Below are 72,089 nucleotides of genomic sequence, written 5' to 3'. Positions count from 1 at the left end.
AGTGTGGTTCATCATCAGGACCAGGTGAAGAGGCAGATCATGTCCAAGGCTTAAATAAAGAGCAATATATAGACCCTAATATCATGTAACGACTATATTAAATGGCTAGTTAATGAAAAATAATATTTAATCTATGTTACTAATTTAATAAAATCAAATGTTATTAAATAAATTATATTAATAGGTAATAATTTTTTTTTTTTTTTTTTTTTTTTTTTTTTTTTTTTTCAAAAGGTGGAAAAACCTATCAAACTCAGTTTGTCAAAACCAACAGTGAGGACAGCCATCTCTGGCTGCTATCCGCAAATGTCAATTGACACATCATTGTTATCAAGGAAAACCACGCCACCTGAAATAACCCGCTGGTGGTCCGTAAGGGAGCAGACTTTCACTCCTGCCAGATGCCTCTGGGTCTTGGGCCGTTAACCTGTTTCCTTACGTCCGAGGAAGACGAGCTCTTAGCCAAGCAGAAGCAGTTTTAGGGCATACTCCAGGCCCAAATAAAAATTATTATTACCTATTAATATAATTTATTTAATAATATTTGATTTTAATAAATTAATTACATATATTAAATATTATTTTTCAATAATTAGCCGTTTAATATATTCGTTACATGATATTAGGGTCTCTACATTGCTCTCTATTTAAGACTTGGCCATGATCCGCCTCTTCACCTGGCCTTGATGATGAACCACACTGGTTGGTTCGAAACATGTCGACAAATAATTCTACTATGTGATTTTTATCGAAATACTTTTCTCAATTCATTATGGATCACAGAGGCCTGAATTCATAAATGATTAATTTAATTTAATTTAGATATCAATTTTTGCTAAGGCTAAAGTAAGCCCATGGGACAATGAAGACTAAAATATGTGAAAATGACAAGGGGAAGGTGAACACATGAAAGAGAGAAAAATAACCAAAATAAGGAAATAAAAAATAACTTAAAAGCACTGATCCAATGAGATGGGGATTAATGAAGACGTTTAAGAAAAAGAAGGTTTGTTGGCTAAGACCTGTTTCTATTGGTCATAAAGAAATTCTTGATGGACATGAGACCATAGGAATCATTGGTTTTACAACACCTTGTTGGATTGGACATTGGCCATGGGCCCTCTTCTAGCCACTAGTTTTAGAGGGTTAGAAGTAAGATGTAATAAACTTTGTGCATGTAGGTCTAGGGAACTAATATATGATGAGCCATCAATGAAGGTTGAACATCTCTTGGAGGAAGATGCCTATGCATCTCTAGTCATCGTTAGTCACAAGTGCATGAAAAGGACTAAGTGAATTTTTGAAAAAAGCAAAAGAATAGTATGTCCTCTGGTCTCATATTAGGGAGAGCATTTGAATGCAAAATGGTCTAAAGTCTAGGACTCTAAAAAGATGATATGATAGATATGGTGCCCTTGGCCACAATGGTGATATATCTCAATGTGAAATTAGAGGGATCAAACTTTGACTTGGATGATAGGGATTGTCATGTTGCAAGGAAACTAGAATATTAATGTACCTTGGGAATAGAGAAATACATCACTACAAATGAGATAGAAGTTTAACTGGCATTGAAGTTTGGAAGATAGAATCTTCATATATTTAAATCATGTGGACTAGAGGTAGGCTTTATAATTCTAAATATGAATACCCTTTTTATCTCACTCTTGGAAAGATTGGGAGCATCCATTGAGAAGTTATGTAAGGGGGTTTTATCAATATTGAGGTTAATCCAGTGAAGTAATGAAGAGGTTCCCACATACCATCATGGATTGATCCCATGTTTTTCCTCCTCCATGGAGGAGTTGAGACAAATATATTGGTGTATAAGGATACAATTCTATGAGTTACCCATCCCCTTGAACTTTTGTATCATCCATACCACATGAAATATTATTGAAGCAATGAGTGGGGCTATGCTAAATTTTACAAGAATGGTAGTGTGAAGCATTGATATATTGGCATGAAGATGTTTGGATAACGTCATAACATCTTCTTAGTTTATCCCATTATATTTTACTCGTTGAATGTAAGGTCCTCAAACTTCACATCCATACACAATAATAGGTGTAACTAATGAGTGAAAGAGTTAGATATTTGATGATATGTCTTGAAAACATTACTTTTCAAGAGTGGTAATAACCACCTATCCCTTGCTTGATATTGCTTCTACCCTTGAAGTTAAGAAAAAATGGTATAGAGAAGAGGACCCCTAAATATACGTATGAAGATTCTAACTTTACCTCCCACCTCTATAAGTAAGAATCGCATTGCTTGCCTCCCTTTTAGGAATGTCAATGGCCATGAGTTTTGTATTTACCGAATTAGCATGACGCTGACGAGTGTCACATAAGGAAGTTAAGATGTCAAGTTTTCTTTGAAGGCCATTTAGTGTGTGGGACATGAGGATAATATCATCTACAAATAGGAAAATATCAATTTAGAGTTTGAAGAGTAAGTAACTATTCATGACATCTAGTGAATTTAATAAAATGTCCTTTATCTCATGAATGTAGAGTTCATAATGTGAAGGAGAGTGTGGGTAACCTTGTTTAACACCTATAGTACAATGAACCTCCTTAATCTCATTAGACCTTATTCGTACGTTGCCAACGATGGTCTCACAAAGTGTCATCACAAGCAAGACTACCAAGGGAGGAAGATCCAAAGCCTTAAGCCCATTAGCTTATAGGTGTGGAGGATTTGTTCAAATGCATTTCCAATATCCACAAAGAAACAATATACTTTACGCTTGTTATACTTAACATACATGATGATGAAGGCAAGACTAAAGACAAGATCACATGTATAATGGTTCCTCCTGAATTATGCTCGTTCTTTAGCCCCATACCTATTTTTCACTAGCCATCTAGAAATGTGAATACCCAAGGTTATGGGAAAGAACTTAATCAAGAGTCAAGACACGGGAAACCATAATAATACAATGGTTATTGGGATCATTATTATCTTCACTTTTGTTGATGGGGTCAATGATATGGGAGGTCCAAGAAAGTGGAAAGCCATTGGTCACCATGTAGTTAAACAAATTAGTGATATGAATTGCCAAGACTTTTTTTTTCCTAGTGTGGTTCACGATCACTAAGTGGCTGCTACGTCCACGAGTAATAATCTAGGCAGATCCACCCAAAGAGATCTACCCATCGGCTTATTTGATCGGGCCTAACCCCAAGGGCGTCGAGGAGATTTGACCCTGTGACCTCCCAATTGGCAAGCTACTTAGCAACGAGAACTTGACCAATTGATCTATCCCTTGGGGCTATGAATTTCCAAGACTTATGATCCATGTTCATAAAATTACGTCAAGGTTCTCCACATCCAAGGCTTTGTTGAACTGAAGCTTTAGAATGACATGTGTAATTAAGCAATTATAAATAAATAAAATAAATAATAATGAACATGTTTTAGGTTTACCTGAATGCTTAATTTGACAAAATTATTAAATATCTTATAATAAAAACAAATAATTAACACTACATTACCTACCTACAACAAAGATAAATATGTTGGAGGTGTTTATTTAATTATGTTGCATTTCTACAAACTACTGTCACTGAACCTTGTCATCTAAAAGCCCTTGTTTAAAAAAAAATTGCCACCTAATTTCCCTCCTCTACATTGTATATTAATCACACATCTCAAAGACAACATAGGTGATGGAATGAAATTCTACCATGTTATCCAACACCTCCTCATCCAACCCCTATTTGACATAGCTCTTTATGTCACATTTCATAGGGAACATGAGATGTATCTCACCTCGATTCAAAGTGAAGGTTGGATGGTGTTACACTTGATATTTGAGATTGTGAAAACTATAACCTGACTCCTCATTAGAAGATGGATGATGGAGAGCAAGGGATTGTGATACTCATATACTGAAGTTTTGTTGGATATCTTAGACATGTAATGAAACATATGAAACTCATATGGGCCTTTGTAGATTGATGAGAGAAAGATTCACACAACATGACCCCTCCTCCTTCATTTGGTTTAGGTGGAAGGAAGATAATGAGATACAACCTATGAAATTCTTTTCTGCGGAATTTGGAGGATTGTAATTCCCTGGTCAATCCATGTTAGAATGAAAGGAAGATGAATTTGCAATCCAGACAAGGGTGAGCACCGCGTTGTCTCAAAAGCGATTGATTATCCCTTGAAAGGCTTCCACCATTGGCAACCACTCCAATTCCCCAATCTTATTCGCCACCACCACAAATACAATCATCATCACTTCTTGATATTTTGTTATTTTGCCTCTTTCACTTGGCAACCAAAATTGTAAATATAATGCAAACTACTTGGGTCACTAGAGAGTTGTACTCCTTATATATATATACATATATATAAATCAAATCAAAACTCTAGCTTGAAGGAGAAGTCTCTAGTTCTACTTGCCCTTCTATCCAATAGATAGACACCAAACATTATGAGCATTGATGTGGTGATGAACAAGGATATTTAATTGATAGAATGGTAAAATGTTATGTGTTGTTATGAGAAAAATATGAACACATAATTACGATGTTATTCATATCATAAAATATATGTTTTATCATTGTTCATGACATAGTTGGATACCCTTATTGTTTGATTATTAGTTAACCACTAAGTAGACCTTACAAATATCACTATCCATCCTTGTCTTCACTCCAATGATGCTCATCTTCACCATAGATTTTGTGAATGCCATGACAAATCTCATGCTTCTTGTGTAGTTTTAAATGAAAGATTTGACAAAATGGTTTCCCCAAATCCTTTGATCCATGAGGGTGGCATTTCCATCCATCACATTGGAAAAGTAAGTCAAGAAGGAAGAAATGCTCAAACAATTAGGTTGCTCAAACATAACTAATCACACATTATTTTCACTTGAACATTTGGAAAAATACTCCACTACTAGCAATTATTACTAGGCATGGCAACATTTGTTTTGGTAAAGATGTCGTGAAACTAACAACAATTAACAATGTTAAACATTAAAGGGAAAGACAAATTCATTTTTTCGTGCTAAAAGTAGAATTTTACAAGAGCATCCCCTTCACAATATGCAGGATATATAAAGGAGTTTCAATTGGGAGAGGTGACACATGAGATGTCTTGTCAATTCTAGCCAACAAGATCTTGCCAGGTATGCATGATTACATCAACAAATCATGACTAATCAATGCATGTGTAGGGCTATGTGAGTGACAAATAACACATGTACCCTTGATACTTACACACTTTCCTTTTAAAGACCAACTAAAGACTCTAAGAATGATGTTTACATGACACCATTACCATGGGTGCTTGAATTCTTCCTTTTTAAATCCAACAAATTACTATGCTCCAAACTCAAAAAATTATGTTAAAGTATGCTTTATAAGATTTCGAGTCTATAAACCCAATTAAATCTTTCATTCTTTTAAATTATAAAAAATTCAGAATTATAAAAAAAAAACTCTCGTAATTAATAGTATTTTATATTTTATAACAAAAACATATATCTTATGAATTCTTTCATCACATCCTCCCACCAAATATCCACTCACAATTAACTTATTAAAAACTCTTTAAACTATATACATGACTACCATCCTTAAATAACAAAGATATTAAACCTACCAAACAAATTCTTCATCAAGTTTTCACCAACTATTTAAAAAAAAAAAAAACCAACAAATCCTAGGATTTATCTTCGTACACCTTGACTACCATGTACACCTTGACTCCCTCGACATTTTCCTTACGTGGACTCTCTTGCACACTTCTCTTACTATCTTCCCAAAATGGTCCACCTATTTAACAAATCCTCCATTAATTATTCACATTCTATAAAGAAAAACCCATCTCTTCATCCAATGTATGTACCTTGATTCACTTAGTCCTTCAGGTTCCTCTTCCAGATTTGTTTTAATTTTATATTCTTCCATTGCTTCTCTCATTAACACTAACATTTTAACCAAAGCCTTGTCAGGAAATCCATGTGCCCACATTATCATTCCTCGAACGGGAATATAGTGATTACGAATGCATAGTTAAGAGAATGGCTCTTTTAATAATGCATTATTATAAAGCGATCAGACAAAGTCCACACTTAAACTCAAAATATGAAATATAAAGTCAAATAATACAATTGTTTCGAGAGGTGTTCCGGATGTTGTAATTTCTAGTAAATATTTTGATTACTTCACATTAAAATAAATTAAAATAAAAAATAAAAAACTTTACGCTATATTTAAAAATAATTTTAATTAATTTTTTTTTTAATAATTAAGATAAATTTGAATTAATAAGTTATAAGTGGTTTTTCAGCTCCAAGTTTATGAGAACCCATGACACTGACTTATGGTATTCACGTGGAATATGGTTTATTTAAACGGAGAAATTAAAACAATTTAAATCCATTTTAATTCTGGATCTACCAAGTGTCGAGAAAGATCAAATCTTGAGATGCAAACCTCTCTTTTAGAATGAACATGGATTCAATCCTTCTTGGTGCTTGGTAGATTTAGAGTTAAAATAGATTTAAATTGGTTTATGTTAATATGAAGTAAAATTTAAAATTAGTTAAATAAATATATAAGTGAACTTGATGTAGTTTTGAAATTTTTCCTATTATATAAATTTATTTTTTTAATGTAATTATTAATTAAATAATATATTTATTTTTTAAATAATTAGAAAATTATATATAAAATTTAAATTGGAAAAATTTATTAAATAGATGTTAATTTAATATTTTTATAGGTGCTTAATTTAATTTAATATTAATATTTAAATTAATAAAATGTTTAAAAATAAGTATTTAAAATAATTTAAAAATAAAAATAAGTTAAAAATTTGATTCAATGTTGAGAGAAAGATAATGATATAAGAGATATGAAAATTTAAGATTGAATTGAATAAAATGTTGATGAGAACATGTTTCTTCATATTTGAGGTTAAGAAGTGCATAACATGTTACCATAGTTGTGTGTTGAATAGAGTTTATTTTTTATGATCCAAGATGTTTGTGTGTTTTTTTTAAATAAAATTGGGTAGTGAGATAAGAGGCCGCTAAAAATGGGTTTTTAGAGAAGGCTAGCATTAGGAAGCATGATAAGTAAGATCCAAAACTTAAGATTTATAATGGAATGGTGAATTTAGGTTACATTTTTAGTTTTTATGATAAATTTAGTATCTTAAAGTGTGCGGATATTAAGTTCCGTAATAAAATAGATTTTTAATTTTATTATAAATTGAAAATGAGAAAATGAAATAATCTTTCTATTGTTATTATAGATTTATATAAAATGAGAAAATGGAGGATTCATTCCATTGATTTGTTACTCTAGAATTTATATACACTTTTACTAAATAATCTTTCTATTGTTATTATAGATTTATATAAAATGAGAAAATGGAGGATTCATTCCATTGATTTGTTACTCTAGAATTTATATACACTTTTACTTTTCATACAAAGGGTGTAGGATGTATAATTAATGTTAATTTTAAATTATTAAAATAAATTTTAACTTATTTTTAGATGTTAGTAAAAGTTAAAATATACTTATTTTTTAATTAATTCAAAGAGTTTTGTCTAAATATATTATGTTTTAGATTTTTCTAGATAAAATTTTAACTAACTTTTATTTTTTGTTATTTAAAATTGGCTTTTAACATATATGGATTTAATCATGGAGAGTTTTCAATTCAAACTTGTGATTCCAATAATTTTTTATTAGATTTTGTGCGAATTAGACCGGAAAATATACCGAAAAGCTTTCCAAAACCTATCACAGATAGACTACAACAATTCAAAGTAAGTTAAAGTTTTTTCATAATATAAACATTATACTTTATATTGGAGTAGTCTTTAGGTGCAACTTTTTGGAGTTTCTGGGGTATTTTTGGCCAGAATCCCACAAAAAAATTGTGCTCAAATCTTGATTTGTGTTGTTTAAACTGGTTTTTTCTACTACATATATGGATTCAACACCCTAAAAAATATAGTTTCAACACCCTCAAAAACCCCTGGGGCACTTCAATTGTGAAGAGTTCACCTGTCAAACTTGTGATTTCAATGAATCCCTCCCGGATTCTAAACAAATTAGATCCGAAAATAAACCATAAAACTTTCCAAAAAATCACACTTAAAAACTACTCACTTTATATTTTCATTAAACTTTGTTTTAATGAAGAAACAAAAACAAAATATACTTTATAAACTTAAAAAGTGTTTTATAAATATTTTAAAATTAATTTAAATATAAATAATACCAAAATATTAATGTTTATATTGAAAAAAAACCATATATATTAAGGTTTTAATTTTTTTTGTCAAAACTAATATTAAAAATGAATCTTAAATTTTTTAAAATATAAGTTTAGTTAATAACAAAGTTTGAAATCATTATAACAATATACTAGTTTGAATTTAACATAATATTTTTATTGAAATTAAATTTTGATGGAGAAAATAACAATTATTTTTCTCAACTACCCAAAATAAATCTAAGTTACAACTATCTTCATTACAAATATTATAATAATACAAATACTTAAAAACTATATTTAATATAACAATCATCTTTATTATAAATATTATAATAATACAAATACTTAAAAATATATATTTACTATATAAAAAAGTCAAAATGATTATTTAATATTCATAACTTACCTAATCCAATTCAATTTCCACTCAAACCATTAACAACAAAAGTCAAAAAGATTCCATTATTCTTCAAACCAAAACATTACACAATCATACCCAAAGTCACTCACCTAATGAGACCTCAAACATTCACATCATGCTAGGGGTCATTTTCAATTTAAACATACATGATTGCTATAGACTGATTTTTTATAAGACAATATATATTTATGAAAAACATTTTATAAGATGAAAAGTATTTTTCTTTTAAAAATATATAAAATAAAGTTTCATATAATATTTCTTAAAAGAAATATGGTTTTATATTTTTATATAGATGTGAAATATAAATTGAAGTATATTTTAGATAAAATTAAGGTAAATTAATATAAAAATATATTATGATTTTACGAATAATAGTAAAAAAATATTAATTTTGTTTTACAAGAATATTATTTATAGAAGAATATTATTTTAATATAGTTAGAAATATTAATAAAATTAAAATATTAATAATAATTAGTAATAATTAATTATTATTATTTTTTTTGTTGGTCAAAACATTTTTATTAAATTTTTAAAAGATACATTGTACAATTTATATGTTTTTTTTCTTTTACTTTCATTTTAATTGGATTTGTTAGCCATGAGAGCATTGCAAAAACAAAGAAGATAATACCAAAGGCTTAACTAGATAGCCCAAAACATTAGCAAAACCAAAAAGCAACCGACAAATGACATATCAAGGGAGATGAATTGGTGCATGACCACTATCGGGAGCCCCTAGGGGGTTGTGGCCTTCATGAACGTGGAAGTCAATGTGAGCAAGTCTTGCTTCAATCTCATCCAACTGCTCACTAGTGCGACATTGACTTCGGCGCATAGAGATAAGCCTATCCACAATATCCCCCTAACTAATTGGATATCCTTGATGTACGTTATGGTCTCATTTATGTCATCGTATCTCTGTGATAGATGACCTCTAGGTTATCAAGGATGTCGCGAAGTTGCTTTGCAATGGAAGCCAGCGACAACAACCGCTCCACCTGACCTAGAGACTAGGCACAAACATGTGCCACTTCACCCTCCATGCTCGTGACTCCCTCCACATCATCACCCATTTCCTCCTCGCGGACAAGCCGCTCCCTCGGTTGGCCCCTGGGCCTAGCTCCATGCATAACATGCCCTTGTTGGCGAAATATACCCTTCCAACTTAAAAAGCACCAGTTCTTCATAATGGAGGAAGCGCCTGAACCACACCCCCACTTTCAGTTATTCCGACCTGCCTGAGAGAGTGCACTCACCCTGTGCCCACAACAACCACAAGCACCATCAACACACCAACTATGACACAAATTGCTACCAACCCTTGAAAAAGAGTCCTTGATAGTGCCTCCTATGAAAAAGGGCCACACAATTCCACCTCTCCAAACCCCCAAAACAAGATTTTGGCTCAGAACGACACCCTCCAAGAAAATAAACATGACCGAGACCACTAGACATTGACTAGAAGCATACGACAATTGGTAATTAAGACCGAAGGAGGAACCTCCATTTACCAAGATTCCAACAATGGCTCAAGGATTACGGCTAGGGCTGAGCAATGTTGTTGGAGTTAGCATTGTGAATGTTGTGTTATGTGTTGCAGGCCTACTCTGTGAGTAGGGCCCAACTCCTTTCTCCTAGATTCCACACTGTCCTAAAAGTCACCCAAACAATGCACACACTATCCACATAGCTTTCGCAACCAAACCAATTCGTATTCAAGCCACCCAAACCAACGGGCATGAACAGGTAACAAGCATGTGCACACTCAAACAAGCTAAAACCACTCACGCTCCTTCCCATACCAAGAAACCAAATAATGCTTAGTACGTTGGCCAGCTTGAATATATAAGTAAGAAACCAATGCCTTCTAGATGTTTTTAGCCGACCTCTACCACTTGGCTCGGTTGCCACATATCTAAGAACATGCGTCATTCTCAATTATTTTTCCTTCTAAGAGCCAGATTTTGTATCACCTGCTCACCACCCCCACTGGAATGAACAACTATTAAATTAAAATTAATTTAAAAACAAAATGAAAATATTCTTAAAATGCAAAACGATTTAAATTGTAAAATATAAAACAGTGAAGGGTTTAATAAAAAAAGACCTTTAAATAAAAACATTTATTTATTTATTTAACATAAGACATGAAAATACTTAAATATTTGAATTTGGAAAAAAAAAAAAAAAACACAACTAAAAATCTAAAAATTAATTCATATAAATAATAAAAATGGAAAAAATCTAAAAAGTTGTAAAATAAAGTATCATACTAAGTAAATGTGGACATAAAAATTAAACCATAGGTACTTAGAAATATGTACATAAAAATTAAACAATAATTACCTTACATTATAGTACTGGTATATAAAAAAGAAGAAATTAAATTTACAAATAAAAATTGCAAATCAATTTTTAAAAAAATTAAATAAAATATATAAAAAATAAAACAAATCTATATATATTTTAATATTATTTATAAAATAATAATAAATTTAATATCAATGAGATATATATATAATTTATAAAATAATAATAAATTTAATATCAATAATGAATAATAGAGTAAACTTAAAAAATAAATAAATTAAAATTCAATTAAATAAATTAAACATTTAATTTGTTAGTATTACTAAATTTAATTGGAGTTGTCTTTATTGTGATTTTTTCGATTTTTTGGTGTCCAATGTGTTTTGTTGCTCTCTCGCACTTTTCAAAATCTGTATATCTGTAGCTTTCTTCCCATGTTTTTGTCTCTGATTTGAGGAATCACAGGATACTGCTATATGTACCTTATCAGTGTTTTTCTTATATTGCCTTAATATAATTTATATCGCTTTTTCTTCTGAAAAAAAAAGAATGTGGTAGAAAAATTTGAAGTGAAATTTTGATTTGTGTTATTTAAATTGGGTTTTTGATTCAGCACCATGAAAAGCCCTTATAACACTTTGATTCTACAGAAAGTTACCCATCAAGCTTTAAAGAAATTAGACCAGAAAACCTAAAAAAATCTTCAAAAAAATCACACTAAAAACAATTCAAATTTAATTATGATATTATATATATATATATTTATAAAATCATTTAAATTTTTATAATTTTTTATTACAAAACTTTAATAACTTTAATTATCATATTTTTTATTTTTTATTTTTTTTATAAAATGATTGAAACTCTTATAACTTTTTATTATATAACTTTACTTCATATACAAGGGAAAAATACCATAATTCTCTTTCCTTCTATTAATAACAACTCACGTAGGCAGGCCTTTTCTTTATGACACATCAAATCAAAATCTAAAGAAAAGTCCAATATTCTTTAAATATTATATGTAGTTTTAACTATAAATGTTTTCTAGAAATATTATATATATAGTTTTAATTTTAAATGTTTTATGGGCCCGGGTATGACTTAAAAACATTTGACTTTAACTTTATTCGGCAATTTAATACACCCCACACTCCTAGATCTTCGAGATTTATATCTTAGATTAGTACGCGCTTTCCCAAACAGAAACGCAATAATAATATTTGTTTCCCAAACAGAAACGCAATAATAATATTTGTTTTTAATGTTAAAACCATTTAATCGCTAAATTTATGTATTTTTATGAATAAATTGCAATAAATGTAAACGGGCATTTAATCATTAAAGATTTTACCGCGTAAGCATGACTTGATAATAATACCCACTTATAACAATATTTTGAAGATATTTAAAGGTTACATTTTCGATAAGCATAATTAATGGGTTATTTTAGGGTTTTATATAAATATAATTGATTGATTATTTTAGGTTTTGATGTATTTTTAAATTTGTTTGTTTGTTTGTTTGTTTTTTTTTTTTTTCTTTCTTTCTTTCTTTCTGGTTAAGAGTTTATTTTTTATTTATTTAAATAGATTAAACTGTTAAAGGAATATAGTTATTTGGCAAGAGCTAACGCCAAATTTTATATGGACCACCAATAATTACATATGACATGGTTTCCGTTGAATAATAACGATTATTTGGCCAGAGTTAAAGGCAACTCTCATATGGACCACCAACTCGTAATTAGATATGACATGATTTTCGTTGAATAATAACGATGAATTAATCTGCGTTTGCAAAGAGGCATGATGCTTGTCCCCACTATTAGTTTTACAACTCAATTATGATAGATTTTCTCACTATTTTAAGAAAAAATAATTGGTTATAAATCCAAAATTTGATATGAAATTCAAAAGAAAATTAAAAATTAAAAGTGTTGCGAATTATGTCATTGTTTGTGACAGGTACAACTATTGAGTGGTCCCAATTTTGACATGGTTTTGGTGGTAAATTGAAGTGAACCAAATAATTTCAATTAGAAAAAGAGTTACAAATATCTATAGTTTATATCAAAATAAAAGAGCTCATTGAAATAGTTATCATTAATTATTGATTAAAATTATTTTATTTGTATTTTTGTGATATAAGTTTATTCTTTTTTATCAATTTATAATTATATTATATAATGTGGAAGAAAGTGTTATTTAGAGTTTACCTCCTTATTATATTACATAAATTTTTTCCTTGTGATCTCCAGTGTTGATTTCATAGATTTCTTCACATTTCAATATATGTTAATTAGTCTTTAATTATTGTTTTTGATGCTTCATTTAAATTTTAAACAATTATATTTTTAACTTTTTAATGTTAAAATTGTTTTCTTACACACTTTAATTACCTCTTTTCTCTTCTTCTTTTTTTGTTTTTTTTTTCATTTTCTATCTCATCTTTCAACATATTTAATTTTCTAATCCTATTTTTCATGTTTTTTACATTGTCTTTCTTCCAATAAATTTTTGAATTGTTTCTATTTATAGTAAGCATCTCAATTTGTATGAATTAAGTTTTTAATGTTCTTTCTTTCTATAAAATTTTGAACTGTTTCCATTTATAGTTGGCATCTCAATATATAAGAATTAAGTTTTTAATGATGATTCATGTAAATTTCAAGTGGTTTTGTACTTTGACTTTCTTTGTGTTGAATTTTCTATTTAATATTATCGTTTTCTCCAATTAATTTAGTTGAAAATACCTTATACTTTACTTTTTAACACTATCTTATTCTTTAGTCACTTTTTGGTTATATATTTCATTTTTATTTTTCCATATAAATTTTCAATATATTTAATTTTTTATTGAAATTTCTTTTCATATATTTTATATTTTTTCCCATTTTCTCTATTTTATTATTTTTTCTATTTTTCTGTGTTTTATATATCTTAATGTTTCTTCTTTTTATATTCCTTTATATTTATATGTAATTTTCTGTTTATATATAAAAATATTTTGTAACATTTTCTATTTATACATCATTTTTTAAATATTTTATAGCATTTTATTATTTTTATTTGTGTCTATTATATTTTCCAAATTATTTCTCATTTAAATATTTTATAGCATTTTATTTTTTATTTTTATTTTTGTCATTTATATTTTCCAAATTATTTCTTATTTTATAGCATTTTATTTTTTATTTTTATTTTTGTCATTTATATTTTCCAAATTATTTCTCATTTAAATATTTTATAGCATTTTATTATTTATATTTTTGTCATTTATATTGTCCAAATTATTTTTCATACTTTTAACTTTTGTGTTAATCTTTAACATATTAAATTATTATTATTATTATTTATTGTTTTAAATAAATATAATTATATTTATATAGCATTTTATTTTTTATTTTTATTTTTGTCATTTATATTTTCCAAATTATTTCTCATTTAAATATTTTATAGCATTTTATTATTTATATTTTTGTCATTTATATTGTCCAAATTATTTTTCATACTTTTAACTTTTGTGTTAATCTTTAACATATTAAATTATTATTATTATTATTATTTATTGTTTTAAATAAATATAATTATATTTATAGTTTTAGTTTTTCCAAATATAATTCTTGCCTTTTTCTTATTTTATTTTTCTTTGTTTTTCATGTGTTTCTGTAATCAAAATTTAAACTATTTGATTTATTTTTAATCATTTTTATTTTTATATAAATCAATGTTTTAGGAACGAATTCTTTTGAACATGGTTTTATATTAGTTGAAATTATTTTACTATTATGGTTATATAAAGTCAATGTTCTGGATACTTTTAAAAATTTTGGTATAATTTTATTTTAAATAATATAAAAAATATTACTTATTTATTTTGAATATAACTTTGTTCTTACTAAATTTTATTTTGAATATAGTTTTGTTTTTAACAAATTTTCTTTTTAAAATTTTTAAATATGTATTATTTCATCATATGAAATATTTCATTTTTATAAAAAAATAAAATGGTTTATCTTCTAAAAATGTCTACATTGAAAAATTCTCATATAATTTTTATATTAAAATTTTTAATATTTACATTTTATCTTATAGATAAAATCTATTATAATTATTTAGATTTTGTATTTTATAAAAAATATACTTATTTAGATTTTCTATTTTATAGAAAAATTATAAATATTTGACAAAAAAAAATTTATATTTTATAATTATCTGAAGGAAGCTAAACCATTGGTATATTTTACAGCATGAGGAATCCTTTCTGTCCTCTTTGCTACCAAGCTGTGGAATTGGGAAACATTCACAATAAAATCCAAGTTTTGAAAATATTTTAGATTTATTATTAAAAAAAACAGAAAATGAGTTTTGGTCAGAAAATAGATTTTGTGCATATACTGATAAATGGATTCGATGAAGGGTAACCCCAGTTGCCGTGAGGAGTGCTATTCACGTTAGATGACGCCGTCTCTTGTGCGTCAAGTCACGGTGTCTTTTTGTACACGGAGTACAAGTGTGGTAGGTGGAAAGAGGTTTACAGCTTTGGCTGAAATGAAACCAAATTACCGGAGGAGGCGCGGTAAATTTGCGGAGGCTGTAGAACAAGAAGCGGACTGGTACAAGCTTCGAGCGGGGGCTGACTCATATGCAAATCGAGGGAGTATGGTAAGGTTGCTTCAAGTGTACGGCCACGCTTAGGTTGGGCCTCTGGAGGTGAAGCAACACATACATATTTATACATACATATATATACTCCTTGAAAAATACTAACAAAAAATGAAAATCCGAGATTTCGCGGTGCTTTGCTAGGGTTTGAAGTTCTGCCATAAAGCCAGCAGTCAATGGCCAAGTGAGAAAATCAAGGAAGCAAACGAAGCACAGGGTTTTCATTGCCTTGCTAGGATTTTTCGAAATTTTCATCATCAAGCGATACAGAGGAGTTTCATGGCGTGGCAGGGTTTGAAGACTCCGCGAAGCATAGACCTCTAATGAAATGACAGACGGGAAAGGTCAGCCAAGTCATGCCGCGTTAGGGTTTTGAAGCCGCGGCGTTCTGGCGGAAAATAAATGGGGAACTGCTGCGGATCTGGCGGAGGATCCAAGACTGTACGAAAGGAACGCAGGCCGAATCCGTTCTCGCAGGACTTTAACCCTGCCGGAGCACCCCGGGTTTCGGTTTTGAAAGGAGCGGCCGTTGGACGCAACATACATGATAAGTATGTGCTGGGAAGAGAGCTCGGCAGGGGTGAGTTCGGCATTACTTACCTTTGTACTGACAAGGAGACTGAAGAAATGCTTGCCTGCAAGTCTATTTCCAAGCGGAAGCTCAGAACTGCGATAGATATCGAGGATGTGAGGCGAGAAGTAGCTATAATGAACAATTTGCCTCAGCATCCGAACATTGTTACCTTGAAAGCCACGTACGAAGACGACCACGCTGTGCATCTCGTCATGGAGCTCTGCGAGGGTGGAGAGCTATTTGACAGGATCGTTGCTAGAGGGCATTACAGCGAGCGTGCCGCGGCTGCTGTTACACGTACTATTGTTGAAGTTGTTCAGGTGTGTAGCCATTGCATCAGGTTCTTTAACAGAAGCCTTGCAAATGTCAGTCTCATGGCTTACAGAACCTTGTTGTAAGAAGCTGTTAGGTCATAGACGTTTGCAACATCTGTGTCTAATAATTTTTATGGAACCGCTTTCAATTTTGACGTAAAACAAACTTTGCAAAAGAACGACTTACGAACAAATTTCTGTGGTGCTTTAACATTTTTGTTAATTTTCATGCAGATGTGTCACAAAAACGGGGTGATGCATCGGGACCTCAAACCTGAGAATTTTCTGTTTGCGAATAAAAAAGAGAATTCAGCTTTGAAGGCTATTGATTTCGGTCTTTCTGTGTTCTTTAAGCCAGGTAGGTGCATGGCATCATTTTTTCTTTTGCTGTGCCTTTTAATCTTTAATTAAAATATTTAGGGAAAGGTTTTTAAGAATTTTACCATATCTAATTTAAGCAGAGTAAACGTAATGTGACACAACTACAAGTCTCATTTTTTTTGAATTGCGCTTGAAACAGCAACACAAGTTTTTGTAGATTATGCGATCTGTTCAATGTTAGCTTGTCTTGTGAAAAGTTTATAAGCACAAGTGTACGAATTCACTGGAAAAGCCGGTAACGCCTTGAAGGTCCTTGCTGATGTATAAGATCCATCATATGTTGTGGCTATATTTTGCCCTTTGTTTCTCTTGTTAATAGTGCTTGCAAGTGCCCTTATCTGATGTAGCATACCGAGAACATTACTTCATATTGTGAGTTAGGAGATAGACTGATAGTTAAAAGCACTTTGGCTTGGTGACTTATGGTTTTATATGACAAAATCAATAAGGACATAATGTAAAAGCTAAATGGCATCGGATTTGAATACTTCTCGTCCCATTTTGACATCAGATATACCTCTGGTGTAAATTACCCTTTTCAAGTGAATAACCAAGGATCTAAATGTCATTTAGTGGCTGAGTGATAGGTAAACCACATATCCAGTCACAAATTTTGAGGAGTATCATGTATGGAAAATGTCAATAATATGTTAATTAATAAAAGAAATTGTCAATTGAATTTAGCTCGGGTGGTTCAGAAGGACAAGTGGTATCCTCCTCACCCAGGATCAATTCCTGCAGTGACATGTTGAGTTTTTAGCAAGTAAATTGTTGTGTTAGCCTTGAGATTTGAATAATCCAGTTTACCCTGGGTACAATCCTTGGAATGAGGGCAAGTGCTTGGTGGGTTTCCTCTCGACATGTATTTCAGAGAGATGAAAATAATGGAATTTAAAAACATTCAGGACAAGAAAATACGGCAACGAAAGTCCAGATTCAAGTTGTTGTGCTATTCATGAAACATGCAAAAACAAGTCAACAAATGCAACATAAAAAGCAGAAGGATTGTATTTAATTTTCCAGATTAATAGAGACCAGAGCAATTTCATGTGTGTAATAAGGAAAAATAAGGATCAATTCCTGCAGTGACATGTTGAGTTTTTAGCAAATTGTTGTGTTAGCCTTGAGCTTTGAATAGTCCAGTTTACCCTGGGTACAAGCCTTGGAATGAGGGCAAGTGCTTGGTGGGTTTCCTCTGGACATGTATTTCAGAGAGATGAAAATAACGAAATTTAAAAACATTCAGGACAAGAAAATACGGAAACGAAAGTCCAGATTCAAGTTGTTGTGCTGTTCATGAAACATGCAAAAACAAGTCAACAAATGCAATATAAAAAGCAGAAGTATTGCATTTAATTTTCCAGATTAATAGAGACCGGAGCAATTTCGGGTGTGTAATAAGGAAAAATATGCTTTTGTGAACTAAAATCATTTCTTGTTTCATGAATATTAAATTTGTGGTGGTGACAGAAACTACCAGATTGCCTGGTAAAAATGTAACCTCGAACTGAAGTGGGAACTGGGAAGTGAAAAAAGAACATGTGGCAGCAGCTATCCCATTTCACAGTCAATTGTTATTGACCAGTCAACATTTTTATATGGTATTTGATGTATCACCATTCCTAAATAAGTGCATGACATTTTTCTATAGATACAAACATATATATCATGATGTTACTGTGATTCTATTTGCTCACCTGATAATATAAACTAGGACTGTTTCAGAGTTGGTTTGATTGTATGTGTAGACAGGGATGAGGATGACATTTTTTGAAAAAGGGGGATGCGGGGGTAGTATTCTGGTAGTGCAAATCTGAAATTTAAGTTTTTTTTGTGCACTCTATCCACCTTGGACTCCTTTGTTCTCAGAATGAACGTATATCGACAAGGGTGTGAGAGCACTCCTTGAAGATATGGTGTGGGAAATTTTCAAATTTAGTGAAGAAGTTATCTGAAAGCAACACAGAAAATATGAAATATGAAACTCAGAAAACAAACTTTGATAAACAACATCAAGAAAGCCACAAATCTGAACATGAAGACTGACATCTAAGTGGAAGATTTGTGACTTTGTCCTCTTCAATAGCTAATGCTGGTCAGCACTTCCGTGCAAAAATATCAGCACATAAAACCTTATATTGTTTTGTCCTGTCTGTGCTGGTCACAAGAGGCAAATGAGTTTAAAATTCGAAAGTGAGAGAATGAGAAGTGTGTACGGTTTCTTGGCAAATATAATGGTCCCAGCAGCGACACCCTAGGGTTTACTGATGTCTCCAGTTTTGGGAGACATTTCTCAATTTTGTGAAAAAATTGCTGCAGATGTTTCTGCCACCTTCCCTGGGGTGCATCCACTAGGACGATAACTTTGGCAACATTTTACTTTAGAAGTAAGGCTTTAATTATGTATTTCCTACTTTTGTTTCGTATATCTTTTGTTCTGGCTGCTTGACATCATTGCATGCCATATCGAGGCAAATTGCAATATTTAGTTTAATACAAGCATCTAATACAACAGTATTCATAGTTTGCAGTGATACAAATTAGGACTTTACTGAATGGGTTTCAACATCATAAGTGTCTTATAGAATTGTTATGTTCACTTGTTTTACTTCCATTGGTGGATTTTTTATGCTTATTAAAAAATAAAGTGCATTTTGATTGTAAGGATAGGCTCATTGTTTGTTTTTTGTCACTCTTACAGGCGAGCGATTTTCTGAAATAGTGGGTAGTCCATATTACATGGCACCAGAAGTCCTGAAGCGGAACTATGGACCAGAGGTTGATGTGTGGAGTGCAGGGGTCATTCTGTACATTTTATTGTGTGGAGTGCCACCATTCTGGGCTGGTATGCAAAACATGCAACAAAATGGTTTCCAGGCTCTTCAATATGACAGCCTCTGCATAAAATTGAATTTTAATAGTAGTGTATTCCATTGATATACTTCCTGTTTGTTCCGAGGGTCGCATGTTAATGTTAGTAGAAATATTTTGTGACCAATTTATGTCTCTTTCTTGAATGATAAAATCTTAGAGTGTAGGGAATTTGTATTGAGTATTCTGTGCAAATTGTATACAGAAACGGAGCAGGGGGTTGCTCAAGCCATTCTTCGGGGTCAGATAGATTTCAAAAGAGATCCATGGCCAAAAGTTTCTGAGCATGCCAAGGGTCTTGTCCGGCAGATGCTTGAGCCTGATCCTAAGATTCGGTTAACTGCTCAACAAGTGCTTGGTATGTTGCTTTTTGTCATAACTAAATTCTAGCTTGAGGCCTACAGGTTGCAAATTTAATATGCAGGATTGAGTTCAGTTTATATAAGTAATTAAACGGGAGAGAAAATTTCAAAATATTTATATCATATTTTAATTAAATTTAACTGCCACATTTAAAGATCCCCAGCAGAAAATAAGCATACATAATAATAGAAGAAAAGCATGAAACTATATTCTGCTGGTTATAAAGGAGTCTAATTCACTTTGTAAAGTTACATTTAATGGTGAAGTGGGCCCTTCATCACCAGTACAGGTGAATGAAGATTCCTGTTTTTCCTTACATTTTGTGAAGGGAACTTTTGGTCTGCAGTGTTTAAGGAAGTATGATTTTGTTAGAGCTTGTAATGTTGCACGGTTACAAAGTATTTTAACATATCTATTTGAAAGCTTATAACCAGTGCCATCTTCCATGCTCGTTGAATCTTTTGCCCTTTCTGCAATCCACAGAAATAGGAGCACAGCGGGTAAGTCTGATTACCCAATTTTTGTTTTCAATATAGTAGTAGCTACAAGGACAAGACTGCAGTAAAGTTTTTATATTTTTCTGTTTAGAATAAATTCTATATAATATTTAATCTGTTGGCAAATGATACAGTGAGTGTGTCTTTAGAACTGTTACTTGCATGAGCTAAAATTGAAGGAATTTAGGCTTGTATTTAAAACAAATTTGGTTTCCAAATTTGATTATTGTATCTTCTGAAGATGTGTAACGAAAACTACCACGTTAAAGAGAAACTGGGTGGAAGACTGGATAGCTGCAAGAGAAGATAATCAAGTGAATTAATCTCTTTGCCCACAACAGACAACTTTTTCTAGTCCCTTTGTTTGTGTCAGTTTCTTATCATTTCTTGATTAGGGCAAGGTTGTCCATCACTTCTTTAACATTAAAACATTTGTCCTGAGATATTTTCAGGATTGAAATGAACCACCCAAATTTATTTTTGGGTTGTGTGTGTGTCACCTTGCCCGTCTCCGTTTATTTATTGCTTAATCACTCCAGTCAAATCTGTTTGTGAAAACCCACGTTTTTTTAGATTTGCAATTGTATGCCAGCTGTTAAAATGGGCTTGCGAGATATACGTTGCACTGTCACTAAGTTCTTACAAGGTCTACTGAATGTTAATAACATTGAAGTTTGTAATGTATATCACAGATGGTTTTTCAATATGCAATATTGACAGAAAGGATGTTTCTTGCCTAAGTTCATTTGATTTATTTGTCTCTTTTATTCCACAGTTGAGCTGCATTTTCCCATTGAAGGTCAAGTTGGTATTTATTGGTTGATGTGAAATCATGACATTGACAGATATAGAAGTAGTTACACTATACAATATATTTGTGGACTTGCTGGCTGACTAGTTCCTCTCTAGTCATTATTATTTTTTCAAGCAATATTAAACAAATTATAGAATAAGTGGCAATGCAAAATTTAACCATTGTAAGAAATTATATGAAAGCCTTTGATGAGGTCTTTTGAATTTGTTACAATGAAAGTATTTCTTTAGTTACCATGAACCTTGAATTCATTATTTTCCCATTGACTAGGCTATTCCTCATTTGCATTGCATTTGCCATTGAAGGTCAAATTGGTATTTATTGGTTGATGTTTTACCATGAAATCGACATATACAAAGGCAAGCACTATATGATTATTTTAGGGATATTGGTTGACTAGTTCGTATAGTGGCATTGGAAACCTTATCCATTGGAAGAAATTATAGAAAACCTTTTAGAAGGGCTTCTTGACGTGTTACAATGAAGTTTTCACAAATCTTAAATTCATCCTTTTCCTATTGACTAGGCTAAGGTTCCATTTTTTTGTGCTTGATTGGTAGTTTGCATATTTACGCTCCAACAAAAGCCAACTTTAAGAAATGAAAATTTTGAAAAAGTTATAAAATGCTTTTCCTTTCTTTTAAATTGAAAATAAAATAGTCAACAAGTAAGATTAGTGTCGCAAATATTGTGATATATCGTGAGTTTTCCAAGTTGATGATGCTATCACCTAAAAATAACATAATATTTATGAACTTACAAGAATTTCATGATTTTTTAAAACACTGCAAGTTGAAGGAGTATATCATTGGGTTTGTGTCAATAACTTTTTAAGATTTGAGTTTTAGTTCTTTTTTTTACCTCATTTTGAAAAACAAAGGTTGAAGAGTTTATCACTTCTTTCATTGATGTAAAGAAATGGAATCAAGTGTTTCAATTACCATTAATGGGGTTATTATGGACTGAGGATTAATTTTGATCTACACTTCCCATTTTCTCAGATATTTATAAAAAAATATGCATGCATTTTCTGTATGTTTTTGAGATTAGTAATAAGGTTTGGAATGTCCATTAGATTTTTCTCGTTTGACCAATTTTCAGTTAGAGATTCAATGCTTTTCTAGGCCTTATTTTCTATTTGCAGCATTATTTTGTGTTGATGTCTATTTTTTTTTGTGCCCTAGGTCTAATCAGTTCCATACAAAAATGTTGAAGGCATTGGACCTATTACAAGAATTTGGTGAGTTGCTTGACGATCATAACCAATGAAAGTTGAGTTGCAAGTTGTGTCAGAAGGAAACGGATGGTAGAATCTATCAATTAAAATAACATTTTCCCAAATTGCCAAGGCATGAAGTGGGAATTTGCCTTGTGTCTTCCTTGGAAGTAATCCATATTGCCATTGTTAGATTGGTGAGTGGCTTGGCCTCATAATCAATAGAAGTTGAGTTGCAAGTTGTGTGGGAAGGAAATGGATAACAAAATTTGTTGCTCAAATTACCACATTATTGCTAGTACGTGAAGGCATGAAGTGGGCTTGAAATTTTCATTGGAAGTCATCCATATTGCCACTATGGGAACATGGTGAGCTGCTGGACCCTCATAATTGATATAAATTGAGTTGCAAGTTTTGTGGGAAGGAAATGGGCGACAAAATTTGTTGCTTAAAATATGGCCTTGCTAAATTTTGAGGCATTAAGTGGATGTTTTCCTCGCATCTTCCTTGGAAGTCATATATGTTGCTACCCAATCTATTCTTGATATCGGCAAGAAGAAAAATGAGGAGGAATCATTGAGGCTTGAAATTTAGTTGGAGATGTTAGATCGTGAGTCCTTAAACAATTACAAAGTTTGAGATTACCAGTTTATGAGTTGTCATCCTAGTCTATTGATAAGTTGTTAAGTTTGTGAAGTGATTACATCGCAGTGCATTGATATCATTGGATGAAAAGGACATGGTAGACCCATGGTCTTCAGTAGAGGTGTGACCTATGGTAAAGAGATTTTGATGGCATGAAATTGCTCCATGGTAGTGATCCATGGAAGGAAGGACACATTGCCCATTCGAGAAAAGTTATGTTGCCTACACCAACAAAATGCAGATCTACAACTACTTGGATTCACAATGATAAAGACGAGGTCACTATTCTTGGATTTTTTATTTCATTAATTGCAACCATTGCATTATATATTTTGAAGAATATTTCTTGCATCTTGAATGTGGGATATAGCAAGAGGGAAAACATAATATTTTGTTTATGCATTAGTTCTTGCATCTTGTGCTTAAAAGTAAATGATAAACACAATGAAGTTTGATTGCAATAACCTCTTACTGGTGTCCAAAATCCCCCACTCTCTAAAAATATGCAAAACTTGCTTTACGGTGTCTTTGTCCATCAAAAGACTAGCTTGTGTAAAATTCTCATGTAAATTTTTGAAGGGAGCCTCCATTTTCTCTTCAAATTCTCATGTAAGTTTTTGAAGGGAGCCTCCATTTTCTCTTCAAATTCTTAATGGTGTTACCTTTTTTGGGTTCACATTTCATATCAAACTAGATGCATCAAAATTTAAGATGCTTGTTGGATTGGAAGGTCAAAATTGGAATTTAAAGCACGCCTTGAAAGATGTAGATGGTCCTTGAAAGTTTGATGGTAATATCATTTGATCAAGAACATTAAGCTTTCATTCATGTGAAACAATAGGTGGAAAGAGTTAAATCAATTTGAACTAGTGGAATGCAAATATGAGCTTATAACAATACATGCTTGTTGAGCTAATGTGGCTTTAAGATAGAAACAACTTCATCTGTCACAAATGGATAGAGAAATGAATGAATGATTGTATAGTCAAAGGAAGATTGTGGCGTATCAAATGTAGCAAATAGGTTTTGTAGTGTAGTGATTAGATTTCCATAATGACCAAATTGCTCGCTGGTGAAATTATTGTTTTGGAGAAGCAAGGGTTTGAATCTTGATGGGTGCTTGAAATATCAATGAATTTGATAATATGACTGTATAACACTGAGAGATTATCTAGGGAGGTCAAATTGGTTCATTTATCTGGTTTGAGTGGCCAAGCTAGTAGTACATCAAGGCATGGGGTGATTTCAAGTGGTAGACAAATTTTTTTATTTGATGGAATTTCATCATTGTGTATGTTTTCTATAGTTGGAAAGAGATAACATGATTATTGACATTGGAAGGTTCTTAATCCTACATGGGAAAAGTAATAAAAGTAATTGTTAAAATTGGCAACTAGGGCCAAACTCCTTCTTATTAATGGCAACTGATATTTTTCTCGGATCCCTTTCATCGAGAGGTGTAGGATTGATCTAAAGATCATCTGATTTGATAAGTATTCATGGAGATATGAATTTATTTGTGTTATGGGACAATTCGTCAAGGTTGGCCAACAACCAAGTAAACCCCACATGTGCTCAAAGTTTTAGTATAAATAGAGGTGCCTTGAAAGTCATTTGGACACAGTCACTTGGGATCTCTTCCTCTCTACTTGTCTTTGGGTTTTAGTAGGAGGAGAGATCCTAAGAGATAATGCTGCCCTAATGGAGAAAGGTTCTACTCTATCTAGAGGGAGTGCCCTAGGAACTACGCTGCCCTAATGAAAAAGCCCTAATCAGCCTTAACGCAGTCATGGAGGAGACTACTATAACGCAACAAGGAGAAGTTTAAACTGCCCTCAACGCTGCTCTAGAAGAGACCTAAGCTGTTGTCCTAAAGAAGAGACCTAGGCATAGTCGCAGATCTAAATGGAGCCACAACCAAGCCCTAGCTATAGTCATGATAAAAGCCTTAGCTGTAGGTGGAAAGGAGACTCAGCCGCGGATGGAGGAGAGCTCTAGCAATAGTTAAGGTAGAGGTTTGGTTGCAGTTAAAGAAGGCCTAAATCCGCAGTTAGAGGAGGCCTAAATTCGCAGTTAGAGGAGGCCTAAGTCCGCAGTAAAGAGAGGCCAGATTCATAGCAATTGAGGAGACGTATACATGACCCTATATGTGCTGTAGGTGACAGCATGGAAATCTATGTGTGTTGTAGGTGTTTGGGACAACAATATAGTTGTACATGATGCAATACATGGACAACAAGTACATGAAACAATACATCGAGCAACAAGGTACAACCAATGTTGCAGTAATCGTTATCGGGATATTATCGACGAGGGGAAAAAATAGGAAAAAATCAGGAAAAAACTGTAAAAATCGTAAAATACAAAAATATTCATTTTTTTTAATATATCTAAATCATCTACAACATAAAATAATTACATTGACACATAATATAATAAAAGAACTAATATATAAGATGTGTAATACCATTTCTAGTGCTACATCACACATAACAGTGAATCATGTCCTCAATAGTAAGTCCTGACTCCTGAGTCTCAACTTAGCCTCAAAATATCAACAAAAAATATAATAATGTATCTCATATCATGAGTCATAATGTCATATACAATGAAATGAACCAAATAACTGAAGTCTAATACCACTGATTTCCTCTGCCCCTCTAGATGTAGACGCTGGTGGAGTTGGCAATGGACTCTGTTGTGCTCTAGAAGCTGAAGAACTAGGAGCTACAGGAGGTAGACCATGTCCTCTACTGGTGACTGGGGTAGCTTGGGTAGGTTGTGTCAACTCTTCCTCCTGTTGCTCCTCCTCATCAAAAAATCGAAGATTTTTTTTGGTTCCCCAATATTTTTTCCCAAAAAATTGCCCAAAAAATCACGATTTTGTTTGTTTTTTGTTTTGTTTTGTTCTTCTATTTGTGAAAAAAAATTAGCGTAAAAATCGGGCGATAATATCGCCAAACTCAAAAATTGTGATTTTCTGATTTTTATCGCGATAATATTGCGATTTTCGCAACACTGGGTACAACATGTCTAGATGGGACAGCTAGTGCATGGAGTAACAAGGTACATGTCTAGATGGGATAGCTAGTACATAGAGCAACAAGGTACATCATGTCTAGATGGGACAACTAGTACATGGAGCAGCAAGGTACATGTCTAGATGGGACAACGAGTACATGGAGTAGTAAGGTACAACATGTCTAGATGGGATAGCTAGTACATGGAACAACAAGGTACAACATGTCAAAATGGGACAATAGTACATGGTGCAACAATGGTACTTTGGACAACAATGAAGCTTGATGGAGCAAGCAAATGGTGCAACAATGTGATGATGTGTACAACATGGTCATGAGGTCCAACAATGTGATGATGGGTGCAGCATGGTGAGGTGCATCATGATGACGAGATGCAGCGCAATGATAGGTGATGGAGTCACCTTGGAGAATCAGTTGAAGCAACATGTCTTCAACTGATCTCATGTAGAGATGATCTATTCTCTAGAAGTGTTGACTTCTGTTGTAAATGTACTATCTCTCTCTCTCTCTCTCTCTCTGCTGAACTAATGAAGAACATATAAGAAGAATTGATCAAGGGTTTCCTCACATTTGGGTTTGTCCCTGGCTAGCGCCACATCTTGTGTCTTCTTGTCTTGGCTTGTCTTATGTTATTTATGTTTATGTTCTATTTGTAGTTTACTTTAATGCTGATGTGATTGCTAATCTAGAAAAGATATTGAGCTAACTGTGAAAATTGAAATAAATTGCTCTAAGCTTAGAACATACCTAAAATTAACATGGTATCAGAGATGAGGTGAAGACAAAGCCCAAGCAAGAGTGAAAGAGCAATCACTGAAGACAGTTGGGAAAGGACAAAAGGCTCAATAGACTCCTCATCCCTCTTCAAATTCACCAAGGGTGAAGTCGAAGAAGAGAATATTATCAGAATGGCGCAACAGAAGTTTCTGATGGCCTACAGAGCACTTCAATGGGAAGTTCGGATTTAAGGGTAGAAGGAAAGGTAGATGCCTTGCTTGTAATAAGTTCGACCATTATGCAATGGAGTGTTCGAATGGAAGGGACATCTTCAATGATCAAGGGAATGACAGGTATTGTAGGTCATCAACGAAACGATCGACTCTTCAAGAAAGCAAGGAACCCCAGGTATGAAGAATCAAATGTTGTTTCTAATAAGATAAAGAAGCGTTATCTTGTATGGGCCATCTCCTTCAAATTTTTTGGGAGTTTGGCTTATTGATTCTAGTTCTTCAAGGCACTTCATCGGATAGGAGGGTGCTCTCTCTAATTTAGTAGAGATGGAAACAATCGTGGGATTATACTTGGAGTCGATGCCACCTATTCGGGAAAGGGTGTAGGGAATGTTACCCCTCAATTGAATGAGGGTAACTCGATTCATTTACAAGAATCTCTTTTGTATCCCTGATCGCAAGAAGAACCTGCTGACCATTTTGGAAATGGAAGTCAAAGGTTTCAAAGTGGCATTCGTTGATGGAAAGGTACGTATTTGAAAATGAAATTTTTGAGTTCAGGGTTGTATCAAGTTGCAGGAGGCCCATTGGGGATCATGTCAGTTGTCACATCTCATCTATAACATCGAAGGTCTACTTATCATGGGACGCTACCCGATGTGAGTTAGGTGATGACAGGAATGCCTGAATTCAAAAGAGCATGAACGTACACATGTTTGAGATGTATCGAAGGAAAATTTTACAAGGGGACCATCCCCTCATGTAGAAGGTCCACAGGTTTGGAACAACTCGAGGGGTTTGAGATTCATGATCGGGAATCTCATGTATGCATATGGAAGAAAGCTCTCTTATGGCTTGAAGCGAAACAGCTCGGGCGTAGTATGAGAGGATTGATAGCTGTTTGATGAAGCTGAGCTTCACTAGGAGTGAAGCCGATCCAAACCATTGTTCAAAGTTTGTGGATGATAGACCTCTCATACCAGCACCTTCTAAGGATGACCTATTTCTGACAGGTGTTGACCCCTTCTCATTTGCAGAAATAAGAGGGAGTTGGATTTCGAATGTGGAATGGTACACTGCAAGCTCGTGACTACCTCGAGTATCTTAACTTTCAGAAGTTATATGGTAGTGATGCCGGACCAGATTTGGGAAATGCCTCTGAGTTTCATAAACTCATTTGCGTTGATGTTCTTGGTGAACTTCTGTCCGATCATATGATTTGTAGTTAGCACGATGAGCTCATATATGGTTGAGCCTCACTGGATTGTTGCCAAGAATCTTCTGAGATATCTTTGGGGTACAATCTCTCATGGATTGAGATATACTGCCGGAAATATGAAGCTGCATGATTATTTGAATGCTGACTATGCAAGCAGTGTGGAGGATCTCAAGAGCACTTCTGAGTGCTGATTCTCTTTGGGTTTTGCTCGATATCCTAGATGAGCAGGAAGCAAAAGACGATTGCTTTGAGCATTGCTGACACTGAGTACATAGCTACGAGTATGACCTTGTGTGAAGCTGCCTGGTTGCAGGAGCTCTTCAGTGCGCTGTTTGTACACATGATGGATACCATCGTGATCCTCTATGTCAACCATGGGGGGATTCTATTGTTGAGGAATCTCGTATTCTATGATTGCTCCAGCAGATAGACATTAGATATTACCCTATCAGGGATATGGTATGTCGATGAGCGGGGAGGCTCCATCGCATTGAGATTGATGTACGGGTCGTAGACATTTTGTCAAAGACTTTCTCGAACAACTTGGAGTCGTTGAGAGACCCTCTTATGAAGGTTCTGCATGTTGCATGGATTGAGCTCTGGGAGCTCTGGGGGGCTTGGGGTACTTACTGGAGCAACACGCGACCATAGGGCGACTCACCCTCCCCTAATGGTGCGTTGTTTACAGGGTGGATGGCTCAGCCTTCCCCCGTGATAGCCCGAGGCGACTTAGGGACAGGATGATTAGTTCTCCTGTCGAGGCATCCTACCCATGCAGTCTGGGATTCATGGGAAGTACTTATCATCTGATCAATGAGTAGGGAAATGGGGTTAGGGACCATAGTAGTACTATCGATGGACACATCGTTATATCTACCATACTCCCTATGGTAGGATGAACTCCATTGATCTGGGATTAGTATGAGTGGCTTGAGACACTCTCTTGTGGTATTCGTCTGGGATCAATAACACTGACTTCGGGTCAGTAGAGAATGGTATGAGACATTCTCGATCAATTCTTCTTCTTCATGGTTCAGCAGAGTAGAGCTCAGCAAAATAGAGCGGTGCAGGGCACTGATGGCAGAGACAGTACAGTCGACATATGGATCAGTGGATGGAGTTCTCCCTAGTTGAGTGGGAGTGTTAAAATTGGCAACTAGGGCCAAACTCCATGTGGGCCGTCTTATTAATGGCAACTGCTATTTTTCTTGGATCCCTCTCATTGAGAGGTGTAGGATTGATCTAAAGATCATCCGATTATGATATGTATTCATGGAGATATGAATTTATTTGTGTTATGGGACAATTCATCAAGGTTGGCTAGCAACCAAATAAACCCCTCATGTGCTCAACATTTTAGTGTAAATAGAGGTGCCTTGAAAGTCATTTGGACACACTTATGTGGGATCTCTTCCTCTCTACTTGTCTTTGGGTTTTAGTAGGAGGAGATCCTAAGGGATAATGTTGCCCTAATGGTGAAAGGTTCTACGTTATCTAGAGGGAGTGCCCTAGGCTCTACGCTGCCCTAATGAAGAAGCCCTAATCAGCCTTAACGCAATCATGGAGGAGACTACTATAACGCAGCATGGAGAAGTTCTAAACTGCCCTCAACGCTGGTCTAGAAGAGACCTAAGCTGTTGTCCTAAAGAAGAGACCTAGCCCTAGCTGCAGATCTAAATGGAGCCATAAACAAGCGCTAGCCACAGTCATGATAAAATCCCTAGTTGTAGGTGGAAAGGAGACTCAGCTGTAGATGGAGGAGAGCTCTAGCAGTAGTTAAGGTAAAGGTCTGACCGCAGTTAAAGAAGGCCTAAATCCGCAGTTAAAGGAGGCCTAAATCCGCAGTTAGAGGAGGCCTAAGTCTGCAGTAAAGAGAGGCCAGATTCATAGCAATTGAGGAGACCTATACATGACCCTATATGTGCTGTAGGTGACAACATGGAAATCTATGTGTGTTGTAGGTGACAACATGGAAATCTATGTGTGCTGTAGGTGACAACATGGAAATCTATGTGTGCTGTAGGTGTTACAATGGGACAACAGTATAGCTGTACATGATGCAATACATGGACAACAAGTACATGAAACAGTGCATGGAGCAGCAAGGTACAACATGTCTAGATGGGATAGCTAGTGCATGGAGCAGCAAGGTACAACATGTCTAGATGGGATAACTAGTGCATGGAGCAGCAAGGTACAACATGTCTAGATGGGACAACTAGTACATAGAGCAACAAGGTACAACATGTCTAGATGGGACATCTAGTACATGGAGCTACAAGGTACAACATGTCTAGATGGGACAACTAGTACATGGAGCAGCAAGGTACATCATGTCTAGATGGGATAGCTAGTACATGGAGCAGCAAGGTACAAGATGTCCAAATGGGATAGCTAGTACATGGTGCAACAAAGTGCAACATTGGTACTTGGGACAACAATGAAGCTTGATGGAGCAAGCAAATGGTGTAGTAATGTGATGATGTGTACAACATGGTCATGAGGTCCAACAATGTGATGATGGGTGCAACATGGTGCAACACGATGACGAGATGCAGCATAATGATAGGTGAAGGAGTCACCTTGGAGAATCAATTCAAGTAGCATGTCTTCAACTGATCTCATGTAGAGAAGATCTATTCTCTTATCTAGAAAGTCGAAGTGTTGACTTTTGTTGTAAATCTACTATTGAAGAACATATAAGAAGAATTGATCAAGGGTTTCCCCACATTGGGGTTTGTTCCTAGCTAGCGCCACATCTTGTGTCCTCTTGTCTTGGCTTGTCTTCTGCGATTTATGTTTATGTTCTATCTGCAGTGTACTTTAATGATGATGTGATTGCTAATCTGGAAAAGATATTGAGCTAACTGTGAAAATTGAAATAAATTACTCTAAGCATAGAGCATACTAAAATTAACAGTAATCGTTTTCTCTATTGAAAATTGATCACTCCAAATAACAAAGAAAATAATTAATGTGAGTTGAGCAATAAATGGTGCGTTGCCATTGTGTTCGAACTGTGCATGATATGACATGATCAATATGCAAAATGTATCACCATCATGGTATTTTACTCTAACAATAATCTTTTCTAAGCTTTTGAAAAGAGTTGAGAAAACCAAGTATTTTTTGCAACCCTTTAAAAAGAGAAATATGTATCTTGAAAAAGAGTGGAAAAATAAGGTTGGAAAGAACAATTATATTTTTAACTCTTTGAAAGGAGAAGGAATAGGTATTTGGAAAAAGATTGAAAATGAGTAGGTAAATGAATCTCAATCGACTATTTCCTTATGCAAAGGGAAATATCATTATAAACATCGAAAACTAATAATATGTGCGGTATTATAATGGAGCTGTAGTCATGCTTAAGCTAAAATGGCAATTTGGGAGCCAACTTGTGTAAAGGACGAAAGCCTTGCAAAATAATTGAAGGCTTGGCAAGAGCCTACTTGTAGAAAGGGTTACAAAGGTGATTACATCTTAAGTCATACTAAATCTGGATAAGGGAACAAGGAATTACAATTCAACAAGGATCAACAATGGCAACAACTTACATATTTTTGGATTACTCCAAATCAGTTTAGTTTTTGAGTGCAAGATCCCTTGATGAAAATTTGAGGACTCTCGAAGTTAATGAAGTTAAGAATATAGATGATAAAAAAATTGGGTGAATTCTTGATTAACACTAATATTGTTATAAAACCGATGATATGGAGACAATGTTTTTATTTCCCATCATTGTCTTCATATTGGGGAGACAAGTAGTCATTCAGACAAATGTCGAAAGGATGAGGATATGAAGCAATGAGTTCATTATTATAGGATAACTCCTTGGATGTGGAGATTAAAAGCTAAGAGTTGAATAAGTTTTAAGGTTGAGCTTAGGCACTAATAAATACAAATGCGTGAAGAATCACAAAATCAAAAGACTTTCAAACAATGGTTCTAGATGAAGATCTTGGGCATGATTGGGACCCAATTCTACATGTCTTTTGAATTGAAATATGATTCAAAGATGATACTTTGTACACCTCAAGCAGGGGTAGTACATTCATGGAGTACAATCGTATCATTATTAATGGTTATTAGTTAATCAAAACCACTAGCTATAGTGATGAAAAAGCTATTGAAAAAGAAGAGAGTCCAACACTCAATCTTGGATCCCTTTGACATTTTTCTCACCTTGCACTTGAAAAGGGGGGGTGACAATGAAGATATTTAGGCTTAAAGTTTTGAAGTCCTATTAATCAAAATTCAATTATAATTTGGGAATTCTAACCTTCCAACTAACATCCTAAAAAATTATCTATAAGAATTAAATTATTCATTGGGATGTTGTTTGACACCTAATTATTTTTAAATTTAGACAATGCTTTGGTGATCTTATTTGTTCACTTATAGTAGAATCATGATATTATTTGTTTATAAATTAGCAGGGGGGAGTATTTAGGCATAACAATTACTCAATGCTAAAATTTTTGGTCTCTTTCAAAGTTTATTTCAGTTGAATCATTCAAAATTTGTATTGGTGGTTTTTAAGGCATAACTTCATTGAAGCTTAGTTTAGGAGTTTTAGATTCAAGATTGGAATGATACCAATTTATGCGCTAGTTTAGGTTGCCTTATTGGTATCAATATTTAAACTTTTGATTAAGGGGTGGGGATTGAATGTTAGACTATGAGCCTCTAGACAATTATAATGTTTGAGATTGCCTTTTTATGAGTTGTCATCCCTAGCTATTGATGAGTGGTCAGTTTGTTGACACTCTTTAGTTCACAAGGTGATGACATCTATTTACCATATATTGATACCATTGGATAATGTTAAAATTTCTTTGAACTCAACAACTTGGCAATTTACTACCTAGCAGATTACAAATTTATTGAATAAAGCACAACTAGGATCTGAACAAAACTTAAACAACAAATGCAAATTAAAAAACCAATATCAATCACATCAGCACACACACTTTCTACGTGATAACAAATTCTTCATTAATAACTCAAAACCTACTTGGGCTCTATTATTTGGGAAATGACTCCCTGAGGAAAAAATGTCATTACAATAATTCCTTAGATTTTATCTCGTTGATCCCAACATAGATTTGTCGTTTAATCTATCTCCTAGCTAATTTGGATCTCCCTTATTGCTTCTCGCACCTTCCTCAAAATTGACACACTTGAGTGGAAGTCTTGCTCCACCCAACTATTGATATCTCACACTCTTCGTTTGTCTTGTGCTCAAGATGTTTCGTGTGTCGTCTCCTTTAACTTAGCCTTTCTTTTATAAGCTTAAGTGATGATTGCATACACAATCCTAATCTCCAAAGTAGTTAACATTCGAATATAAATATTACCTCACTTGAGATGGACAATTGAGATTCATCTAATTCACTAATGCAAAACCTTTACATTTCATTAGTTCAATTAAATTTGGTTGTATAAAAGAAAATACTTTAATCGCTCAAGTTAAGGGTTTATTAGGTGACTTTCACATGCCTAGACATTTAGGCTTGTGCATATGTGCTTATGACAAGGCTTGTGTCTACTACAGTGTTAGTCTTGGGTGAAGCATAATGATAAAACACTTGACATAGAGGCCATGTCATTGGACGTGATTGACATTAAGGATCATGGTAGTTGGAGGTTGAGAGTCCAATCGTGGGTGTGCATGAAGCTAAGTGCAAGTTTAGGCCCCTCATAGTGTGATAGCTTGGTCAAAGGGATAGAATTAGGTTTCTATATGCAATATTGGCTTCCCCCCTTATAGTGTGATAGCTTGGTCCAAAAAAGTTGTCTAATAACACCAAACAAAAGAGGACTTTATAGAGAATAATTTCATGATTGAAATTTTCTAATAGCAATATGGATGTTGCACTTGGACAAATGAATGTTTCAAGATTGCTTTTGACAAAGTAATCTAATAACATGCTTCTTTTTGGGTTTAAGGGCTTACCTATAGTTTCAACTCCATCTTATGCATTGTCCATTGACTACCCTACTAAACAAGATTAGAGAAATTGTCCTATGGAGCAAGAATTGACAAATTGTCCTACCCAAGTCTTAAGAAATGTGGAAATGTGATCCCTCAAATTTTGGGACTACAATATCCAAAAAATAGAATAAATATAGATAATTTGAAAAGCATTTTTTATTATTATTAAATAACACATTCTCTGGCAAATTTGATAAATTGATTAAGAAATCTAGCATGTTTTATGAATTATTTTAGACTTCATTTGTAGTTGTTTTCTAGTCACTTGGATTTTATGTGTTGATAAGGGTTTCACACATCTTTTAAGCCTTCAACATGTAAGTTTTGAAACTTTATAGTGAACACCTAAGAAAAATAACAAAGTAAACACATACATCATGCACAAAATAAGAGCAAGAATTGACAAATTGTCCTACCCAAGTCATAAGAAATGTGGAAATGTGATCCCTCAAATTTTGGGACTACTATATCCAAAAAATAGAATAAATATAGATAATTTGAAAAACATTTTTTATTATTATTAAATAACACATTCTCTGGCAAATTTGATAAAATGATTAAGAAATCTAGCATGTTTTATGAATTATTTTAGACTTCAATTGTAGTTGTTTTTTAGTCACTTCGATTTTATGTGGTTGATAAGGGTTTCACACATCTTTTAAGCCTTCAGCATGTAAGTTTTGAAACTTTATAGTGAACACCTAAGAAAAATAACAAAGTAAACACATACATCATGCACAAAATAAACACCATGATTTACCCTTTAGAAGCTCTTAATTGGAAAACCAATAAACTTTAGAGCTTCTCTTTAGCTTTTGTATTAAGTTCACTATTTATAATACAATATATTGGATTCTTGGACATCCAAAACCCTAATCCACTAACCTAAATTATATTACAATCCTAATTCCTTAACCGAAATTTGACTATAATGGGTTCTCAACCTTGTGTAAAAAAACACCAAATACAAACTAAAAATAGAAACCAAACACAATCCAAATTCTTTTTTCAGATGCTCCACCCTTGAACCTTGAGGCAAGTGGGGCTTGGGGATAAGCATGCAAATAATATAACACATGTCCAACATTCTCCCATTTGTTGTGTTCTTGCATACAAGGGGCCCAATGTTCTACAAGATCAACAATTTAGGGCAATAATGTCCACTGCTTCTCTATGTCAAGAGAACTTCTTAGTAGCATACTTTGTCATTGATCTTCAAGATTCTTCAATTGTTAACCCTCACTAGTGACACCTCTTGTCTTCAATCATGTACAAACCCTTTATTTGAACGCACTATAACCATATAGGTTCCTTGCATGAGTTGTTGGCATGTATTCAACGTCTATAGTTGAGAGTGAAACTACACAATATCCTTGTTTGCTCCAACTGATTTCTCCTCCAAATAGGTTGAACACATAACCACTTGTAGATATTTTGCAATCAAATCTCTGGTCAATTTTGCTTTAACAAAGCCATGTACATCTCACACTTGATCTATTTTAGGTCTTCCTTGATAGCAAATTGCATAATTTGTAGTGCCATGCAAATACTTGAAACCCTCTTATAGCTCTTCGATGTTCCTTCCCCTTCCCTGGTCTTGAAATATACTTTCTCAAAACTTCCATTGCATGGACAATGACTAGTCTAGTATAGACCATTGCATACATTACATTGCCAACAATGTTAACATATGGAACACATGACATGTTCTTTTTCTCTCCTTATGTTTTGGGAGATTGATCTCTGGATAACTTACGCCTATCTCTTTTAATTTTGATGCCCAAAATAAAATTTGCAGCATTAGGATCTTTCATAACAAATTTAAAGACAATTTGAATTTTGACGCCCTTAGTGATTTCCTTGTTGTTTCCAATTAGCAACATATCAACAAACAATGCCACATAAATAAAATGATTACTAACTAGCTTGGACTACATACAATAATGAACTTCTCTTTTGGAGAGATCAAGTCCCAATAGTTAACTATCAAGCTTTTGATACAACATCCTCAAAGATTGTTATAACTCATATGGGAACATTTCTATCTTGCAAACTATCTCTTTCTTTTCCTTCATTGCAAAACCTTCTCGCCGTTTCATGTAGATTTCTTTTTCAAGGTCCCCATGTAGGAATGTTGTCTTCACACCTATTTGCTCTACTTCACTATCAAAATAAGTAACAAAAAACAAAAGAAATCTAATAAAAATTAATCTAGCAAGAAGAGAAAAATTTTCCTCAGAATTGTTTCCCTTCTTGGGAATATTCCTTTTCTACCAAGTGAGCTTTGTACTTCTCCACCTTATCTTTTGAATTCAACTTATTTTTAAGCACTAATTTGCTACTAATGTGTTTTTTTCTGGTTTGCAACTCAATTAGATCCCAAGTCTATTTCTTATGCAAAGCAACAATTTCTTCAACCATGACCTTGTTCTAGAGTTTACCATACTTCGAGTCCATTGCCTCCCTAACATTTTTGGGATAATCATCAATAATGGATAAAAACAAAACTAGAACAAAAGTCAATTTGAGTATACCTTTTTAGTTTTCTGCTTTTGATTCATGTTCTTTTGTTAAGTTAAATTGTTAAAAGTTATTGATCTATTGTTATTTTTCCCTTGGTAGGGTGGGACTTCTTGTTTGGGAACATTTCAATGGTTTAACCTCTATAAAAACGATGTCTTAATTGTAAATAATCTTCTTAATTACTTGGTTCCAAAGTTTATAACCTCTTAGTCCATCTTTATTATCAACAAAAATACATTTTTTTAGCTTTATTACATGGCTTACTCCTATTTTCCTTTGGAAGATGTATGCAAACATCACAACTAAAAACTTTGAGATGTTTATGATATTTTTTTACTAGTCCATGCCTTGTGGAATTTTGTCAACTAATGCTATTGAGAGTGATTTATTTACTAGGTAGCATGTAGTATTTACCATCTTTGCCCATATTCATCTCTTAACCTAGCATCATTGAGCATGCTCCTTGCCTTAATTCATTAATGTCTTATTCATCCTTTTTGAAACTCCATTTTGTTGAAGTGTGTGTGGACTAGTCTTTTTGCCTTTCTATTCCTTACTTTCTACAAAATTCCTTGAATTCATTCTCACATGACTCTCCAACCTCAATTGTCCTCAAAACCTTGATGGGTGATTCTCCACAATAGGCTTAAAATCTTTAAATTTACTAAAGATCTCATATTTCTTTTGGAGGAAATAAATCCTTGTGTTATTCAATAAATCATCTATGAATGAAACATGGTACATAGATTTATATAATGATGGAACACGAACAAGTTCAAACACACCATTGTTTACTAACTCTAAGATTCCATTTCCTCTTGTAGCACTAGAGAATCTTACCTAATTCTATTTACCATAGATGCAGTGTTCATAGAAATCAAAATCTAGTGTGCTATCAAATATAATTTCAACCATATATTTACCATGCAATGGTTAGAGGTCCTTTCCAAAATGCTCGTGTTTGAAGCCCCATAGCATTGGCTTTTCTCTAGAGGCAGTAGGGGTTTTGTCTTCTGCATTTCCACTTGCAAGGCCAACATAATTGTTACATCCATCAATGATGGTGCATCCCTATAGTCTGTATAGAGTTTTGTTTTGAACTTCCGTCAACAACATTTCTTTTTGAACCATTTTGCAAGTTCCCCTTTCTAACATAGTATGTGCACTTGCGTTACTCATCTTACTTATGGGTATCAAGGTTTATGCTAGATTTGGAATGTGCAAAACCCCAGGGATTTTTCAATCTTTCCACCCTTGAGCAACCACTTCACTTTTCCTCGTCTTGTGGTTCTATCTGTTAGGTCATCTCCTAGGAAAATGTGACCTCCATTATATTTCTCATATTCACAAAACCACTCCCAGTGAGGAGTCATATTAAAATGAACACCCAAGCCGATCAACCATACATCATGATTTGAATGTGTGTTATACATACCCCCTCCCGTCCTCCTAGGAGGTCCTCCCTTTTGTGGAAGGAAGATCATCAAATTCCTTTTCTTTATTAACTGTTTTGGATTTACAATCCTTCTTATAATGCCCAACATTACCCCATTTCTAGGATTTACTTGAGAATTTCCTAGAGATTTAGATCTCCCTCTCATTGATTTATTTTTATTTTGTTCTTGGGAATGACCTCTAATAGATAAGGCTTCATGGTATGCGAGTGAGTTTCTTGTGTGCAATAAATATTAAATGGAAATGAGAAAGTGTAAAGCTCAAAACTTGAAAACATATGACATCATCAACAAAAGTAGTGAACTTGAATGAAGTGACAAGATTCGTAATTTCATGATAGTCAGAGAGGAGAATACAATAGAAAATATAATATATTATATTATAATACCATTTTCTCAATTGTGGTTCAATGATATCAATTCACAATGTGGAAATCAAAATGTGTTGCGTAAGACAATATACTTTTATTAGTCTTCAACAAAAGACCACAAAACTAAGTCAATGGGGCTAATGATATTACATCTAGTGTTAGCACAAAGTGGGTGCGTGAAGGCATCTTTTAAACAATGCTAAAAGCAGAAGTATTATGAAATCCAATAGTTGACTAGAGATTAGCCGCTAAATGTTTGAGTGAAGAAAACTAAACATGCTAAAAGAGAGAGTACTAGTACAATAGAAGTGCTCTGAATTGAATTCTTTGAAATTTCTCTTGTATGTCCTATGATTTGGGATGACAAATTCTCATAGGTCTCAAAGAATTTTGTCAATCAGATGGGATTGTTAGTTGTTCTTTCTAGAGGGTGCATTTGAGAAACATAAGTTGATCTTCTCATGGGTCCTTTGTTCAAGATGTGACTTGAAATAATTGAGATCTATACTTGAAAGTTTCTCTCTTGAAGAGAGTAAGGCATTGTTTGCCAAGGTAGCTAAAGAGGTAGAAAGGGAGCCTTTGAAATCACATAATTAGTAGTGATATCTACCTTTGATTGGTAATAAAAGGGACATCTAAAAATGAGACGTACCTCCATCTTTGTCTCCTGTAAGTAGTAAAGTTGGTATATATTGTTTGGTTGTTGAAGGTGGTGAGTATTCTTGACAAGTTGATTTATAATGTGTGAGAACCCACTCAAAACATGCCTTGAAATATTCAAAACAAGTTATTGTTTGGCACTCAAGTTGGCAATGTCATGCTACTAACCTAGATGGTATTTTGGCCCTTTTAGTCTCTTTGATGTTATTGGTGTAGCTGATGCTTTAAGGATTCTCATTTCATTTGTTTTTAAGAGGATATGGAAAGTTTGGGAATTGGTCTCTAAACATTTTCTTTAAGATTATTTGGACCATTCGTGACGTTGGGATTTTGTTGCACGTTTAATTTAGACCTTTTCAATGAATAAAGGATAATATAGATTCCTACCCACCTTTACGGGTAAGTCACTATCGAAGAATGGTTTTTATACATGGTATGATTTGTGGGACAAGGAGTAGGAAAATGGTTATCTTGGTGTAATTGTAGCAAATCTGAAATATTTGTGGATGTTTTTGTTATGCTTTTACGACTTTGTGACATAATTCTAAAGGATGGCTACATTTCAATAATAGATATTTGTGGACAGACTTAGAACAATTAGAGAATGGGAGGTGATGTATATACTATTTATCAAAGGAGCCAAGATTAATATAATGTAACTGATGGTCGATCACCTTGGTAAGTAGTGAAATGCTCATGATCATGAATTATGATAGACGTAAGTGCTAAAGTATTTGGCTTTTACATTCTTTTAGGGTTGCATCCTTGGATAGTTTGTTTTTTCATAATATTTTTAGAAATCAAGGATCAATTTGATTATATTGGTCCATAGGTGGATGTTATGTAGTTTGCCACAATTTTGAAATAGTTAAGCATGTTGTATGGGATGTCAGCATTGCCTTACTATAAAGTACATTCTTTGTTTGGCCACTACATTGGAAAGGGGTTTTTTGGGGATAAGTGGATGATACAACAAGATGTGACGAGAGGGTGATGGGTTAGCTTTCCTTGCTTATGTAGGGAGGCGCCTTTATGTGACTATCTTTGTGGTGCCTGGACATGTAATTCTTGATATATATGCAAATTGATGACTGTTAAAAACTGTATTGCGAACTTCGCGATCAAGATTAAATCGACAGATGTCTGAAATCAGAAAAAATCGAGAAAAAACAGTAAAAATCGGCAAAAAATCAACAAATACAAAAAAACTCATTTTTTTTCAAATTTTTTAATATCTAAAGAATCCACAACATAAATAAATGCATTGACACATAAATGTGAAAAGAGAACTAATATATAAGATGTCTAATATCATGTCTAGTGCTACATCACACATAACAATGAATCATGTCTTGAATAGTACTAAGTCTCGAGTCCCGACTTAGCCTCAAAATATAATAATGTATCTCATATCATGAATCATAATATCATATACAACGAAATGAACCAAATAAATAGTACTACTGATTTTCTTTGCCCCTCTTGCGAGAAAATGTAACAACATTCCCTCTAGATGAAGAAGGCGTTGTGGTTGGCACTGATAGTGGACTCTATTGTTCTTTAGAAGTTGAAGAAGTAGGAGCTATAGGAGGTAGACCACATCCTCTATTGGTGACCATGGTAGGTGGTGTCACCACTTACTCTTGTTGCTCCTCCTCCTACTCCTCCTCTGTAGTTGCAACCCCCTCCACTACCACCTCCTAACCAATTCCATGATAGACCTCTCGGCCTCGACCCTCCATGTAGCAATGGTGTCAATTCCATCCAATCAAATGGCCTCCACATTAGGTGTCTTCTCAAGTTGCCTCACTCACAGTTGAAGATTGTAGTAGACGTAGACCATGTCATTAAGTTGTTGGGACTCCAACTTGTACAAGGGTCATAAATTAATAAATTATAAATAATAAATTAATAATTATAAAAATTATTATTTAATGAATTCAAAAAATTAATTGGAATATTTTTAACTTGTTGCGCTTCTTGGTGTATATTTTTTCAAATACACTCTAGTTTCACTCGCATCCAGAGGAGGTACATGTTTGGTTGGGCATTCAAATGGCAAGCCTTTGGAGATTGGGTACTCTGCCACCATAGCTTCTCCACCATGCATCTACAATAAATAAGATAAACATAAGAAAAAAATTGAAGTTTGAAAGTTTAAGCAAAGTATGAAGAGACATTGAAATTTGAAATTTGAAATATTAATAAACTAAAGCTTACTTGGCATTTTGGTTTTCCTATCATGGATAATCATGGCAAAGCGAAATGTGCCGCTTGCCATCTTGTATATCTCCATTTCTTTGGATATTTTTGCACGTTCTACTGGTGATGGCACCATCTTCTGAACACAAGGGAAGAATCCATTCATGACCTCAACATCAAATAAGAAACCTTAGGAGTAAGAAAATGCAGGGTTCAGGTAGATCCATGCATCATGAATGGGACAATGGAGTATATTGTTTCATTGCTCATCAATCACTCCCCATATGAGTTGTTGTTTCTCATACCCCTCATCCCCCTTATGATCATTGTAGCTGCGAATGGATTTTTTGGCCCTATCCATGGCCTCATACAAGTAGCCCATTGCAGGTTTGTCTTCATCAACTAGTTGAAGAACCTTTACCAAAGGTTCAATAATGTTACACACCTCCTGCACACCTGCTCAGAAGCTTTTCTGGCATGAAAATAGCTTGCATATGGCCTCTCCCTCTGGTTTGTGGCTATATGACAAAACACACCACTCCTCTAAAAGAAGCATTCTCTTCACATCCCAATAGAATTCAGGAGGGATTGAAGAGATATGAAGCTAGTGGTAAACTGTGTAATGGTAGGGTGCACCAACTCCTTGTTGTTGGTGAATGTTCTCATCAAACGAAGCACAAATGCATGATTATATATAAATTTTGTAATGCTTTTTGACGATTCAACAATATCCTTGACAAAAGGAATTTTTCCTATGTCCTCCAACATCAAATCAGTGCACATCACAAGGTGTCCAAAAAATTAAATAAGTTAGGATGCCTCTCCATAAGCCTCTTGTCAACAACAACATAATTTGTAGCATTGCCCATTATGACTTGGACAACATATTGTGGACTCGCCTCCTGAATGAACACGCCCAACAAATCACATAATAACCATGCATCTTTGATATGTGCAGATGCATCAACAAATTTCGTAAACATTGTCCTCTTGGGACAATTAACCAAGAAGTTAAGAAGGGTTCTACCCTTTTAAGATCGGTCCAACCATCTAACATCACAGTGCATTCTATGTGTGCCTATGAGCCCCTAATTTCGTCCAATTTCTTAGTGCATTCAACCTTTTCATTTTGAAGAATGTGCCCTCTAAAGTTATCATATGAAGGGGCTTTGTACCTTGGGCCAACAATAACAATAACATCAATATCGGGTTGAAAAAATGGATTGTTCTTGGTAATGTTGAAAGGAACATCACTCCAAAGAAGACATGTGCCCAACAACTTGTCAACTTCTTCCTTTCCCTTTTTTTAAGAGTTGACGTGATAGATGGTTGTGCACCAGGGGTAGTTCTAGGGACAAAAAATGATGAGGCGGCTATGGGGTTAAGTGTACATGCTGATGCTGAAGAACAAACAATACCACTCTCATGATCACCACCCAATCCTGCCACTCCACCCCTGCCAAGAGCTGCCTTGGTCACTTTGGTTGTCTCTGTTTCTTCCAATGATTTGAGGGCTTTGCAAATGATTTCTGGATTTGTATTTGTGCAAGGCCCTACCTCATGTCCAAGAATCTGTGCAAGGTGGAACTTCAATCTGTATACTTTTCTTGTCATATGATGCCCACATAACTTGCAACTCAAATTTGATCTGTCAAATCCTCCATCAGGTTCACCAAATTCCCATGAGGGTCCAATTTCCTTGGCATGTTTGTAACTGTGTTGAATCTTGAGTTTTAATGTAAGATTGAAGTTTGAAACTTTGAACCTAGGGCATGAGAAGAATTGCAAGTTAAACAAATGAAATTAAAAATATACATACAATATTTTGAATTTTTGACAAAAAAATTGTTAAGTTTAGGTATGTTCTATGCTTAGAGCAATTTATTTCAATTTTCACAGTTAGCTCAATATCTTTTCCAGATTAGCAATCACATCAGCATTAAAGTAAACTACAGATAGAACATAAACATAAATCGTAGAAGACAAGCCAAGACAAGAGGGCACAAGATGTGGCCCTAGCCAGGGACAAACCCCAATGTGGGGAAACCCTTGATCAATTCTTCTTATATGTTCTTCACTAGTTCAACAGAGAGAGAGAGAGAGAGATAGTACATTTACAAAAGAAGAAACACTTAGACTTTCTAGATAAGAGAATAGATCATCTCTACATGAGATCAGTTGAACTGAAGACATGCTGCTTCAACTGATTCTCCAAGGTGAATCCTTCACCTATCATTGTGCTGCATCTCGTCATCATGCTGCACCTCACTGTGCTGCACCATGCTGCACCCATCATCACATTACTGGACCTCATGACCACGCTATACACATCATCACATTGTTGGACCTCATGGCCATGCTGTACACATCATATTGTTGCACCTTATGCTGCCATTGCTGTCCCACTATTAGTGACATTGCCATTCCATGTTTGTTATACTACTGTCCCATTTGCGTGCTCAGTCAAGCTTCATTGCTGTCCCAAGTACCATTGCTGCACCATGTACTAGCTGCCCCATTTAGACATGCTGTACCTTGCTGCTCCATGCACTAGTTGTCCCATCTAGACATGCTGTACCTTGTCTCCATGCATTAGCTGTCCCATCTAGACATGTTGTACCTTGTTGCTCCATGTACTAGCTTTTCCATCTATACATGTTGTACCTTGCTGCTCTATGCACTTGCTGTCCCATCTAGACATGTTGTACCTTGCTGCTCCATGCACTAGCTGGCTCATCTAGACACGCTGTACCTTGCTACTCCATGTACTTGCTGTCCATGTATTGCATCGTGTACAACTATACTACTGTCCCACTGTAACACCTACAACACACATACATTTCCATGCTGTCACCTACAACACACATAGATTTCCATGCTGTCACCTACAACACATATAGGGTCCTTCTTACGTGGCTAGGTCTCCTTTTCTAGTTGCGTTTAGGTCTCCTCAATTGCTATGAATCTGGCCTCTCTTTACTGCGGACTTATGCTCCCTCTAACTGTAGATTTAGGCCTCCTTTAACTGTGGATTTAGGCCTTCTTTAATTGCAGCCAGAACCCTACCTTAACTACTGCTAGAGCTCTCCTCCATCTGCGGCTGAGTCTCCTTTCCACGTATAGCTAAGGCTTTTATCATGACTACGGCTAGGGCTTGGTTGTGGCTCCATTTAGATATGCGGCTACGACTAGGTCTGTTCTAGAGCAACGTTGAGGGCAGTTTAGAACTTCTCCTTGCTGCGCTATAGTAGTCTCCTCAATGATTGCGTTAAGGCTAATTAAGGCTTCTTCATTAGGGCAACGTAGTGCCTAGGGCACTCCCTCTAGATAGCGTAGAACCTTTCTCCATTAGGGCAATGTTATCTATTAGGATCCCTCCTCCTACTAAAACCCAAAGAAAAGTAGAGAGGAAAAGATCCCAAGTGAGTGTGTCCAAATGACTTTCAAGGCACCTCTATTTATAATAGAACGTTGAGCACATCTGGGGTTTATTTGGGTGTTGGCTCCTTGACGAAATGTCCCGTAACACAAATAAATTCATATCTCCATGAATACTTATCTGAATCGGATGATTTTAGATCAATCCTACACCTCTCGATGAGAGGGATCCAAGAAAAATATCAGTTGCCATTAATAAGATGACCCACATGGATTTTGGCCCTAGTTGCCAATTTTAACAAAAAACCCTTCAGTGCAATGCAACAATAATGGCAAAAAAACACATTCAAACCCAAGCAAAAATCATGGAAAAAGACTAGGGCAGAAGAAGAAATTAAAGAAATAAAACTAACGATGAAGATTTTGCATTTTTGACCAAAAAACCCTCTACGCTAAGTGCAACAAAAATGACAAAAAAAGCACACTCAAATCCAAGCAAAAATCATGGAAAATATATGGGTGATAGAAATCCAAGGAAGAACAAGGAAAAACAAAAAAAAGAGGTCCATATTTGATGCCCATACTTGAAAACCACGCTTTACTGAAGAAACTTGGTCCAAACATGATTTTTTTGCTTGGGATGCTAAATTCCTTAAATTTTCTCCTCTCTTGCCCTTGTAGATGAGTTCTCTTCCTCAGCTCTTAGCTTTGTTCCCTGTCTGCAAAATGAATGAAAAAAGGAGAAGCCAAAAATGACCTTTAAAATTGATTTGCTGTGCGGGCCGACGATTTTTTCACTTTTGCTCGTGATTTTTTCAAATCGAAAAAAATGCTGATTTAATTGACATCATGTAAAAATTGCAATTTTTTGAAAAAATCGCGATTTTATCTCGATGATCGCAACACTGGTGAAAAAACATTGAAATTAACAACATGACTACATAACATTGCCAATTTCGAAGGCACAAAAGATGTTATTCCTATTATGCACATCCTTTGGATTTGTTATTAAAATGTTGTCTAGGACTCATCACTCTCAAGCTCTCTTTCCTTTGGAAGACTTGTATTTGTAGACAACTCAATGAGGTCATCTACTTAAATCCCCTCATCTAAACATCAACATAATTCATGAATTGGTCCCATTTTTTGGAATGACCTTCCTTCTACCTTGAGAATTCACTAGTAAAAGTTGATAGAGTATGCTGAATGTAGGTTAGTTGTTTTCATTCTTTGATCAGAATAAATATTTTTAGAAGATTTGAGACAAAATAAGTACGTACCTTTATAAGGAGTACTTTGAAGTTTGAATGAAGTTGGTGCTTATGAAGCAGTAGGGATGACAAGGTGAGGGAATCTGTACAACCAATAGGCCACACTAAGTAAGATAAGAACTCAAATCTCTTAACTATACTTTATTATTCTTCTATATGGAAGGTAATGAAGTTCCATGTCCTATATATAATGTTCCATGTCAATGATGGACAACACAACATAACCTTCCTTTCATTGTTCACTGCTTGTAGCTTTATATATCTAGGCTCTCAATTTTCAAAGAGGAGGTTGGCTCATTGTTGAATAGGTTCAAACTGTGTGTATGTATATATATATATATATATATATATGTATATATATGTCACTGCATATATGCATGCACAAATCCTTCACAATTTTGTGAATTTCATACCACAGGTTCTCGTCTTCTATGCCACTCCACAGGTCAGTGAATTATGGTGATTGTAGCTCAATAAGTACTCTTCTAAGATAGGTCTATTGTGCCTTCAATCAATTTGATTTTATGCACAGAGTAGGAGTCTCAACTCCTTTTTCTTGGTGGTTGAGGTTTCAATATACGTCTTTTGAAATGTAATTATGCCCAAAACAAGAGGTGGTCTCAGCTTCTTCTGAAGTTACTCCTTCTAGCTTTCAATTAGGCCTTCAACTCAGATCTATGAAGACTGACTCAAACTTGCAAGATGACCCTTTTCAACAAGGAATTGATCAACCACAAACATGTTCAAAATTTCGGTTCTCTTGAGTAGACCTAATAGGTTTCGGTCCTCTTATGCTTAGAAACTCGGTCTTGGATCTCTTTATAGAGAATGGGTCTCGGTCTTCAATGAGACTTCAGAATTTCGGCTCCTTTGATAAGGTGACAGTAGGTAGCCTTTTAGGTCTTTTGATGCAAGACTTGAGCTCAAAGCAATTGAACTATTGTACAATTTCGGATCCTTTTTGGTGAAGGTTTTAGACCTTCTAAGGTCACACTAGACCCTTGCTCTTCTTTTCAGGATGCTCAGCCTTCCCTAGGTTGCTTATCTAGTCTTTCATACCTCCACATACAAAATTTTTATGCTTCTGCTCTTCTAGTGTAGGTCTACGATTTTGTCACAGAGAAGACTAATAAAAGATGCCTAGAGCTTCGTTTTCTTTGTCAATGTATTTGACCTAGAGTGGGCTATTAGATAAGTCCTTCGGTCTCCTAGAACAGGGCTTGTATGTCCTTCAAATACCCTCGCTCTTCTTGCGTCCTTATCACTGCAATTAGGGCAAGATGGGGTGCCCAAAAATTTGATCTCCTCCCTCTAAGAGCTCGATCTTAGATAAATGCCTTCCTTGAGATGAATTGGAGCCAAGGAGATCTTCTTTTCTACCATTTCTTCAAAGCCCTAACTTTGATACCATGTTGAGAAATCTAGGGCAAAATATTAGTTAGGGTTCTTTAATTGATTTCTCTTTAACTTTGACACTTTCTTGTGATATTAAATTAGTGCATCATTATCATTATAGTGTTCAGTTAATAATCAAGACAAATGCCAATAAGAAGATCACAATGCGAACAAAGAACACCAGAAATAGGCTCCAGGCAGGGCAAAACCCACAAGGGGAAAACCTAGAAACTCCTCCTTATAGAATCAATTCAATGAAGACTTCCAAGACCTTGACCCAAGACCAACCAACAAAAAGATAAGCCGGCCACCCTCCAACGAATTCTCCATAAATTAAGTTATGAGGAACCCTAGCCTCCTTCAAGAAACTTGCACGTGTGAGCTGTAGAGCAGCCAAACACATAAATTCCGCACCTTCTTTTCTTCGCTGCCCTCCTGGCTACTTCGCTCCTCTTTCTCGCTCTTTTTCAGATCAGAAAGCTTCTTGTATGATATCTGTCCCTAATGAGGTGGAGCTTCTTCTTTTATAGGCTTCTAAAGGGCTATATTATGCCTCTTCTAGGCCGCTTGTAGGGCTGGCCGACTCATCTTTTGGTGGGCTTCTAGACTTACCTTTACAAAATATAATTTTTCTTTTCTTGTTTCTTGAGCCATAAGTGGCCTATTACATCATGACTTTGACCTTTTGACATGACTCAACAAATCATAAAGTACACAATGGGTGCTTGACCTACAATTGGCAAGAAACCCATTTCATGAATAAAATAATTTTCCTTTTACAAATAATTTTTTTCTTTTTCTTTCTTTTGATAAGTACAATGATTACATCAAGTCATGACATCATTACAATTATGAAGAATGACACTAGTTACATCTTCAACATCAAATACAATTTTGTTGGTGTATGGATTAGATTTGACCAAGTCACAATGATAAAATAACCACCAGATATCTCTACCCATCCAATTAAGACATCATATTAAGATATTGTCGGTTTAATTTTTGTGAAATCAATCGTATGAAATTTGAATTTCAAACTAATACGTGGATTGTATAAGATTGAATATAGCAGATTGATACCTAGACATCCATTTCATGTAACCATTTTTTCTTCTTAATTGTTGTCAAATTTGTCTTTTAATGCATAGTTCGTCATGGTGACCTGACTGATTAGGCACAGACTCGGTTGAGTAGGTTGTTTTCATTTCAAACCAGTTGTGGCATGCCTTTACTTGGTCAGTTCAGTATCAAACATGTCCTTCGAACAGATCTACTGGTGAAGCGAATATGCTTAGTGATCAACTAAGTAGAGTTAGTGTCAACTTGAACCAATTTTTAAACCTCTAAGTAGATCCTTCACATACTTGTATGTTATGCACAATGAATGAAAGAGCATCTGAAAGATACACAATCAAATCATTTCCACATTTGAAGCATTAACTATTTATAATATACAAACTGAGAGTTTGAACATTTTCTAAATTCTATATAGAAAAATTGTTGTGAAGAGAGTGATAGCATTGTTAAACATTCCTTTTTACATATCAATTAAGTTCTAATTATTCATGCATGGTTTTGCCTTGGGTTAGGGCATTTCTGCATTGTAGTGAGGCTTTTTGGCTATATATGTGAAATTTGATTAAGTATTTGCGACTTTCTTTAGTATCATTCCACACACTACATCGCTGCTTTCCTTGTTGGCTTTTGATGATAATTCTCTTTCGATGTTTGAAAGTGATGCAAATTTTCCTTTTCTCCAAAGAAATATCTTGGAAATTTAATAGGCAATGACTTGTGATTGTGATTGTTTGGCACTTGTAAAGTTGCGCCTTTTGCTTGTGAAAAGGAAATTCTTCCATTTGGGTTGGTGTTGCTTTCTATTTATATTTGCAAGGAAAGTTGGATTTTTTTCACTAGTTATAATATTTTACTTTTACTCTTGGATTTGAGCAAGATACTGTTTGTTTGTTAGGTTTGGTATTTCTTATCCGCTAACATTAACTTCTTTAACTGTATATTTTATGTAGATCATCATTGGTTACAAAATGCCAAAAAGGCATCAAATGTTCCTCTTGGTGATGTGGTCAGATCAAGAATCAAGCAGTTCTCTATGATTAATAGGTTCAAAAAGAAAGCTTTAAGGGTTAGTCCTACAAATGAAGCAATTGATTTAAACTTATCTTGTTTGAACCTTTTCTACAAAATTTTAGCTAAACGATTGACTTTCACCTTTCTAGTTTTCCTACTATTTGTACTTGTTACTTTGACGTGTCTCTTAATCTTATTTGTTCTACATCACTATATAGGTAATTGCAGAACATTTGTCTGTTGAAGAAGCAGAGAGTATGAAAGAAATGTTCAAGAAGCTGGACATGAAGAACCATGGTACAATATCCTTTGAGGAACTCAAAGTGGGTCTTCAAAAGCTTGGCTCTCAATTATCGGAGCAAGAAGTGCAACTTTTAATGGAATCTGTGAGTCCTTTAGTCTATGTCTTTTTAAGTTATTTGCCATGCTAGCAATACTACATCTTGGAACATTTTTATGTTGAAGATATAAATTGGGAAATTAGTTCAGTAGATATAGTACATGCAATTTGTGGACAAGGTTTAAGAAATGATGAACCCTAATATATATATATATATATATATTTTGAAATGTATTTTGAGCAACTTTTTTTAATAAGATTATCCTATTTTTATTAATTCCCCTACCTTACTTCTCAAGCTACGTTTTTTTATGCCTCATTACCAACCTTGCTCTATATGCAATGGTCCACCAAGATGGGGTGATGCAGGAACAAAGAAATTCATCTGGGGGGCATGGTGATATCCTCAGACTTTAGGAACAAATGATGTCAGGGTTTGCGGCATAGGGAAATCCTCTCTGAAAAGTATGTCTGTGAGTGAGAAAAAATAAATGATACATCTAATTGTTGAAGTGTTAATATATTTTAAAAAAGACATTTAAGATTTGAATCTATCACAAACATGAACTACGTATTCACATTGGCATGTAAGTTTCAAGTGTAATAATCACAATTCATCATTTCCATTGTATTTCTCATTGAGTTTACAAAATAATATTCAAAAAGATATTTATTAGTGATACACTCAACTTCAGTCCTCACGATTCAACAACCAAGCATCACTGTTGCTATCCAACAATGTTCTCTCAATAAAATTCAACTAAATGCAAATGAGAAATTATAATAGGTCGAGTTTAAAGTTTATGAGCTATTATAAAGTGTTGATAGGGTTTAGGGGTTTGCATTAATTCGGATTGGGATTTTTTTCGTTTGTTTTAAAGACATTTTTCAAGGGCTTCACATTCTATCTTTAGAATAAACTATTGATCATAATTACACTCTCATAACGTACAATTATGGAATGTTGTGAGTCATTTATACGACTAATATACCTTGCACAACTTTTAGCCACTCCCAGACGAGTATAATCATTTTTTCTTCTTATCATAAATTTAGTTAAGCTTCTCATAGGCCCTCAAATTCCCTCACCTAGGAATCACATAACCAGGATGAAATGCTTTATTAGTGATACACTCAACTTCAGTCCTCGTGATTCAACAACCAAGTATCACTGTTGATATCCAACAATGTTCTCTCAATAAAATTCAAGTAAATGCAAATGAGAAATTATAATAGGTTGAGTTTAAAGTTTATGAGCTTTTATAAAGTGTTGATAGGGTTTAGGGGTTTGCATTAATTCAGATTGGAATTTTTTTCGTTGTTTTAAAGACATTTTTCAAGGGCTTCACATTCTATCTTTAGAATAAATTATTGATCATAATTACACTCTCATAACGTACAATTATTGAATGTTGTGATTCATTTATACCACTAATATACCTTGCACAACTTTTAGCCACTTCCAGACGAGTATAATCATTTTTTCTTCTTATCATCAATTTAGTTAAGTTTCTAATAGGCCCTTAAATCCCCTCACCTAGGAATCACATAACCAGGATGAAATGCCTTAGCCTTTCCACTCGACTCTTTCTAGTTGGACCTTGGCAAGGAATGGGGAAGAAACTTCACATGAATGGTATGGTAGTAGGGCTAACTCAGGTGACATAAGTAGTTTAGAGTGAATAACAAGGACTGGGGTAGGGCATCTACACTTTAAGAGACTAAGCAGTCAAATCATTTTGTGGAAGGTGGGAGGAGGGTGCGGGGGATTTCTTTTCCACAAACAAGGTGGTCTCATATGTCAATCTGGCATCTGGCTAGGCTGTAAGTTTAAATTAGATTATTTTTGTTGTTATTATTATTTTGTTCTTATAGTTTTTCTTGTGTCTTTTCATCTTCATCAAACAAATGGTCTACTGGAAAGTTGTTTGAAGCCCCTCCTTTCTTTTCCTTATGTCTTATATTTGAAGCTGTCTAGGCATTATTGAATTGTCTCTAGCATTTCATTACATTTGCCTCTCATCCCACTTTTACTTTGAATCACCATAGGCAACACATTTATACCACGCCTGGTTAGATAGGTGGTTTAACAATGTAACCTCTAATATCAATATTTAATATTATATGACAGTGGTTGTGACAAACTCTAATCATCCTTAGACGTAAAGTTATCGAGTGTTACCACTATAAGAGTGCATGATTTCTTGTATATATCGGTCTTGAAGGAGAACTTGTTGTCAATGAGTCAAATTGCAAAGCAACATTTCAAGATTGAATTTCATGAAGTCAAATCCCTCTTAAAGGGTGAAAGAAACAAAGAAACTACTCTAATACAATTAAGGTGACATTTATAGATTTTTACTGCTACACAACAAGACACGAAGCATAAACTCTAGTGACAATGGTATGGATACCTTAGCCACCAAAGTTTTATAGTTTGGAAGAAATTTAATAGGGTTCATCATTTGCCTCCATTTCGGTAGGTGAATGGCATTTGTGAAGCTTGCAGTTTAGGCAAGAAAAATAAAAGATAAGTTGACAAGGGTGGATGGAGAAGAAACACACATTTGGAATTAGTTTATAGTGGCATCTATGCTCCCACGAGAAATCCATCTATGGCAGGTGTAAATTTTCTTGATATTTATTGATGATCTTTTGGACAAATTTTGGTTTTATTTTCTCTAATACAAATAAGATGCCCTTAGACACATTGTAGGAGTCCAAAGGCATGGTTCTATGGTTGAGAGGAAAAAATGGAAAGAAAATTAAGTTTAGGAGGGAAACAAATCTAATAACTTGTGTAAGTATTGCAATGCTCATGATTTGAACACATCTTTCTTCTTACATGCTCCATTGCAAATGATGTTGTGGAGAGGAAAAATAGGATTGTGGTGGAGGTGGCCACAAATATGCTTTAGGGGAAGATATCCTTGAAACAACTTTTGAATAGTTATTCCGGCAGAATTATTTTGAATGTTGCACTTCCAGTGATTTTCTGGTTTCCTCTTCATATTGCTGCTTGGGCACGTGGGCTACTTATTTCCATGAAGTTTTCAACTAGATCAGTTCAATCATTTCAAAAATCAGTTGAACGCATCCACTGTTGTATAGAATCTGGCAGTGAGACTCGAGTCTCAAAATTGGTTATTTGCTTATTGTAAATACATAGACCACACATGCTAATGAACAACCCTGGGTTTACTATGTGAGAGCTTAAAGGATGCTTTGTTTTTATTTTATTTTATTTCTATTTTTATTAGCTATTTTGTTGTTGCTTGTGATAGAATGGTCCAACATTAAATCTTGTTAAAATTTCTAAACATCTCAGGGTTTCGCACATGAGAGCAATGTGTGAATGCTCTTGCAGAGAGTGTGGTTAGAAATGAAAATGGCCCGTCTTGGTTTTCAGCAATTTCCATTTAATAGGGCAACTCATTTTGAAGCCAATTATAAGTACTGGATGATGCAGACTACATGTCAGTTTAGTTTTATTTGTTAAATCTATATATTCAAAACATTAAATCTACTTGATCAATCTGGTAGTCACTGATATATTTTAACTAAAGGTACAGGCTTACAGCATTATTGGTATAAAGGAAAAAGATTGTTTTCCACAAAAATGTTGATTACCCTTTACCTGGTTATTAGTTAGGTTCTGGAATGGTAAATAGTTTGAGGTTAGAATCTCACATGGTTCTTCTTCCAGGCGGATGTTGATAAGAATGGCATGCTAGATTATGGTGAATTTGTAGCGGTCGCAGTTCATTTGCAGCGGATGGACAATGATGAGCATTTGCACAAGGCATTTAAATTCTTTGACAAAAATGCCAGTGGCTATATTGAAGTTGATGAGCTTAAAGAAGCCTTGATTGATGACATTGCTGAAAATGCTGTAGAGGTGTTGAATGACATTGTCCGGGAAGTGGATACAGACAAGGTAAAGCCGTAAATCCTCATAAGCAGGTGGTTATAGATATTTGTTTTCTGTCATGCTGGGCCCAAAGAAAGACATTTCTGAGTTGCTTCCTCTCTATTCTTGACATTGAATGCTTTGGATTTCTGAATCAGAATTAACGTCTTCTGCATGTTCAGGATGGCCGCATCAGCTATGAAGAGTTTGTCGCAATGATGAAAACTGGTACTGACTGGAGAAAAGCCTCCCGGCATTATTCACGGAACAGGTTCAATAGCCTCAACATGAGATTGGTGAAGGATGGCTCGTTGCAGCTGGTTAATGACGATAAAAGATAAATGTAGCTCTAGATGGATTGTATAGTATAAGAGTCCCAAGGAGACTAGTAGTTTCTATGGGCATTACTAATCATGATTTGATGTTAGAATTGTATTTCATTTTGTGCCTCTGCGGTTGTGTTCTTGATATTGTTGTGAGCCTTTTGTGGTGCCAAGGCTTTGCCTAAGTTCTAATGCAAGTTGTGTCTACAATGCACTTGATAGCCAGCTGCATGTTTAAAGGGTGTTCATTTATGCATGCCAGGCCAGTCCTTGTGCAGTTGGAAGCTAATAATTCAATATGAAAGTTTGTGATCTGCAAGAACAGATTAATTTGAAGAATGAGGTTGCAGATTTCTTTTCTTCTACTTGGTTGCCAGCTGGCCTTTAGATTAAGATACAGTTCATTTCCTCTTTGCTCGGGTCTGCTTCTGTTGCTGGAGAATACAAGGCTTGCTAAAGGTGACCAACTCCTGATTTGTTAGCATTTTATCCTTGCGTTCAGATGATTTCAGTTTTTAAAAATATAGTGTGTTTAATCATTACTTAGTATTTGGATGGTCAAACAAGTTTGCTGTCACTTAAGTGATTGCAGCATACTTGGACAGCATGTACTGTTATAGTGAACACTTTCCATGCTGTTTTTAAACATTTTCTCCACGGAAGGTTTCATACAATCTAGACTATGTCGTATGCTCTCTTTTGTTTTATATTCAGTCAGCAAAGGGAGATTAAGTTGAATTTAAAGGTAAGTAGGCTGGTAGTTTCTATATGTACATGTAGAATTTTTGCGTTATTTTTCTCATGTAGATAACTGATTCATTTATGACTTTCATTTGTTGACCACCAGAACTTTTTATAAATAGTTTGAGAAATACCTTTCTGGGTACCTAGTTTGAGCAATGCTAGCAACTGGAGCAAGCAATTTTTGTTGAAAGGGAAAATCTTTACTGTTTAGAAAGATTGCATTATATGTATGGGTTGAGATGAAATCATAGCCTGTTATTTTGAAAGAAGAATGACTGCTCTGTTCTAACATGAATTTGTGACATCGCAACAGAATGTGTCAAACATTTTTGGTTATAAATTATGTTGTATTATGGCAACATAACTTTTTATCTCTGCGACATAAATGCAGGGGTTGCCTTGAGTGGGATTAATTTTATTCCAACTATATATTCTGAATCGTAAGTTAATCAAGTGAAGTAGCATTCAGTTGTTTTATCAAACTGCAACTCTAAAATGTTTTAGAGGTCACAAACACTTGAGATTTTCGATAAATGATATTGTCAAATAAATGATTTTTGTGTACGAGATTAAATGGTTCTTATTCCTATTGAAACTAGTATTTGAACCTTCTGCTCCAAATCTGTGCACTGTTTTATGTTATAAAGGTCCAATTATTGTTAAAATTTGGCGTTTTAGTATTTAGAGAAGGAAACTGAAGCAGATACCACTATTCGTTACTGAATTTAAAGTGCTGCTTTTGGTGCTTATACATTCTTGATTTAGAACGTTAATCTGGTATCATGTTGTCAAACAAGATTACAGCGTTCTGAGTTTTGCCCGAGCATAATGTTGAATTCCTAATCCCGGCAAAACTACTTTGGCGTTAAACTGCTTTTTTGATGGCTTAAAGGTTTATACCTGATAACTGTGTTTATGTGAGTTAGATACAGTTGCGTTATTCTTCCACTAATTATTGTTGCTTATTCTTAGTAACTGAAACCTTGATTGCCTCTGGTAATCTGAAATGCACTTTTTAATAAATCATCACTTCGATCTAATTTAAAATGGGTAGTGGGTAGCGCAAGGGATGATTATGGAAGACTTCGCCCAGATCTGTCTTTTTGTTCTGCTTTGCATCCAGAAATAACGAGATAACTATTGATATTGGCATTAGAAATTTTTTATATCTAAAATATAACCCTGTGGTGTCATTAGCATTGGAGAATTTAGTTTTTATAATTAGCATTGAACATTTAGTTTTTATATCTAAATCATAACGCTATGGTCTTTTGATCATTTTCTTGTTTGAATCCTAAAATTACGAAACGCAATGTAACTCATGAAATTTGATGCGCAACAAAACTAATCATGTAAGTTTTATTCTTGGGAAGTGAAATAGAAGAGCTTGTATTTACTAACAAGGTGTCTTCATGAGCATGCCTAAATAAAAATACAATACAACAGTGATTTGTCCTGTTGGATATGACTCAAGTACAGCGGGGTACGTGTAATCACTAGGTTCTGGAACATTCTCCAGGTTACTACTAGTACGCTTCTACAGGGTCGAGTTAATGGCCATACAACGTTCTTTGGGACTTTCATTCTCCAGGTTCCTACAGTATTCTTCTGGAGGGTCGAGTTAATGGCAGTACAAGGTTCTTGGCAAACAAAATTACAGACGCAAATTTTATATAATGGAAGGTGTGAATGACTAATGGGAGTCAGTAAATATGTCTATTTGTCCCTATTAAACCAGGGTTTACCAAATTCGAATTTGATTCAATATTGAAAAAAATCCACAGTATACATCTTACAAATATTTAAATTTATTAATATTTTTAAATTTCAAAAAATTAAATTAACTTACAAATATTTAAATTTATTATATTTTTGAATATTAAAAACATTAAAATAAACATTCATTCAGATTCAATGAGCTTTATTTACACGTAATTGGAAAATAAAATTGTTAAAATCCACTGATAACAAATAAAATTTGTTAAAATCTACTGATAACAAATAAAATGTCAGTGGACAAACTCTTTAAAACCATTGAAAATAAACCCCATAAAATTTATTAATATCCACTAATAACAAAGGCAATGTCAGTGGAAAAACTTTGTAAAGGTAATAACAAAGGCAATGTCAGTGGACAAACTTTTTAAGATCATTGAAAATAAACCCCTCTAAATGATTCCATCGCAATGATGGTTGGTTGTTTTAAAGTATACCATAACTTTGATAAGAAAACTAACTTAATAAGAAAACTATAGTGAATTTTAGATTTTTTTTTTTAATTTTTATAATATATATGATATATTTTATACATAATTGGAAAAATAAAATTTATTAAAATCTACTAATAGCAAAGTGTATTTTAGAATTTTTTTGCAATTTTTATAATATATTTTATGATTTTTTGCAATTTTTATAATATATTTTACATGTAATGGGAAAAATAAAATTTATTAAAATCTATTCGTAACAAAGGTATGTCAGTGGTTGTAACTTTTGAAGGCCATTGAAAATGAACCCTTTTAATTGAATTCTATTGCAATGATGGCTGTTTTAGAGTAGACCACAACTTTAAGACCATTGAAAATAAACTCCTCTAATTGAATTCTATTGCAATGATGGTTAAACCCCTCTAATTGAATTCTATTGCAATGATGGTTGTTTTAGAGTAGACCACAACTTTAATAAATTTAACTTGTTAAGAAAATTATAGGAGTGCTTTAAGCCTATTTTAAACTCCTCTAATTGAATTCTATTGCAATGATGGTTAAACCCCTCTAATTGAATTCTATTGCAATGATGGTTGTTTTAGAGTAGACCACAACTTTAATAAATTTAACTTGTTAAGAAAATTATAGGAGTGCTTTAAGCCTATTTTAGAATTTTTTTGCAATTTTATATAATATGGAATATATCGTTTTAAAAAATATTTTAAATATAGAACTTTTTGCTTTTACAATTGATAAGAAAACTAGAAAATTATAGAAATTCTTTAAAGTGTATTTTAGAATTTTTTTTTGCAATTTTTATAATATGAAATATATCACTTTTAAAAATATTTTAAATATAAAATTTTTTGTGTTTACAATTTTTTATTAAATAACTAGTTTGGTTACTTTGGTCACACTCTAAGCTTGAAAATAAGTCTGTATTTTAGAATTTTTTGCAATTTTTATAATATGGAAGATATAACTTCCCACAATATTTTAAATATAAAACTTTTTGTTTTTGCAGTTTTTTTAATAAATAACTAGTTTGGTTAACTTGGTCATACTCTGAGCTTGAATGTGTGCTGGTAAGTCTCTGCCTTTTTAATTGTGGGCTTTCTTCATCGTAACCAACGGAATGTCATGATAATGATAATCTTATTTGATAATGGAATTTATCCTAAGTTTTAAGAAAAAACATCCATCAAATGAGCAAACCTGTGGGGTCAAGGGGCTAAATTCATTTGTTTATTACTAATGTCATGGTAATGATATTGGAATTGATCCCAAGTTTTAAGCAAAAACATCCATCAAATGAGCAAACCTGTGGGGTTTGTTTAGAGTAATAAGTATGTTTAAAGTAATTTCAAGGAGTATATTTCTTAGTCTAAAACAAGCAAGTAAAATAATAATTTGTAAACTAAAAAAAGAAATTTCTTTGTAGCAAATCTAGTCATAAAATTGTATCTCATGTAAAATAGTGTTATTTCAAAAAATCTTTACCATTATGGATATAATTATTGTAAAATTGTTTTGCAATGTCCATTAAAACAAATATCTTGATAAAGTATCATGATAACTGTTATATAGCTATATTTAATGAGTGACATGATAAATAATACTTCGAAATTTGGGATTGTCTAAAATCTGTAATAAAACATAGTTTGAAATTTGGGATTTTGTCTTACTGGTGGTTATTTTTTTTGTTTAATTTAAATGTTATAATTATCGTAAAACCAATGGACTTTGATACTTTATTATTTTTTATTTAGTGACCTTTTTAATTTTTTTTTGAAGTTTTGATGTGGCAATAAAATGATATTTCAAAGGGTCAATAATCCGTGAAAACCAAGAAATAATTGACAGTTACTGTTTGGTTGTTGGTTTTCCTTGATAACTAAATTAAGATTGTTTATGGCATTTGGGTAAAATGATATCTGCATGTTTTGCATATGCTTTTCAATAAAGAAGCTTCTTAATTTTCATGTGGAATGACGGCACTGTAATTTTAATATTTTGTTAACAAATGTAAGTAAACAATTTTTTGAAACTATCTGATTTGTTTAGTCTAGACAACAATTGATGGTTGCAATAAGACATTGAAATGATAACTGGAGGTGCTATTGGAAAGATATAATTATTCTAATAATTAAATGAAGAAAATGTAGATTCATTTGGTTTATGCAACAAGTGGATGCAATAAAATAATAATAAGATAACCAAAAGTGCTTTTGGAAAGACACAATTATTCTTAAAAGTTAAGTGAAAAGAGTTTAGCTAAGTTTTCGCCTTACTAATTTCTTGAAATTCCAATATATGGAAACCATGTAAAATGAATTTATAAATGGCCAATAATACATGAAATAACCAAGTAATGATTGATAGTTGCAAATTGATAATTGGTTTTATTTGATAACCCAATTGAGATTGCCCATGACAACCGTGTAAAATAATATCATTTTGTTGTGGAGATGCCCTTTAATATGAAGCTCCTAAATTTACTTGTGAAATCAAGAGTGTAATTTCAATCTATTTTGTTGACAAACATCGGTAAACAAATTTTGCATGTTTGCATATGCTTTTCAATAAAGAAGCTTCTTAATTTTCATGTGGAATGACGGCACTGTAATTTTAATATTTTGTTAACAAATGTAAGTAAACAATTTTTTGAAACTATCTGATTTGTTTGGTCTAGACAACAATTGATGGTTGCAATAAGACATTGAAATGATAACTGGAGGTGCTATTGGAAAGATATAATTGTTCTAATAATTAAATGAAGAAAATGTAGATTCATTTGGTTTATGCAACAAGTGGATGCAATAAAATAATAATAAGATAACCAAAAGTGCTTTTGGAAAGACACAATTATTCTTAAAAGTTAAGTGAAAAGAGTTTAGCTAAGTTTTCGCCTTACTAATTTCTTGAAATTCCAATATAGGGAAACCATGTAAAATGAATTTATAAATGGCCAATAATACATGAAATAACCAAGTAATGATTGATAGTTGCAAATTGATAATTGGTTTTATTTGATAACCCAATTGAGATTGCCCATGACAACCGTGTAAAATAATATCATCTTGTTGTGGAGATGCCCTTTAATATGAAGCTCCTAAATTTACTTGTGAAATCAAGAGTGTAATTTCAATCTATTTTGTTGACAAACATCGGTAAACAAATTTTGCATACTAGTGGATTCTTTTGCTCTGTACAACAATTTTGATTGCAATAAGACAATGAAAGGATAACTAGAGGTGCTAGTAGAAAGATACAAATTATTCTAAAAGTAAATGGAAAAATTGTAGATATTTGGTATACAATGAGTTATGGTTGTAGTAAGACAATGAGAGGCTTAGGTGCCAGTGGAAAGATAAAATTATTCTAAAAATTAAATGAAAAAATTGTAGCTAAGATTTTACACAGTTGTCATAGCTAAAATTACATATATCAATTTACACGGTTGTCATACACGGTTGCAAGTTTAGCTATGTTGATATTGAATTATGAGAAACCATTACTTATTTCATATTATATACACATTGCTAGTAACCTTACAAGGTTATACTTAAATCTATTTGTTTCTAGTATGTTTTCAAAGTAACAAAAACAAGTAATATAATTTGTCTAGATATTAAAATATGACACACTAGAGTGAGTAATAAGGGTGTTGACACCAATGTTATCCTTGTAAATCACCCAATATTTTTTTTTTGTAAGTTTTGAATTGAAAGTAAATCAACCATTAGCTTTGGGGGAGTTTGATATCCCAGTTTGATAATAGAATTGATTCCACTGTTTTAGCAAAAACATCCATCAAATGAGCTAACCCTTGGGATTGAGGGGGAAAAAAACTATTGATATACTTGTAAGAATAAGCATTAGAGATGTATTTTGTTTTGATATACTTTCAGAGCAATTCTTAAGAATAATATTCCTTAGTCTAAAACCAACAAAGTAAAATGAACATTTGCAAGCTAAACTTAAAAATAATCTTTATAGCAAATCTAGTTGTAAGATTGTAGCTCTTGTAAAATATGAGTGTTTTGTGATGCCAAAATATCAACACCATTATATATTTCATTAGTGTAGAATTGTTTGCAATGTTTGTTAAAACAAATATCATGATCAATTATACTCGGTATATAACTATATTTAACTAGTGTCATAATGAAAGCTAATTTGAAATTTGGAATTGACTATAGTTGAAAGACATCTAGACCATTTTGGGTTCATAAATGAACTTTATTGCTTAATAACAAATGTGATAATTTACTTATCATAAAAGTGATGGCCTTTGATACTAAATTTAATACGACTAACTAAATTTTTATGAAATCTTTGATGTGACAATAACATAAATGCTCCAATATAACATGATATTTATGTTATGAGGGGAAACATCAATGGGGTGATTCCATTTAGTAACATAATGGTTGATTGGTTTTAATGTAAATATGCTTGTTCTTATGCATTCCTCCCTTTTTTCAAAAATAAAATAAAATAAAAATAATTTTTTTAATTGGTATTACTCCACAATGCTTCTTTTATAAGCCTTTCTAAAAAATACCCATTACTATGTTAGGGACACATAATATTTTTGTGTTGGAATTGTTTCTACGACATAAATACTTGTCTATACAAAATTCGTACCCCATATTGGTTGAGAAAAGTGGTTCATAATCACGACATCTAAGCTTGAGCATACCATACTCCTTAAATCTATAGGGGCAACTATGTTGGCTATGTGTTACATTCTCTGCCCAACCATCTCCATCCGCAATGTTTAGTAGGGGGATGGAAGCCCCCTTGCTTGTGAAATATTTTTGGGCAATTTTTGTATGTGTTTTTGGCGGTTTTTGATAGAAAATTTTGCTAAAAGTTGTTTTGTGGCACAAGGTGTTTTTTCCCATGGTTTTGTAGTTTATGTAAGGAACAATGGTTGTATTCTGATTTAGGGTAAATGGATTAACAGTTCATGGATGTTGCAAAATATACATATATTGCATTGTAAAATTGTACAAAATAATATATATTGAAAAATCTTGATGGTTTTCTCATTTTCGGGTTTCTAGGACAAAATCTTTGTGTATATGTGTGTGTTCTCCATTACATATTTTATTTTTTTAATTAAGAATCTATTTTCAACAATTAATTGTACAGGGATAAAACCTACAAGAAAGAAAGGGGTGGTGCCTCCAAAAAAAATGGTTGATTGGTTGCATGATAAAAGTGTCCGTTGTTAAGCCTCCCTGCTCCATTTGTGTAAAAATGGATGTCTCCAACTTGTTGGTCTCCACACCATCCCTTCACACATATTTCTAAAAATTGCCCATTTACTAAGTTAGATATGCCAAACATTTTTGCATCTTGGATTTGTTTCTACTAAACAAATACCATTTTATACAAGGTTATTATTCTACTTTGATTGAGATAATTGGTTCATTGTAATAGATAAGGCCCAATATATTTGATCGATATAACATAAATTATAAAGTGAATACTGTGATTGGGAAACTATTATATCTTCCACCTTGGGTGAAAAGAGAGGATAATCACAATGATATTAAGGAACCATACATGCCTTGTATGCCCATTAATTTTATTGAATTTTTACAATGTTCATATTGTATTTTTATTTGTTAATAGTGACAGGGACTTTTGCTTTTAAGAAAATAGGGGTTGTAATGAAACTGGAGAACTAATAATTACACAAAATTGAGGGGAAGATTGTTGTCCATAATTTTTTTTAATATCCATAAAAATTGAGAGGGAAATTTGACCCTTCAATTTCCCAACTTTTTGGTTGGTTTACATAAGAATTGGTGCATTGCTTAACAAAATGGTTTCATAACAAGATATAAGAAAAAAACATTTATGTTTTGAAAGAATATTGCAAAGAAGAGATAAATATTTTGCCAATAAGTTTTGTGATTCAATTGCTTTGTTGTGTTCCACTGCACTTTTTCTAGCTTCCTTTTGTGCATTTTTCCTTAGGTTGATGAAGGGGCACTTAGTAACTAGTTAAGGGCCCTCACAAACAAAGTGCGAGGATTGGGTTCTCTTTGTGACCGAGGGATCTCCTCATCTTCTTGCACTTTTCCTTCTTCTATTTCGACCTTCATTTCTTCTATTTCTTCGATTCCTCTTTTGCATGCCTTATTCTTTCAGTGGGTCCTTAAATGTGCATCCTTACCTTTTCATTGTTACCCCTTTTATGTTTCCTTATTGGGACATATATGGAGTTGTCCTCATTGAGAGCCTCAAAATGGTTGGTTGGGGATTTTTTTGAAATTAGCGATGTTGACTTAGACTTGGGTTGAGATGTTGAAGGTTCATTGTGCTTTTCTCTAGTGATTGTTTGCATTAGATATTCCCGATGAGTTGAATCAACAAACCCTTCTTTCAATGTCTATTGAAGTAGTCACATTTTTGTTAAGAAATCAATGCTAGTAGATATTAGGGTTTGATTCCTCTTTCTTGATAATTACTTGTGAATTATGTTGACCTCTTTTACTTCTTAATTAGATTTTCTTTCGTCAATAAAATACCAAATTATATGTGTATGAAGATCACAAGAACAAGAGACATAAGATGTAGGCGCACAAACGGGGCAAAGCCCCTATAAGGGGAAAACCCAGTCAAGAACTCTTCCTTTAGTAATTCAATTCAAGTTGAGACACTTCCAGACTTCTTAGACCTAGACAAAGACTTCCTCCAACCACCAAGTCAACCCTTCCTTGCATTAGATGATCTTGACAAAGTACTCCAAGTAACAACTTCCCAATAGTAGTTTCAGCCCATAATTTCTGCCCCCTAGTAGCAGAACTTTGACCCCAACTTTATAATTTCGGACCTGCATATAGATAGATTTTCGGCCCTAGCAATTACCCAGAAAACTTCGTATGTGTGAGAGAAAGATAGCCCAAAACTTCAACTTAGGGTTTCCCAGCAAACTTCGTCCTTCTCCAACTTCTTCTGCTTCTTTGTCTTGTAGATCAAACTTATTGAGTGAGTGAGTGAAATAGGTTGAATGCCTCTCCTTATATAGCCTTTCTGCTGGGTCAAATTGCCCTCATGTAGGCCGACTTCTTAGGGACAGGGTCGACTTGGTGTGGAGGTGACAAATTTTCTTTTTACATAATGCAAAAGCGCAAGAGGGGTCTAATAAAAATGACAATGACTCTAATGACTCAAGAAAAAAATCTAGAAGTCCACAACAGGGACTTTGACCTAGAAAACATTAACCCAAGCATGAAACCCATGCTTTAATAATAAAATTTTCTTTTGAAAAGTACAATTATGAAGACCAAAGCTAGTTACATTCTTCAACACTCTCTCTTAACTAGGGAGGTATCCATAATCACATTTTACACATATATACGATTACATGGAAGGTTTCGAAATGACATGAACTACGGAGATTCTAGCACACTAGATGCTACAAACTAGATTCGTGACTAGGGTAATCTATCCTGGTGGGACTAAGATGGACTAAAGCTTTCAGCCAGTCTAGGTACCATCAAGCTTACTGACTAACCATCAACCTAGGGATATAGGTGCATATCCAAGGTCAAAGCTCCAAGACCAATGCCACCCTCCATCTTCGTGATGTACAAATCAACACACAGGACGACCAGAGGTCCTCACAAGCATTCACAATTAGATGCTTCATCTCTCCCTATCAACTAAATCTGTAATATCGACCAACCCAAGCATGCTTCTAAAATATTCAAACTTCTTAATCGAAAGAGACTTTGTTAGCACATCAACTACCTGTTCATTTATCAGAATATACTGTAGCTTTATGACCCCATCTTGTACCAAGCTCCTAATGTAGTGGTACTTGTTGTTGATATTCTTTGTACTTGCATGGAATACATGATATTCAGACATATTGATGCTACTTTTATTATCACAATTGATCACAGTTGGATCTAGAGGCTTCCTAAACAAATTTGACAAAAGTTTCCTTAACTACACAACTTCCTTTCCTACTTCACATGCAACAACGTATTCTGCTTCAACACTAATTAATGCAACACGATCTTGTTTTCTACTCATCCATGAAATCACAACAGATCCCAAGCTAAAACATCCACTTGTAGTGCTTCTTCCATCAGTCTCACTGTCACCCCAATCACAATCAGTAAAACCTGTTAAATTGACTTCCTTTCCATCATACTTTAGGCGTTGATGTATAATGCCACGTAGATATCTCAAAATATGCTTGGAAGCTATCCAATGGTCATGACGAGGCTCCAACTGAAATTGACTAAGAACATTCACGACAAAACATATATAAGGTCTTGTATTTACCGAGTACATCAAAGAACCCACCAACTTATGATATCTTGTAAGATCAACGAGATTAGAGTCAGAGCTTCTCAACTTCTTGAGTTTAGTGATCATGGGAGTAGTCATAGGTTTGGAATTCATCATACCGAATATTCGCAATATGTCGATTATGTATTTCCCTTGACCCAAATATATTTCTCTAGGTTTTTGCCAGACTTTCAAACCCAAGTAATAATGCATAAGTCCAAGATATTTCATTTCAAATTTGGCTGACAACATCTTCTTGCATTCTTGTATTTTGTGCTCTATACCTATAATAAACAAATCATCCACATATAGTAGAATAATGACTGATTCATTTTTCACCACCTTGATGTAGAGGTTTGGATCTGCAGAACTATTGACGAACCCAATTCTTACCAGATATGCATCCATTCTTGCATACCATGCCCTAGGATCTAGCTTCAAGCCATATAGGGCTTTCTTGAGTCTGCGAACATGTGTGTCCTTACTATTTATTTCAAAGCCTTCCAGTTGTTCAATGTATACTTCTTCGTCGATGGTTCCATTTAGAAATGTTGTTTTTACGTCCATTTGATGAATATTCCATCCCATAGTAGCAACCATTGAAACCAAAGATATTATAGTAGTATATCTTGCAGTAGGTGCAAAGGTTTCTTCATAGTGTATACCTTCCTTTTGAGAAAAACCCCTTGCAACGAATATAGCTTTGTATTTTTCAATACTTCCATCAATAACATGTTTTATTTTGTAGATTCATTTTGAAAGTACAACCGATTTGTCACTAGGTCTATGAACGATTTCCCAAACCCCATTGCTCTGATGGATTGATATTCTTCTTGCATCGCCTTCTTCCATTCTTCTTGATGAGCAACTTCTTCAAATGTAGTTGGTTCAACTTCTGTTAATTGCTTTATATATGCTGCATATCCTGAATATCTCTCTGGCCTTTTGCTTTCTCTAAAAGTTCCTTTAGTAGCTCCATGTCCTTCGACATATTCAAGAGTAGCTTTTAACCAATTTGGCCTCTTCCTTGTTTAAGGCATGATCACAGGTTGAATAGGCTCACTTGATCCTTCTACCTCTTCTTGGCTTGTAGTTGTCTTATCATGATGCTCTTCTTCCTCAAATAGTGGTGTATCTTCGTCATCAGAATCTATTGGAATATCCTTGGATCTTTTGTAGGCATGAGCCTCATTGAATATAACATCCCTGCTTGCTTCAATTTGTCTTCCTTCTTTGATGTAGATTCTATATGATTTTGAAGAGAGACTGTAGCCAACAAATATTCCTTTAATGCTTGTAGAATCTAATTTCTTTCGCTTGTCTTTTCGAACATGGATGTATGCAGGACACCTAATGTAACACCCTCCTCCCACATCTACCCAAGCAACCGACCAGTCGAGGTAAACATGCGATGAGAGGCCACTATGATATGATTCGACCTCCTAAGTCACATTAAGGAAGTGTAACCAACATAAACACACCATTCAAACATTCAACATCAGCGTCAAGACCCTCAGTAACCAATCCAATACTTTAGATAGATTTCCCTTGGGTCCCACTGAAATTTTGGAAAACTTAAGCCTTGGCCGCTCTCATGTTATAGGCATGACAACGTCCAGAAACCCAAAGTCACTATCATAGGCTTGTCTGCCAGCAATAAGAGATTAAATTTGTCAGTGCTATGCCAACGACCCCGGGATTTGAGCCACTTTTTCAGGCCCAAAGCCTAGGTCACTGCCCATAATTGAACCATATCTTCAGAACAATAAAATAACATGGAAATGGCAGTATTAAGGCCAATACTTGTTTAAGACCTTGACTGGACCCTACTAGCCATGACAAACATTTCGTCAAACATATCACGAATATGTAATCTACAAGTGTAAATAAAAATTCTGAGCATATGGGTCTCATACTTAGCTGAGAATCACTAAGAACCATTGATGCCTCAATACATCAATTGCCATTCCATCCATTAGGTCATAGATACATTGATCATTCAATTACAAGTAAAAACATGATGAAAGCCATACATGGTTGTTGTCATAAAACACATACATAACCAACATAATAGCAGAAAAAATACTCATGAAAGTACATCCATATAGACCACATATAATCCATCAAATTTCTCATAGAAATACAAGGAGAAATAACATTTCATTAATGATGCAAAATCCAAACCCAAGATGGTACTTCCACGTTCCACTCGACCGTAGAATGCTTGAGCCAAATCTCTCTTCATCCATTTAGCCTCGTGCCATATTCCAAGCATGAATGTGGGATCTCATAGAACACATGCATCAAAATTCATCCAGGGTTTCCAAAGGCCATCCACTTCAACCCATCAAACAATGATTCCACCTCATGGTCGGACATCACAAAACCATCATCAAATTGGTTTCTATCCAAGCCTTCCAGGGCTTCTAGAGCGTTTGTTCCAACCAAGGCTTCCAAGACTAGTAACTCAACTCATAGCTAAGAATCCACATGCATATGCCATGCATGCCAGAACTAGTGAAGAAAACATACATGCAACTCGGTACCTGCAAGAAAATCTGATGTAGCTACTGATCCCGATGCCCTCTTGCACTTTCTTGGTCTTCCTTTGCCTTCATTCTCCAAGAATCCAAGTATGCCACACCCACCAAGAGTGCTCCAAGAAAACTCTGAGTCTCTAAGAGTATGAGAGAGCTCCAAAATTGAACTGAAAAAAGGTTACCAACTGATCCTCATAAGTCTTTTTATGAATGAGGCCTCTATTTTCTTCATTTTCCATTATTTTCCTTCAATTTCCTCCTCACATGCAACCTGTGACCTTTCACCTCCCTTTTCTCCTAATTTCCATTATTTTCATAAATACATGTGCCAAAAATGCCATTTTTCCTTTCCAAAGCCTTATTCATTGCCTTTGCCAGTTTCCAGAGTGTTTGTTCCAACCAAGGCTTCCAGGACTAGTAACTCAACCCACCAAGGGCTTCTAGAGTGTTTGCCCAACCAAGGCTTCCATGACTAGTAACTCAACCCAAGCTGTTACAAGGTTTCCAGAGCGTTTGTCCAACTAGGGCTTCTAGGAACTAATAACTCAACCCAAGCTAAGGAAACATGAGAACCAACCCAAAACAAATAATGAAAGTAAACCCACAATCACCATGGCTATCCACGAAATGGAAAGACTAGGCAATCCACTGTTAATCCAGGCAATCCTCGATGCCAATGACATATCATGACCAAGAATCCACATGCATATGCCATGCATGCTAGAACTAGTGAAGAAAACATACATGCAACTTGGTACCTTCAAGAAAATCTGATGTAGCTACTGATCTCGATGCCCTCTTGTGCTTTCCTGCTCTTCCTTAGCCTTCTTGCTCCAAGAATCCAAGTATGCCACACCCACCAAGACTGCTCCAAGAAAACTCTAAGTCTCTAAGAGTATGAGAGAGCTCCAAAATTGCACTGAAAAAAGGTTACCAACTGATCCTCATAAGTCTTTTTATGATTGAGGCCTCTATTTTCTTCATTTTCCATTATTTTCCTTCAATTTCCTCCTCACATGCAACCTTTTACCTTTCACCTCCCTTTTCTCTTAATTTCCATTATTTTCATAAATACATGTGCCAAAAATTTCATTTTGCCTTTCCAAAGCCTTAGCCATTCCCTTTGCCAATTTCCAGAGCATTTGTTCCAACCAAGGCTTCCAGGACTAGTAACTCAACCCATCGCTGCCGGCGGGCTTCCAGAGTGTTTGTCCAACCAAGGCTTCCAGGACTAGTAACTCAACCCATAGCTGTCGGTGGGCTTCCAGAGTGTTTGTCCAACCAAGGCTTCCAGGACTAGTAACTCAACCCACCAAGGGCTTCTAGAGCATTTGTCCAACCAAGGCTTCCATGAATAGTAACTCAACCCAAGCTGTTACAAGGTTTCTAGAATGTTTGTCGAATTAGGGCTTCCAGGAACTAATAACTCAACCCAAGCTAAGGAAACATGAGAACCAACCAAAAAAATAATGAAAGTAAACCCACAATGACCATGGCTATCTAAGAATGGCAAGACTGGCAATCCACTGCCAATCCAGGCAATCCTCCATGCCAATGACAAATCATGACGAAGAATCCACATGCATATGCCATGCATGCCATAACTAGTGATGAAAACATACATGCAACTCGGTACTTGCAAGAAAATCTGATGTAGCTGCTGATCCCAATGCCCTATTGCACTTTCCTGTTCTCCCTTTGCCTTCTTGCTCCAAGAATCCAAGTATGCCACACCCACCAAGAGTGCTCCAATAAAACTCTAAGTCTCTGAGAGTACGAGATAGCTCCAAAATTGAACTAAAAAAAGGTTACCAAGTGATCCTCATAAGTATTTTTTTGAATGAGGCCTCTATTTTCTTCATTTTCAATTATTTTCCTTCAATTTCCTCCTCATGTGCAATCAGTGACATTTCACCTGCCTTTTCTCCTAATTTCCATTATTTTCATAATACATGTGCCAAAAATGCCATTTTTCATTTCCAAAGCCTTAGCCATTGCCTTTGCCAATTTCCCTAGTCATAAACAATCACAAGTGATCCCCATCAGTATGATTTTGCCCAACATTCAGCTTGGAATAAGTGTCCTATCAACCGTGGTTATTATTTTGCCTTTATTTAATTTTATTACATGAAATTTTCAGTAGGGTTGTTACAGAAATCTCCCCTCGGGGGAACACCATCCTCAATGTTCAACAAAACCTATAACCAAAAAACTGTTGTAAGAAAAATATACTACCGATGGAGCTTTATAACTTAACTTGATCCAGTATTTACAATGATCAACCTACTGAGAAGTAAACCAACATGAAACATAACAACATAACATCATCATGATATGATACCCATAATGCTTATTGGAGCTTTATAACATAGCTCATGGCACTATTTACATCCATATACATATGTACATAAGCCAACATCACCAAAACATATACCAAAATCACACCAAAACTCCAAGCCAAATTTGCTTTGCCTCAACCGAAAAACAAGGAAGGATACATAGGCTGCATCTCATCTGCCATATCCCATGTAGCTTCATCGGGCCCAAAGTGCTTCCACTGCACCTTAACTTACTCATTGCTCGGTTACGGAGCATGAGCACCCTTTTATGCAGTATACACTAAGGCTCTGACTGGAATTCTCCATTTGGTTCCACTTGCAATACAGACTAGTCAATCACATGATCAACATCTTTAACATACTTCTCAAGCAATGACACATGTAAAATATCATGGAATTTCACTATCGGAGGCAGTGCAATTTGATAGGCTACTGGCCCAATCCTCTCAATGATACTGAAGGATCCACAAAACCATCGTGCCATCTTGGCACATTATCCAATCTGCAAGGAGATCTTCTTCGGTTTGATGCACAAGTACATCTGTTCCCCAACCTAGAATTCCTTGAACAACCTGTTCTGATTTGCATATATTTTCTGCCTATCCCGTGCTACCTTTAAATTTTTCTCTATAATGTGCATTTCCTATTCCATGTCTGCCAACATATCTGGTCCAATCAATACCCTATTAACCGAATCACTCCAACTGATGGGAGTGTTACAACTCCATCCATACAATGCCTCAAAAGGACTCATTCTAAAATATTCCTAATACCCATTGTTGTATGCGAACTCTACCAATGGAAGGTACTCTTCCCAATTTCACTGCTGATGCATCACATACATCCTCAACATGTCCTCTAATATCCTGTTGACACTCTCTCTGTCCATCTGTTTGCAAATAATAAGCCGTATTGAAGGCCAACTTTGTGCCCAAATATGCAAATAACTCCTTCCAAAACTTGGAAGTGAACTTCACATCCATATCTGACACAATCTTCTTTGAAACACCATGCAATCTGACCACATCTTGGATGAATACCTATGCTACATCGCTAGCTGAAAATGTAGACTTCACCGGAATGAAATGTGAAACCTTTGTCAACCTGTCCACAATAACCATGATGGAATCATGCTGTCTCACTATCTTCGAAAAACCTGTAATGAAGTCCATGGAAATGAATTCCCATTTCCACTCTGGGATCGCGATCCATTGTATCAGTCCACTTGGATGCTTACATTCTTCCTTCACATGTTGACAATCAAAACACCTAGCCATGAACTCTACTACATCCCTCTTCAAATTCGACCAATAGTAAAATCTCTTCACTGCTGTCAGTGTCTTCTGATAACCTGGGTGACCTGAATAAGGTTTCGCATGAAACTCCCTCAAGATCATATTCTTGAGCTCACTGTTATCCGACACATATATCCTATCTCTGAACCTGACCAATCCATCTGCTATAAGGAAATAATCC

General features: G+C 34.3%; 1 protein-coding gene across 1 annotated transcript; it reads left to right on the top strand.

The window, feature by feature from the left end:
• The first annotated feature begins 15,533 nt into the window (after positions 1 to 15,533).
• On the top strand, positions 15,534 to 55,135 carry LOC149191281 (calcium-dependent protein kinase 3-like). Its single transcript, XM_089404152.1, has 8 exons — positions 15,534 to 16,560; positions 16,789 to 16,912; positions 19,637 to 19,780; positions 20,012 to 20,164; positions 49,828 to 49,943; positions 50,107 to 50,274; positions 53,935 to 54,165; positions 54,321 to 55,135. Exons 1-8 carry the CDS (start codon positions 16,069 to 16,071, stop codon positions 54,477 to 54,479), a joined length of 1,587 nt encoding a protein of 528 aa, XP_089260278.1. The 5' UTR covers positions 15,534 to 16,068; the 3' UTR covers positions 54,480 to 55,135.
• The last annotated feature ends 16,954 nt before the right edge of the window (positions 55,136 to 72,089 follow it).

The sequence above is a fragment of the Pinus tabuliformis genome, chromosome 2_2 (assembly GCF_031772625.1).
Source record: "Pinus tabuliformis cultivar Carrire ecotype Pingquan chromosome 2_2, CPIR1, whole genome shotgun sequence".
NCBI lineage: Eukaryota > Viridiplantae > Streptophyta > Pinopsida > Pinales > Pinaceae > Pinus > Pinus tabuliformis.
Note: the sequence above shows the minus strand (reverse complement) of the source record. Positions and strands in the feature narration are given on the sequence as shown.

Excerpts from the sequence above, each read along its gene's own strand:
- LOC149191281 (XM_089404152.1), top strand. The coding sequence starts at position 16,069 with ATGGGGAACTGCTGCGGATCTGGCGGAGGATCCAAGACTGTACGAAAG. Across the intron at positions 20,165-49,827 it reads AACTGCTCAACAAGTGCTTG|ATCATCATTGGTTACAAAAT; the intron begins GTATGTTGCTTT and ends TATTTTATGTAG. Across the intron at positions 50,275-53,934 it reads TGCAACTTTTAATGGAATCT|GCGGATGTTGATAAGAATGG; the intron begins GTGAGTCCTTTA and ends TTCTTCTTCCAG.